At 40.0% G+C, this 60,948-nt stretch overlaps 1 protein-coding gene across 1 annotated transcript; it reads left to right on the forward strand.

Moving 5' to 3' along the window:
• The first annotated feature begins 21,287 nt into the window (after window positions 1–21,287).
• On the forward strand, window positions 21,288–59,188 carry KCNG4 (potassium voltage-gated channel modifier subfamily G member 4). The gene is made up of 3 exons (XM_074201968.1): window positions 21,288–21,610; window positions 24,579–25,377; window positions 57,908–59,188. The coding sequence occupies exons 2-3, from the start codon at window positions 24,631–24,633 to the stop codon at window positions 58,640–58,642; spliced, it is 1,482 nt and encodes a 493-aa protein (XP_074058069.1). The 5' UTR covers window positions 21,288–21,610; window positions 24,579–24,630; the 3' UTR covers window positions 58,643–59,188.
• Window positions 59,189–60,948: the final 1,760 nt, after the last annotated feature.

A 60,948-nucleotide genomic window follows, 5' to 3' on the forward strand; every position in this document is an offset into this window, starting at 1 on the left:
GGTGAGACTTCTGCCAGAGCAAGCATGGAGCCCAGGCCAGCTTGGCCCTCAATGCAACCATGGCCCTTGGCATAGCCGGGGCCTTCAGCATAGTCCAGATACTAGGAAACAGAAGCAGGTCTCTGGGGCCACCCAGCAGGGAGCTGCCTGTCAGCTGCTCCCAGAGCGCTCAGTACACAGAAGGTAAGGGGATGCGGGGAGACTGTCAAGGTTTCTCCTCTGTCTCTGGGACAAGACTCTTGTGCTTTGTCCATATTCAGACCCTGCTCACATCTGGACCCCCATACTGCCATAGCAGAGCAGGGATCCTCCTCACAGTTCCAGGGTGGAGAGGAGGGTTTGTGGTCATCCACAGTCCAAAGCACAGGCCAGGAGAGCAATCAGAGCCTCTCATAAGACCTTGAAGGAGCTGAGGTCCTTGTGGGGATGTCCCAATAATACTCAAAAGCTCAGGAAGTACCCCCAAACCAGGGCACAGGCTGAGAAAATGAGTTAACAAAAAAAAAAGGAATCTGATCATAGACAATTACTTTGGTCCCAAGGAGGATCAAAACACACACTCTGAAAATGACACAGTCCAAGGTCTGCATCCAAAACCTCCACCAAAAATAGGAGTTAGGCTTAGGCAATGGAAGAGCTCAAAAAAGATTTTGAAAATCAAGTAAGAAGAGAAATGAGAGAGATGCAGGAAAATCGTGAAAAACAAGTTAGCATCTTAGTCAAGGAGATCCAAAAATATACTGAAGAAAACAACATGTTAAAAACCAGTTTAGATCAAATGGAAAAAGCAGTCCAAAAAGTTAATGAGGAGAAGAATGCCTTAAAAAGCAGAATTGAGGGGCGGCTAGGTGGCATAGTAGATAAAGCACTGGCCTTGGAATCAGGAGTACCTGGGTTCAAATCCAGTCTCAGACATTTAATAATTACCTAGCTGTGTGGCCTTGGGCAAGCCACTTAACCCAATTTGCCTTGCAAAAAAAAAATCCTAAAAAAAAAGCAGAATTGACCAGATGGAAAAGGAGATAAGAAAGCTCTCTGAAGAAAACAACTCCTTCAAATGTAGAATAGAGCTAAAGGAAGCTGATGACTTTGCAAGGAATCAAGAAAAAAATAAAACAATACCAAAAGAATGAAAAACTAGAAGAAAACATGCAATATCTCATTGGGGGAAAAACTAACCTGGAGAACAGATCCAGCAGAGAAAATTTTAAAATTATTGGGTTACCTGAAAGTCATGATCAGGAAAAGAGCCTTGACTTGATTTTTAAAGAATTTCTACAGGAAAATTGCCCTGGTACGCTAGAAGCAGAGGGAAAAACAGAAACTGAGATAATCTACCGTTTTCCTCTGGAAAGAGATCCAACAAAATAACTCCCAGGAATATTATAGCCAAATTTCAGAACTCCCAAGTCAAAGAGAAAAATACTACAAGCAGCCAGAATGAAACAATTCAAATATCATTGGAGCTACAGTCAGGATTACACAGGACTTAGTAGTATCCATATTAAGGGCTCATAGGGTTTGAAATATAATATTCTGGAAGACAAAAGAGCTTGGAATGCAACCAAGAATCAACTACCTTGCAAAACTGAACATCCTCTTCCAGGGGAAGAGACAGACTTTCAATAAAACAGGGGAATTTCAAATGTTCCTGTTGAAATGGCCAGAGCTGAACAGAAAGTTTGATCTTCAAGCACAAGACTTGGGTGAAACATAGAAAGGGTAGACAAGAAGGGTAAATTATTGAGGGATTTAATGATGATGAACTACATGTATTGGGAAAATGGTACTGATAATACTCATATTAACCTTCTAATTTATTAGAGCAGTTAGAAGGAGCATATATACTAGGCACAGGAGAGAGCTAAATATGAAGGTTTAATATATTATAAAAATGGAGTCATTGGATGAAAAGGCAATGTATTGAGAGAAAGGGAAAGGAGAGGTAGAATGGGCTAAGATATTTCATGTAAAAAAATAAAAAGCTTTTGCAGTGGAGGGGAAGAAGGTGAGGGGCAATGAGGTAGCCTTCATTTTCATTGGAAATGACTCAGAGAGGAAACAACATACATACTAAATAAGGTATAGAAATGTAGAGGAAAAAAGAGTGGAAGGGATGGGAGAAAGGGGAGGGGAAAGGGGGATGTAGGTGATAGAAGAGAGGGAAAGATTGTGGAAGAGGATAATCAGATATAACACATTTCCTTTTTTACTTTTTGCAAGGATTGGGTGGCCTGTGCAGGACCATAGGGCTGGGTTGCTGGTTCTCTGGGGTGGGATGTAGGCTTGGAGCCTTTTTGCTCCAGGGTCAGTGCTCTGTCTGCTGAGCCACTTGGCTGACCCACAGCACATTTTTGAAGAGGGTCAGAGTGAAAGGAAAGAGAAAATATAATAGATGGTAGTGGGGAGGAATGGACCGAGGGAATTACAATCAGCAACAGTAACTGTGGAAAAATATGGAAATAACTTTTCTAAAGGTCTTATGATAAAGAGTGCAATCCACCCCAGAGACAGAGCTGATGGTATCTGAACACAGACTGAAGCACATTTTTTTTCTCTTTCTTCCACTTTATTTCTCATGAGATTTTTTATTGGGGGGGATTATATTTACTCTTACAACAAGACTATTTTAGTAATGTGTAAATACATAAAAAATGTAAATTAAAATTTAAAAAATCAATAGTTAAAAAAAAGCAAGAGAGAAGTTATCCAGGATATCTAAGGCCAAATAAAAAGGTTTCAATATTTTAAAAAAATGTAAACTCCTTGAGGGCAGAGACTGTCTTTCCTTCTTGTATTTGTATCCCTAGTGCTTAGCTAGTGACTAGGACATAATAAATAGAGGCTTAATAAATACTAATTGACTTTGTGTATTGGTCAAATTTTTCATTATTTATTTTGCTATGCTGTTTAATTAAGCACATTTTGCTTTGTCCCCTGGCCAATCTACTAGAAAGAAAACAATGGTAGGGACCTAAGAGCTGTGACTTTAATAAATGTCTACTGAAAACAAGTCATTTACCTGGGGTAACTTTCATGGCACCTCCATTTAAGGAGGTCAGTGTTTCACACATTTAACATGTGGTCTAGCCAGATTTTGACTTTGTTTTGTCATTTAAATACAAGAATAGTTTGTCCTTCCATCTCTGATGTCACTGTTCTCATTTAGCTCATATATTTTGTTCTTCATTAAGATACTGGAATTACTATGAGAATTTGTGATTTTTAAATTTTCTTTTATTAATTTTTATTTGGGTGAGTGGTCAAGGCTGTTTCTTCTAATTAGGAAGTTATTAAGTTGACCATAAGGTGTGAACATTTGTTTATGAGTTCAAACATATACAAAAACAAAAAGGAGTCAAAGCTTCCCAAAGTAATTTGACTTATCTTATTTGAGGAAGGGATTCTACTCACATTGATTGTGTAGACAGGTAAATATCCCCATTCAATCAGTCCATTATTAATCCTCTAAGTATCATTTAATCTGGAACCTAATGAACTCACTTATCAAGTCCACTTAACTGGATTTGTTAAACTTTTATAACATTAAAGGAAGCATGGGATTATGAATCTGGTTTCTTTTAACTTTTATGAAATAAGAGGATGTACAAGATTGCAATATATATGTGTGTGTGTGTGTGTGTGTGTGTGTGTGTGTGGATCTCTCTGTCTGTCTGACACAATTTTGCCTAGGAAAAGGCCCTATTAGAATCTTTATTTTTACAAGTTTTTTTTTTAAAAAATCCTGAACCAGGGGCAGCTAGGTGGTGCAGTGAATAGAGCACCGGCCTTGGAGTCAGGAGTACCTGGGTTCAAATCCAGCCTCAGACATTTAATAATGACCTAGCTGTGTGTCCTTGGGCAAGCCACTTAACCCCATTACCTTGAAAAATCTAAAAAAAAAAAATCCTGAACCTGTGCTTAAGCATATCAAAACCTAGATTTTTAACCTCTGTATTGCTTTAGGTTTATTTAAGTAGCATCAAACTAAACTCATAGAGGAGAGATCTTTCCCATAACAGAATCAATTGAATGGCTCTTGTGCCAATAGTGATGAATCTCAGCTGGTCCCAACCTATGGAAGTACCTCTTCTTGAGATAGAGAATCTTAGTGAGAAATAACCAGACTCCAGGATATGCCTTTCAGATTCAACCTAACCAGATTCACATTAGCAAAATGAAATGAATGAAAATGAAGTTGTGAAATTATCCAAATAATTTAAGTCAAAGTTATTCTAGTCACTCAGGTTCAAAAATTTGGAGTCATCCTAGACTCTCCTCTCTTCTTCATTTTCATATCTAATTAGACAAGTTTCATTGATCTTATCTTCACATTTCTTTTTCCTCAATCCCCTTTATCTCCACTTAGACAGTTTCTCCTTTAAGTCAGATCCTCATTACTTCCCATCTACCCTGTTACACTGGTCTTCTAAATTGTTTTCTTTCTGCTAGTGGCTTTCTTTTCCAAACCTTTTTCTTTTCCATCCTCCTCTGTATTGCCAATTTTATATCACTAAAACACAAATCTGACCCTAATACTAACCCCCTATTATATACATGCTTAAAAACCTTCATTGGCTCCATTTTGTTTCTAAGACAAAATACTAAACTTTTAGTCTGGTATTCAAAGCTTAAAAGTTTGGTTGTGATCCATCTTTCCACTCTTATTTGAGATTATATCTTCCCATATATTATATTTTCTAGTCAAAATTTGCCCATACAAAATATACCTCTTTGTACCTTTGAACAAGAGATTGCCCCATATTACCCCCATAAAATTCACTCCATTCTTATCTCTATCTTCCTTCCCATGTTCTCTCCTACAAAAGGTCTTTCCTGATTTTTTTCCATTCCTCGATTAGTGCTTTCACCCTCTTGAAATTATTTTGGATTTTGGATTTATTTACTTGTGTATGATGTCTCCCTCACCCAACCCAGTAAACTGTAGGGTCCTTGAGTTCAGGGACTGTTTTGTTCTTGTCTTTGTATGCCCAACATCTAGCAGAGAGCTTTGGGTGAAGTCAGTATTCTAATAGATCAATGAGGCATTCCCTTAAGAGATGGGGATCACAATCTATCCATGCCAGCCCATGGGGACTCCCTATCTCTGTCTTCCCATCAGTCTACCATAAAGGGTCCTCAAGTGTACTGTCTTATCTTAGAACTGCCCTTTGGATTGTGGCCTCTTCACCCTAGAATGTCCAACTATCCTTGTGAGACCTTTTCAACTTGAAATATCCCTCAGTATGCCCCAATACTTTCTCTAATTGTAGAGTTTCTCCTTGAGCCTCCATTTCATAGAAGGACCCTAGCTAAACTTAATATCCTTTCCCAGTCTCTTCCTAGAGTCAGAATTTCACATTTGGGCTGGGTATCTCATATCCTCCCTCTCCCTCCAGTCATATATTTCTTTGTTTCTTCTACATAATCCCTTGTTTGGAATGTGTTGCAATCAACTAGATACCAGTACCAAGGAACCCTTATGGGGATCTTTCTAGTTAATTCTTCAGAGACTAAAAGAATATTGGGGTTTAAAAGGTCAGTCTTTGTTTCAGGAAGACACTATGATCATCAAAAGAACTCTGAATTTTCTCAAAGGTAATCTGCACCCTTTCCCCAGTTCAATTCTGAGCTCAGCTCATTGCTCATCTGTCCTTTAAAAATAATGCTTACGGGGCGGCTAGGTGGCTCAGTGAATAGAGCAACGGCCTTGTTGTCAGGAGTACCTGGGTTCAAATCCGACCTCAGACACTTAATAATTACCTACCTGTGTGGCCTTGAGCAAGCCACTTAACCCCATTGCCTTGAAAAACCTAAAAAAAAAAATACTTATCTGGAGAGGGAATTAATAAATGTTTATTGAAGTGAATTTTTCTCTAGCTCTCTGGATAATTGCCTTACCTTTTCATGTTTGACCCTGATCTCAATTTATAATGGATTGCTTCATCTACCCTTCCCTCATATATTAAGCTGGAAAGAATGGTGAGTGGTGAAGTAAAGTTTAATGACTGTCAGCAAAGCAAAGACAAACAAAATTATTTCCTTTTGGGGTAGGAAATGCTTTAATGTTCCAAAGATGTCCAGAGCCTAGAGCCTCCATAGCCTGTTTTTTATCGGTTGAATTTTCTTTCTCCATTTTGCCTGAATAATTACTGTCTTTGAAAGAAAGAAGATGCAGAGGAGGATAGCACTCTACTTCTTTACCCTTCTCTCCTTCATTAGAAGCTCACTGACCCAGAGTTTCAAAGTCTTCCTAAATATTTGTCCAAGAGAGAGACTGTCCAATGAACAAAGTGAGCAACAAGGAGTGAAAGGGTTAAGATGAGATACTTTTTTTCACCAGTAAAATTGGACTTGACTTTTGAGATATACACACATACCACACACATACACATACATCCACATGTACATAATACTTGAAGGACTTGTTTGGTCATTTCGTTGTGTCTGACTCTTGGTGACCCTATTGGGGGTTTCTTCGCAAAGATACTGAGAAAAGTTGGCCATTTCCTTCTCCAGCTCATTTGATAGATGAGAATATGGAGGCAAACAGGATAAAGGACCTGGGGTCTCACAACTCATAAATGTCTGAAGTCAGATTTGACCTCATGAAGATGAGTTTTCCTGACTCTTCACTGTGACATGTGACATCTAACTTCCCTACATTGTCTTTCAAGCTTCATATATATTTCCAAGACTGACACATGACTAGGTCTTTAGATAATTTGGTTCCAAAATTCTTCCAAAAGTTTTCTCAGCTGCCAATCTTAGTATGAGTTCTCTGAATGCCATGGCCCTCCTTGCTCTACTAGGGCTTTAAGAAAGCAATAGTTAGAATATTTATATAGTACATTAAGGTTTGCAGAGTTCTATAAAAATATCTCTTTGGATCCTCACAACTCTGGGGTAAGTGTTACTATCCATCTTACAGATGAGAAAACTGAGGTAAACAGAGGTTTACTTGCTGGGATCACAAAGCTAGTAGATGTCTAGGGATGGATGTGAATTCAGGATTTCCTGACTCCAAGTCCAAGTTCTGAGCATCCACCTATCCTTGCTGGGTTAGTATGATGGAAAAAATCACCAGACTTTGCTCTTTTCCACATACATGAGTCCAATATTGTATTATTATTATTATTAATATTATTGTAAATTTTATAAAACCTCACATATAAATTAAAATTAAACTGAGAGGATAAGATGAAGCACCCAAATCTGCTGGAGTTTGAGTAGCTAGCTGCCTGTGTTAGTCCAACTTTTCCAATTCAGAGGCAAGGCAACACAGCTAGGTAATTATTAAGTGTCTGAGACTGCATTTGAACCCAGGTACTCCTGACTCCAGGGCCGGTGCTTTATCCACTGCGCCACCTAGCCGCCCCAGCTTTAGGAATGTTAAAAAATTTGTCCATGGTCATAGTAGCTATGGTCTCTTTGCCTCATCTCCACAACAAAAGACCTGATGGGGAGGTGGTATTTGAGCCAATCTTTGAAGAAAACTAAGGATTCTAAAATGAAGATGTGAAGAGGAATGCTTTCCAGGTACACTTGCATATACTTAAGCAAAGGCACAGGAAAAAGAATGTCATGAACAATAAGAGGACCAATTTGGCTGGCACTTAAAGGAAGGTAAAATAAGGTTGAAGAGGTCAGCTAAAGGAACTGTGAAGAACTTTATATGTCAAAGAGAAGAGCCTGTTTATGATCCTAGTGGTAAGAGGCAGGCACTGGGGATTATTAAGTTTATTGGTGAGTGACATTTGTATTTCAGAAGCTCATTTTGGCAGCTGGAAAGAGAGGGAGATAAGACAGGGAGGTCAGTTGGGAGGCTATTGGAATAACTCAGGAGATAGGAAATGAGGCCTAGAATTTGAATGGTGGCTATATGAGTAGAAAGAAGTCCGTGGAGATTGAAATATGTTATGGACTTAGCAACTAACTGGATATCTCCAGAGAGAGCAATTGAAGATACTGAGGGGAGTAGTTTTCCTCAATAATTTCTTGAAATATATCTGGATTTTTTTTATTGACCATGGCTTTCAGTTAGTCAAATAATTCTTAAATTCTCTCCTCAATTTATTTTAAAGGTAGTGGGTTTTCTAATAAGATTTTTCATTTTTCCCTACCTTTTTTATTCTTTTGACTTTGTTTTATTGTGTTGGGGGTGGGGGTTAGTTTCTGCTTTTTTTTTTTTTTTGATGTCTCATGGAGTCATTAACTTCCACTTGCCAATTCTAATTTTTTAAGAATCATTTTCTTCAGTGAGTATTTATACTTCTCATTTAGTTGATTTTGATTTTTAGGCAAATTTTTTCTTTAGTGAATTTTTTTGTATCTCTCTTACCATTCAGCCAATTCTGTTTTTTTTTTTTTGGAAACACATAAAACTTTTTAAGAAGGGATATGAAAAATTAATTTTACTTTTTGGCATAGTCTTAATAACATGTTAATAATTTATAATAGATATTTTGCAGTATGAAACAGAAAAATCCTGATCTTCCTGGTCTCCAAGCTTATGATAGTCTTTTTTTATTTTTATTTTATTTTTTTAATTCTCATTTTGTACAAATTTTTTTTACATTAATAAAATATTCTTGTTTAAGAGTAAACAAAATACCCCTCCCCCCATGAATATAGACTTGCTTGGGCAATAAAGGGGAGAGAGAAAAAATTAACATTAAAAAAAATAATAGTAATAATTGTAGGTATGGCCAGGTGGCACAATGGACGAAGCACCAGCCCTGGAGCCACGAGCACCTGAGCCCACATCCAGCCCCGTAGACCCAACAATCACCCAGCGGTGTGACATGCAAGCCACTCGATCCCCACTGCCCTGCAAAAACCAAAAAGAAGAAAAAAAGGATCCAAAATAAAATAAAATAGTAATAATAGTAGGGGTGGCTGGGTGGCAGACAAGCACCCAGGTCCAAATCCGGCCTCAGACACCCAAAGATCACCCTGCTATGTGGCCCCAGGCAGGCCACCCAGCCCCATTTGCCCTGCACCCTCCCCCAAATAATAATAGTAAAAAAATGTGCTTCAGTCTTTGTTCCAACACCAACAACTCTGTCACGGGTGGATCTCATTCTTTATGGTAAGTCCGTCGCAAAAGTTGCTTCCATATTTTTCCAACGTTGCCATTGCTGATTGCAACTCCCTCCTTTCTTATTTATCCACTACCATGTACTATATTTTCTCTCTCCTTTCACTCTGACTCTGCTGTAGGGTTGCTGAGTGGCACAGCAGACAGATCCCTGGTCCTGGGGCCAAGAAGCCCTGAGACCCCATACTACCCCTTAGGCCCAGAATCCACCTGGCCCTATGGTCCCGGACAGGCCTTCCAATCCCAGCCCCTTGCAAGAAGTAAAAAGGAAAATGTGTTATATCTGACCACTCTCCCCCCATGGTCCATCCTCTCCTCCTTTATTCACATCCCACCCCTTCCCCCTGCTCCCCCCCCTCCTTCTTACTCCAGATGTCTATACCCCATTGAGTATATATGCTGTTTCCTCTCCTAGCTATCTCTGATGAGAGCAAAGGTTCCCTCATTCCCCCTTGCCTCCCCCCCTTCCATATCATTGCAACAGCTCATTGTAATAAAAAAAATCTTATTATATGAAACCTCTTGGCCTCTTCCCCCCCTCCTTTTTCTTTCTCCCATTACATTTCCCTTTTTTTCTATTGACTCCATTTTTACACCATATTTTATCTTCGAATTCAGCTTTCTCCTGTGCTTCAACTATAAAAGCTCCCTCTGCCTGCTCTATTAACTGAGAAGGTTCATATGAGTATTATCAGTGTCATTTTTCTATGCAGGAATACATGCAGTTCATCATCATTAAGTCCCTCATATTTTCCCCCTCTCCTCCAATCTCCATGCTTCACCTGAGTCCTGTATCTGAAGATCAAACCTTCTGTTCAGCTCTGGACATTCCAAAAGGAACATTTGAAATTCCCCTGGTTCATTGAAAGTCCATCTTTTTCCCTGGAAGAGGACATTCAACCTTGCTGGGTAGTTCATTCTTGGCTGCATTCTAAGCTCTTTTGCCTTCCGGTATATTGTATTCCAAGCCCTACAAGCTTCCAATGTAGCTGCTGCTAAGTCCTGTGAGATCCTGACTGCAGCTCCATGATATTTGAACTGTGTCCTTCTGGCTGCTTGTAATATTTTCTCTTTGACTTGGGAGCTCTGGAACTTGGCTATAATATTCCTAGGGGTTGGTTTTTTGGGATCTCTTTCTCAGGGGGATCAGTGGATTCTCTTCATTTCTATTTTGCCCTCTGCTTCTAGAATATCAGGGCAATTTTCCTGAAGTAATTCTTTGAAAATGATGTCAAGGCTCTTTTCCTGATCATGACTTTCAGGTATTCCAATAATTTTTAAATTATCTTTCCTAAGTCTGTTTTCCATATCAGTTGTTTTTTCAATGAGATGTTTCACATTTTCTTCTAATTTTTCATTTTTGGGGTTTTGTAGTATTGATTCCTGATTTCTGGTAAATTCATCAATCTCCCTGAATTCTATTCTTTGTCTGAAGGATTTGTTCTCCTCAGAGAGTTTTCTTATCTCTTTTTCCATCTGGCCAATTTTGCTTTTTAAGGCATTCTTCTCCTCAATAACTTTTTGAACTGTTCTATCCATTTGACCTAAGCTGGTTTTTAGCATGCTATTTTCTTCAGCATTTTTTTGGATTTCCTTGACTAAGCTGCTGACTTCATTTTCATGTTTTTCCTGCATCTCTCTCCTTTCTTTTCCCAGTTTTACTTCCAACTCCCTCATTTGATTTTCAAAGTCTTTTTTGAGCTCTGTCATAGCCTGAACCGAATTTCTGTTTTGCTTGGAGTCTTTAGATGCAGGAGCTTGTGCTTCCTCATCTTCAGACTGAGTGTCTTGATCCTTCTTGGGTTCACAGGCAAAATATTTCTCAATGGTCTTCCTCTTGTTTCTCTGCTTGCTCATTTTCCCAGCCTGGGCCTGGTTTTGGGGTGCTTCCTGAGCTTTTGGGACACTCCCACAAGGGTCTCAGTGTGTGAGGCTCTGTCCTCCCTCCTGGTTTGTGAATGACCATAAGCGCCCCCCCTCTGCCATGGGGCTGAGGTGGGGGGGGGGGGCCTTGCTGTTCTATGGGGGTGCCTAGACTGCGATCAGGATCTGAATGTGGTCAGAGCCCCAGAGTCCTGTTCCAGGGACAGAGGACAGAGCTCTGCAGTCTCTCTTCACTCCCCTCCCTCAGCTCAATGGGCTCATGCCCTGGGGGCTCCTGCTTACTGGCTCCATGGGCTTCTGTTTCCGGATCTGGGGGGCTGAAAGACCAAGCTGCTGGATGCGTGCCCTGAGGGCTCGGCTCCACGTGCTCACTCTGGCAGAGGTCCCCCGCTGTTCCCCCACTTTGTGTCCGGTGCTCCCCAGGGTGCAGCTCAGGAGACTCCCCTGCTGCTGTGAGCTGAGACCCCCAGCGCCCTGGGGCTGCCTCTGGGAGGCTGAGGTTCTTTGGCTCTGGTGGGCCACCCCTCTGGTGAGCCCCCCCTCCGACCCCAGGGAGCAGAGCCTTTCTGCTCTTTTCCAGGTTACCTTGAGTAGGAGAACTGCCTCACTGGGTCCCTTTGTGGGTTCTGTCTCTTTCAAGTTTTATCAGAGAGCACCTAAGACTCCATCCCTTCTTGTCGCCATCTTGGCTCCGCCCCCATGATCCAATTCTGTTTTTAAAGGTGTTATTTGTCTTTGATTTTTTTGTGATTCTTTTACCAAACTGTTACTTCTTCCATAATTTTTTTTTCATCATTCTATTTCTTTTCCCAATTTTTCTTCTATCACTCTCATCTCTTTCTTTAACTTTTCCAGTGTTTCCCTCTGCCTTGGAACTGTGATCAGCCCCCCCCCCCCACTTCCTCTTGACCAACATAAGTGCTCCTTTCCAACCTCAAACTACAACCCAAAATTCATTTGGACAATAGAGTTGCCAGTCAGCATCAGCTGCACCCAGTGCCATCAAAGGGTCCCCTGTAATCCCTTTCTGACCAATTTTCAGAATCCCTTACTTTCTCTGGATTAGAGCTCCCAGAGCTACTGCTGCCCCTGTCATAGTCACCTCTTAAGGTCCAGCACTGGTGCTGCTGTTATGAGAGATTGGAACTGGAGTCCCCTCACCTCCAACCCCCATGTTACTGACTTCTCCTTCCATTCTCCTAAATTCTCTTAGGCTAGAAAAATGCGGCCCTGATCTTTTGTTGATTCTGCCAAACTCTTATTTGAGATGTTATCTTAAAATTGTTTGGAGGGAAATGCTGGGAGAGTTGGACTGGGTTGCTCCTTATCAGTTATCTTGACTCCACCTCTATTAGCTCAGCATCATACTTTTAAATAATTCAAGGAAATGATAACTTGCAGTGAGAGTTTAATAAAAATATATAATTTTCCACCCAAGTTCATGGATCCTCTGAAAACTATCCATGGGTCCCTCAATCCCATGTTTAAAACCATTGAGTTCAAAGATTTAGGTTCAAGCTCTGGCTATATTGCTTAATATAATTCAGCCTAGCTGAATAACACTGGACAAGCTACTTATCCAGTCTTTATAAAAGAAGCTTCTCCAACCCCTCTTAATTCTAGTGCCTTCCTTCTGTTAATTACTTCCATTGTTCTCATACATAGTTGACTTTGTAGATATGTGTTTATATGTTGTCTCCCTCATTAAATTGTAAGCTCCTTGAGTATAGGAAATAGCCTTTACCTCTTTGTATCCCAAGTACTTAGCACAGTCTGGCTCATAGTAGGCACTAATAGATGTGCATTGATTAATTGCTATAGAACTCTATAGAATTCAGTTTCCTCATCTATAAGAGGAGAGAGCTGGACTATGATGCCAATGATGCCAGATGCCAATCTATAGTTATGTGACTAAATAATCTCTTAAGTCCCTTCTAGCTCAAAATTCCATTATCTTATATCTCAGCAGAAAATTATTGCCAAGGAAAGAAATGTTTCTTTCCTCCAGAAGTGAGGTCCGTCAATTGTTTGGGTTTTGAATAAACTTAAGTCATGTCTTTGGCCAGGATCTTATTTTGTGGACATTTGGCTCCAATCCCTAATATTTATCAAGGCTGTTCAGAATGTTTAATGGTGAGTTGCAGAGTGGATAGCTGAGAGGAGAAAATACTCAAAACTAGGGGTTCTTGAGATTTTTAAGTGGGCAAAATAAAATACATAAAATTACAAGGGAAATCAATCATGTTGAATTATAGTTATCAAATATTAAAAACAAAAACAAAGGTTAAGAATTGTTTTTAGCCTAACACATATTAAATCAAAGAATCATAGATTTAAAATTGGGATAGATTCCAAAACAATCCCACACCCTATTCAAAGATAAGAAAATGGAGGCCCAAGAAAGGGAAGAGTTATCTAAGATCACTGGCAAAAACCAAGATTTGTACCCAGGTTTTCTGACTCTAAAGCTAGTATTCTTTTCACTACATTATACTGAATCATGGAATCATATTTTTAGAACATTTTAGTTTGAAAGAGACTTAGAAACCCTGTCACCTAATTCATTCATTTGTTCATTCAGTTAACCAACATTCATCAAGCATCTACTATTTGTGGAGCATAATGCTAGTTACTAAGAGAGGTAAAAACTTTGGTATAGTCTTAGTGACACATAACTATCACTCACAGTCATGCATGTCCTGTGCCCTACATTGCTCTGAGTCTCTCTGGACACTCTCCACCCAAAATAACCTAGGAAGAGCTCATGCTCCACATAAATCACACAAGTCCAAATCATATCAACAGTTACTCCTCCCTGCTCTTGCTATATAGGGAAGGGACAAAAATGAGAATAATCAATGTTGAATGTATTATGGGGTGATGGAAACATTAATGCATTATGGGTGTTACTATGAATTGGTACAACCATTCTGGAAAACTATTTGGAATTTTGTGTAAGAAATGGCTCTACTTTTGACTCTACGAGGGGTTGACAATAAAAAGAAAGGTCTTGTATATACCACAGAATTTATGGCAACACTTTTATTGTGGCAAAGAACCAGAAATTAAGATGCCCAGCTATCATTTGGGAAATGGATAAACAAATGATTATATATGAATGAAATGTAATATTATTGTGCTATAAAAATGAGCAAATCAATAAAGAAACATGGAAAAATTTATATAGAACTAATACAAACAAAGTTTTGTTAGCTCTGGAGGGCAGGAGCTGCCTTTTGCCTCATCTCCCCAGATCCTAGTTCTGTGTCTGATATAGTAGTAGACACTTATGCTTATTGACTGACTCACAAGGGTTGAAAAAAGGCTATTGAATTTGATGACTAGGCCATGGGGCTGAAAAGACCAGTTTCAGTGCAGTGAAGAGGAGGAGGTGAGCTAGAAACCTAACTGGTGAGTTAGTAGAGAAGTGGTAGCAATGAGAATAGGCTCCTTTCTCAAGACATAAGAATTAAAGGGAATTTTGCCAAATCCATTTTTCTCAATGGAGTAGGAAGCAAGGTCATCTGTTATAAATGGAGGGTGGAGGAGGGCTAGTGGAGGCAGGTTTGGAACAGTCACTAAGGGATGTGATAGAGAATTGCTCAATGTAGTATTATGAATAGTGCAGGTGTATAATGAATGTTCATTTTATTTGGAACACTTCCTGGGGTAGACTTCTGCTCTCCAGATGTTTCCCTGTGTGTCCACATCTTGAAATCATTCAGGAGCTGGGCAGTGTTAGGTTAAGTAGCCTCAGGTGGGTAACAGGAACCAGGTTCCTAACCCTCAACCACAGCCCTTATTGGTTTATGGTACTATATGAAAGGAATCTTTGAAAAGAGTGTTCTCATGCGATGAGTAGAACCAGAAGAACATTGTACACCCTAACAGCAACATGGGGCTGATGATCAACCTTGATGGACTTGCTCATTCCATCAGTGCAATAATCAGGGACAATTTTGGGTTATCTGCGATGGAGAATACCATACGTATCCAGAGAAAGAATTGTGGAGTTTGAACAAAGACCAAAAACTATTACCTTAAATTTTTTTTTTTAAAAAAAGTTATCTTATGCACTAATTTTGCTATCTCTAATATTTTATTTTTTTCTTCAAGGATGTGATTTCTCTCTCAACACATTCAACTGTGATCAATGTATAGCATGGAAACAATGTAAACATTATCAGACTGCCTTCTGTGGAGGGGGAGGGGAGGGAAGGGAGAGTGGGGGGGATTGTAAAATTTAAAACCTTACAAAAATGATAGGGAGAAACTACTATTATATATAATTGGAAAACAAAATATTTATTTAAAAAGGAGTGTTCTCGTGCTTTAGAGCAAGAGCAGGAAACATCAGACCTATAGGTCATATAAGACCAATGGAATCATTTGGTCTGGCACTGCCACAATAACTGCAGGCAGTTCAAAATTCAATAAATCTAGGATTGGGGCAGCTAGGTGGCGTAGTGGATAAAGCACCGGCCCTGGAGTCAGGAGGACATGAGTTCAAATCTGGTCTCAGACACTTAATAATTACCTACCTGTGTGGTCTTGGGCAAGCAACTTAACCCCATTTGCCTTGCAAAAAAAAAAAAAAACCTAAAAAAAATAAATCTAGGATCTTTTTAGGGGTAAATTAATTAAATATTTGACCAAATCTAACAGGCTACTGTTTAAGTTGATAATTTTGTATAGTTGGTGAATGATGCCCTTGGCAGAAAAAAGGTTCCCCACCCCTGCTTTAGAGCAAAGCTGCCCAAGAAGAGCTAGAGAAGGGAACCTGGAGCAAGAGGACCCTCTGACTCTGTACTTTGTGACTAGGATTCCAGGGTAGGATGTCAAGCCATGGTGGCCCTTAGAAGAAGATTCTGACCTTGGAATCTCTGATGCCTTCCTTCTAGGAGTGAGACTAGGCTATCATCCACCGCTGACAAGACTACTTCCTCCCTACCCAATGACAGTGGCACCAAGTCCTATTTGGTATAAAGATCTGCTTATCTCAATAATAGGATAAAAGGGAAGAAAGATAATAATCATTGTAGTATCTGTAGCAGAAGGTTCTTGTAAGGTTTCATTGGTATACAGGAAGAGCTTTGCATACTTGAGGCTAGAAATATCAGTTTATTATTCGGAGATCTAGGGCCAAATTTTGGCTTAAGTTAATGTCATGCTAGGGATTCTGCTTAAAGAGAGAATACAGTTTTCTCTGCCCTCTGGGGAGAAATGCTTACTCTAAAGACTGTCCCCCTTACCTGCTGCTCTGGAAAAAATTTATCATGGAGTTATCATGAAAGGACAGAGAGACTTTAGAATGCTGCCTATCAGAGCTGGAAAAGACCTTAGAACATTGACTCTCAAATGTGGAAGGAGTCTTCAGAATCAGCTCATCCAACCTTCTCATTGTCTCCCCCTGCCTTCCACTTTCCTTTCTTCCGAGTCAGAATTTGGCTCATAACCCTCAACTGTCTAATACCAATTGTCTCGATGTCACAGGACTCCACTTTAAAATACAATTTCAAAAATACATCGAGTTTAAAAGAGGAAACTGTCTGTGCTTACCATCTCTCAAATTAATCATTGCTATCAACTATTATCCATCTATCTTTCCTTTGTCTCCTGGAAAAATCCACGAAGTGTGGTGCTTGGAAGAAGAGAACTGCAGAATAAGATTAATAATAGCATTATTGTTGTTATTATTATTATTATTATTATTAATCAGAATTTATAGAGCATTAAGATTTACAAAGTGCTTTATAAAACATCATGTTTTAAACTCACAACAACACCCTTGGGAGGTAGGTGCTATTATTCCCACTTTGCTGATGAGGAAACTGAATCAAATACAGGTTATGGGAATTGCCTAGAATCACATAGCTAGTAAGTCTGTGAGACTGGATTTAAATTCAGGCCTTCCTGATGTCAGATCTCACCTGGTTGTCCAGGTCTGGAGATGCTGAAGTGGGGACTTCATAAGATCATCAGCAGAGAGCTAGAGGAAGGGTGGCTACCTTTTGATTGAGGTCTGGATGAGAAGTCAAGAGATTTGGATGTGAATATTAGAATGAGTCCAGATGCTCTTGGGGTGGTCCCTTTCCTTCTCTCCACCAGTGAATGCTATACTAAAGTATCTTCTTATAGGAGATTTGCCTGGGTCACTTCTCTTCCCTTCTACCTCTTAAAGCAGACAGAACCATCAAAAGCCAACATCTTCCAAAGTAGTATAGCCTGACTTTATTATGTGAAAGTTTGCAGGACTCTTTGAAGGTAATCTGACATTTCCTCTCCCAACTGTCCTATGAGGCAGGTATTATTATCATCATCAATACAATCTTCTGGGTCTCTCCCTTCCTGAAGTCTTTTCTCCCTGCCAGTCTATTTTCCATTAAGCTGCCAAAAGGTTTCTTTTAAAGTGTATCTCCCTCCTCAGTTCAGTAAACTCCAATGGCTCCCTATTACCTGGATAAAACATTAAATCCTCTGTTTGACTTTTCAAATTCTTCACAATGTGACCTCTTCTTAATTTTCCAGTTCCACGTACTCCGTGAAACCTGGACATTGGTTTCCTGGATGATGCTCCATCTCCCAACATCGGGCCTTTCCCCTGGTTATCTCCAGTCCCTAGAATGCTCCTTCCTCACCTCTGCCTCTTAGCAACCTTGGCTTCTTCAAGACTCAGCTCAAATCCCATCTTCTGCAAAAGGTCTCCTCCCTTCCCAGTCTTTTCCCTCATCTTTTCCTCTCCCCAATCCCTTCCCTCCCCAATTACTTTTTATCTACTCTGTTCATCTCTTGGATATACAACATTTTTACATGTTGTTCTCTCATTATATTGTTAACTTAGACATAGTATGATGACTGGCACAGAATAGGTTCTTAATAAATGCTTGGGATTTTTACAGATGAAGAAACCAAGGATGAGAGAGGTTAAATGACTTACCCAAGGTCCTACAACTAATAACTATCAGAGGCAAGATGCAATGCTGTAATCATGGGCAATGAGACAATAAGATGGGAGCAGGTAAATTAGAAGTGCTTATAAAGCATTGGTAAATAAGGGCAGCAGCAAAAGAGACTGTACCTCAGAGGAGAGTCTACTTACAGTAGGCTGGCAATCAATTCCATGTTTCCCTTGGTCTAGACCTGTGATTGTTGTTGAGTGATTTCAGTCACATCTGACTCTATATGACTTTTTGAAATTTTCTTGGCAAAGATACTGGAGTGGTTTGTCATTTCCTTCTCCAGCTCATTTTACAGATGAGGAAACTGAGGTAAAGAGGAAGAAGTGACTTGCCCAGGGTCAAATAGCTCATATGTGAGTGAGGTCTGATTTGAACCCATGACGATGAATCTTCCTGATTCCAAGTCCAGTGCTCCATTCACTGTGCCACCTAATTGCTCTAGAGAGTCAGGAAGATCTGAGTTCAGATCTGATCTCATGCACTAATGGTGTGTTCCTGGGCAAGTCACTTCATCCTGTTTGTCTCACCTGTAAAATGAGCAGGAAAAAAGAAATGGCAAAGCACTCCAGCATCTTTGCCAAGAAAAACTCAAATGGTATCATGAAGAGTCAGACATGACTGAAGCAACTGAACAACGACAGATCTGTGATTTCATTGAAATTATGAGATTGGGGCGGCTAGGTGGTGCAGTGGATAAAGCACCAGCCCTGTAGTCAGGTTGGGTTCAAATCCGGTCTCAGACACTTAATAATGACCTAGCTGTGTGGCCTTGGGCAAGCCACTTAACCCCATTTGCCTTGCAAAAACCTAAAAAAAAAAAATTATGAGATCCCTGATGAAAGAGCTCCCTCTACCAAGGCTGATGAGCAATTGTATTAAGAATTACTCTTCAAGACTAATTAATTTGCCCAGTGTCCCACAACCAGTACATGTCAAAGATGGGAATTAAACCTGGGTTTTTCTGAACCTGAGACTAGTTTTCTAGGCACCACTCCACATTGTCTCACTATAAATTCAATCCAATTATAATTATCAAGGATCCACTAAATGCAGAGCACCATGATGTTTATAAGATTAAGGGCCAGTCAATGCTCAGAGGCCAGGCAGCCAGGACAGTGGTCTGAGTAAATCCCTGGGAATCAGTTTACTGATCTGTAAGGTAAGGAAGACAAATGAGATGCTCTGTAAGGTCCCTTCCAGATCTAAGTCATTGGTCCCATGATCATAACTGAAGGCATTGTGAGACACAAAAGGAAACTCTACATTTTCATGACAATAAGAAGAGAAGTTAAAAAGATCAGCATCTCAGTATGGGAATAGGGTAGGGTGGGGAGCAGAAAGAAAAAAACCAAATGCTTCCAAATACCCCACTGCAAAATCCTGCCTCTCTCACGAGGACATAATGTTGGAAATTCAGAACAGGTTGAAGGAGAGTGGTGAGATATAATAGAAAGGTTTTTGGAATTGAAATCATAAAACCTGAATTTAGAACATTGCTCTCTTAGGACCTCTGTAACCAAGGCTGACTTAATGTCTCTTGGCCTCAGTTTCCTTATCTGTGAAGTTCAGGACAGGTCTCTAAGGTTGCTTTCAGCTCTAAAGTCTGTGGTTTGTCACATGGGATCAGAGTCCTGGGTTCTAGTCACAGTTAGTTACATCTGTCACCATCTTACTGATTCTGTGACCTTGAATAAACCTCATCTCTAAAATAAAGCCGATGATCATAAATCATGGGCCCGACAGCCGGGGACCGGACCAGATCATCTCTCCAAGGCCCTTCCAGTGCTAAGATCTGTGTGCTTCACCCAAGTCGGCCATAAGTCAGGCAAAACTGAAGGAGAAGAAAAGTTATTTCTGTAGCTTCGCAAAAGCACACAGTCATGCTACAATTAGTCAAAGTTACCAGAAAGAACTCTGGGTATGAAAAGTGACAGCTGGCTGTCTGCTAGCATTACTGCGTCACAGAATGGTGAAGCCAGAAGGGATCAGAGAGGTCAGCCAGTCCCTGCTTCCCCCTGGTCTCCTCTGCTCCCCCCTCTATCAAGGCAGCACCAACTTTGAGAGGTGGGAGAGATCTTGGACATGGCCTCGTCCATCCCTTACTTGAACAGTGGTTCTTCATACAGCATCTCTAATGGGAAGTGTGTGAAGAACTCCCTCCCATGATGGAGAGTCCCCTCGCTACCTCCACAGGCAGCCCATCCATCTCATCATTAGGGAAATTTCCTGACATCAAGTTTGAATCTTTCTCTGCAATTTCCATCTGGGACTCCTAGTTCTGGGATTAAGCAAAGCAAGTCAAACTTCTTTTTTCACATGAACACCTTTCAAAGATAGTCTCTCTCTCTCTCTCTCTCTCTCTCTCTCTCTCTCTCTTCCTCTCTCTCTTCCTCCTCCTCCTCCTCCTCCTCCTCCTCCTCCTCCTCCTCCTCCTCCTCCTCCTCCTTCTTCTTCTTCTTCTTCTTCTTCTCTCCTCTCTCTCCCTTCCCCTTTGACTGTTTCTTTTTTCTCTCTTTCTCTCTGTCTCTGTCTCTCTCACATACACACAGACACACACAGACACAAACACACACACACACACACACACACACACACACACACACACACACACGTCTTTTCTCTTCCTAAACTAAACAATCCTCCCCCCAAACTCAGCATATTCCACCTCCCGGTTTCCGTCAAGATTCCGTTTCCGTCAAGATTCCGTTCTAATTTCCCCTTCTGCAGGAGACATTTCCCAGTGCCACCAGCTGCTGGGGCCTTCCCTCTGAGATTATCTTCCATCTCCTCTGTCTAGATTTTCTATAGACATAGTTACTTGCTGTCTCCCCTATTAGAATGTGGGTTCCATAAGTGGACATTTTGGCTCTGCCTTTTTTTGTGTCTCCAGTGTTAACATAGTGTCTGGTATATGGAGTATATATTGAATAAATGCTTGTTGATTAAATAGTCCCAGCAATTTCACTGGGTCCTAGGATGGCACAGTTGCTTGCAAGAAGGAGGAAAGTGAGGCCAAGAGAGCAGAAGTGACTTCCCCAAGGTCACAGAATGAGTTAATGGCAAAACTTGGACTAGAACCCAGGGCTCCTGAATCCTGATCCAACCCTCTTCCCCCAGCACCTGCCACGTATAATGCTTGCAAATTATTATTGTAACTTTAAGTTCCTCTCTTTTTGGCCAAGGAGGGGAGGGCATTTCTCTGCTCTCCTGTCTGGCAGTTGGCATTGCTGCTGCTGCTGGGTGGTTGGATGGCTGATGGAGAGATTATTCCTAAGCTCTTCCCATTCTCTCCCCCCCTCGCCTGCCAGGACCACACTGACTGTCCCTCCGGGAGTCAGAGCTGAGTGAGGAAGCAGGGCAGGTTCTGCCAGCTCTCTGAGCTAGGAAGCCCAGGCAGCTGGTCCCCTCCCAGAAAGGGGGCATTTGCAAGTACCTTTGCAAGCCCAGGGCTTTCTGAGGCACAAAATGAATGGACTTCTCCTCCCTGGAAGAACCAAGACAAAGCAGAGAGACTGAAACTTAACTGCCCCCAAACCAGCTTTTCTTCCCCTCTCTTCCTTCCCTCTTCACTACATCCCTGAATGTCTATTTCCTGAGAAACAGGAATGTACTGTCTTCTCAGGGAGGCGGCTGAGCACCTGGAAACAATCCCCCCCACCTCAGGATGGTAAGTCAAACTTTGGGGGAAGTTGCTGTTTGCCCTTAAGGATGGCATGAAGGACTGAGGGGGTTGACTTAGCCAAACAAGTATTTAAAAATCAATGGTAAGGGAATATTATTCCTAATGCTCACTTTTTCCAGATGTTCAAAAGGTAACAACAGTTAGCTTTGCTTGCTCAATTTGGGGTGGGGGTGGAGGGCGGGGGGCACAAAGAAGGATGCCAATAAGTGGAGACTGAATTTCCAAGCAGGGCTTTTGTAGGGAATGAATGATGGCAGGAGCCCTAGCTGATGAGTCAGGGGCCAGGATTCTACTGGGGGGGGTTCTGCTGCTAATTTACTGCATAGCCTTGGGAGAGTCGCTTTGGACTTTAATTCCCTCCTTTGTATAGTGAAGGGGATAGATCAGCTCTAGGGCTCTGAGGTCCTTTCTAGCTCTTCTGTTCTGCAGGGGAACACACTCATATAAGTGTGGTTCACCTGCATTTAGTTCTTGGCCATAAAATATGGATGTGGTGATAAAAGCAGAGTATTGGGAGAAAATGTGTAATGTGTAAGCATGAAATACAAGGGCCAGAATCAAGCTGCTCCATGTCAACCAGAGAGCCAGCTGATGTGGGAAAAGAGGGGAACTTTTATCTCTCTTCCAAAGGCTACAGAGTTTCTTCTTCTATTGAGGCGCATTTTGGATCCTGAGTTGTGGGCAGTTTTACAAATGATGCCAGCTTGGAAGGACTATCCCATAACGTGGTCACAGGGCTCCTGAGATTGTGTATAAAACAGAAAACAAAGCTGCATGCTGAATAATAATGTAATGCACTCATACTGAGTCAACAAGGTAAAAGCATAGCTGGAAGGGACGGGAGAGATCATCTAACTCAGTCCATCAAACAGTCCCAAAAAAAACATTCATTAAACTTCCAATTTTGTGCTAAGCAAGGGTGATCCCTTTTCATTTTATAAAGGAAGAAACTGAGGCCCAGAGACAGGGTGACCTATCCAAGGTCACGTGGCTAGGGGTTAGCAGAGATGGGTAGCATTTAAAGGAAGACGAGATGAAAGTAGTCACAAAGGAAGGTGCTGACCCCACTAACAAAGTTAACAAGGTATTCAAATTTGAGTTCCCTAAATGCCCTTTTCAGCTGATAGTGATGTTACAATGGTAAGAGCCATAGGACCTGGGGATCAGCTAGAAGGAACCTTAATAATCACATCTAGTCCCTTCATTGACAGTTGAGGAAACTGAGGCCCAGAAGGGTTCAGTGATTTGCCTAAGCTCAAAGGGAGAGAAACTGGCAGAGTCTGGATTTCAAGCCTAGATCTAATTATTCCAAACTCAAGTGTTTTCCTCCTACTCTGTATTCCACCCACCTAGAATGTCCTCCCCCATTCTCTTTGTTGCTCTGTATCTTTCCTATCCCTTTAGGGCCCCCAGATCAAGTCCAAATTCTTTTCTTAAAAAATCCTCCCTAAAATCACCAGCCCAAAGATGTACCACCCTTCTCTATAGCATCTTTTAGCATAGGAGCCTAGAGTATTCAGGATGGAAAGGGCCTTGAAATATAGAATGTTGGCACTGGGATAAGACTTTAGAATTTAAAATATCAGACCTAGAAAATCCCCAAGTTACAAAGGAGGGGACTGAGGTCCACAGAGGTCAAGAGACTTGCTTGAGGTCACACAGGATTTGAGGTGATTACAAAAAACTCCAAATGCAGGGCTCTTTCCAAAGAGACCTTAGAGAACATGATGCCCAACGCTGCCCTTCTCCCCTCAATATCACTGAAGAGGAAATTTAGAACAAGAGGGTGTGGAGATGGATGGAAAGCAAGGACAGATCTAGGTATATTTTGTTCAGAGCCATTGAAGAGTGTTAATTGTGACTTTTGCATAAAATCACAAGGCTCACTTTTCCTGCTGTCTAGGAATCATAAGGTCATGGCAGCTAGAAGGGACCCTAGAAGTCATAAAGTCTAACTCATTCCTTTTACAGATGAGAAACTGATACTCAGAGAGATTGAATAATTTGTCCAAGGTCACACAACTAAATAGAAAAAGGACCAGGATTTGGGAGGGTACAAAGAGTACAAAGAGAACCTGAGTTTAAATTCTGACTCTATTCTTTCTACCTGTGTGGTCTTGGCTAAGTCACTTAGCCATGTCTAGGCCTCAGTTTCCTTATCTGTAAAATGAAAGGTTTTGGATTAGATGATCTCTGAGGTTCCTTTCAGTTCTGGATCTATGATCCTGGAAAGTCAGTCTTTCTGACATCTCAGTTTCCTCTTGTTAAAATAAGGAAGAGGTAGACTATATGCCTCTTAAGGTCTCTTCTAACTCCAAATATAAAACTATAGTCTTAGGCAATGTTGTCCAAACATAATTCATCCTCTTTCTTTCTCTCTCTCCCTTTCTTCTCTCCTTATATCCCTCCCTTTCTCTTTCCTCTTACTCTCTCCCCCTTCTCCCCTTCTTTCTCTTTCCCCCCTCCTCTTTCTCTTTCTACCCCCTTCTCTTTCCTCTCTTTTTCTACCCTCTCTCTCTTTCACTCTCTCCTTTCTCTTTCACTCTTTCCCTCCTCTCCTCTTTCTCTTTCTACCCCCATATCTGTCTCTGCCCCTCTCTTTCCTCTCTCTCTTTCACTTCCCCCTCTCCCCATATATCTGTCTCTTCCCCTTCTTTCCTCTTTTTTCTTTTTCTACCTCTCTTCCACACTTTCCTCTCTCCTCTTTCTTCCCCCATATATCTGTCTCTACCTCTCTCTTTCTCTTTCACTCTCTATTCTTCTCTCTCCCTTTCTTTTTCAATCTGTAACTCTCTCCTCCCCCCCTGCCTTTCTCTTTCACTCCCTTTTCTCCTTCATTGTCTCTCCTTCCCCACCCCCTGCTCCCTTTCTCTTTCCCTCTCTTTTTATACCATCCCCTCCTACTCTCTTTCACTCTGTCTTCCACTTTGGTTTTCCCCACTTTGGTCCACAGACCAAGCTACTGTAAATCCAGCTGTCGTGGCTCCCTACATTGACCCTCCGAGATGCCGATGCTTTCCAGAGGTGGAGGCAGCAAAGGTGACCACCGCTATGCTTCCTGTAGCACCCTGGGACAGGTCTCATCCAGTCCAGTCCGAGCTTCTTCCATCAAAGGACTTTACTACCAAAGGGCCCGGAAAGTCATCCATCCAGACCAGTTCCTCACAGTAGATCTTAAGAGGGAGATCATCGTCAACGTTGGTGGCAACAAGTACCTTCTCCCCTGGAGTACCTTGGACGAGTTCCCCCTGACTCGACTGAGCAGGTTGAAATTCTGCAGGAACCACGAGGAGATCGCTGAGATCTGTGATGACTATGACGAAGACAGCCAGGAGTTTTTCTTCGATAGGAGCCCCAGTGCTTTTGGGATGATTGTCAGCTTTCTGGCTGCCGGGAAGCTGGTACTTTTAAGGGAGATGTGTGCCCTGTCTTTTAAGGAGGAGCTGAGGTACTGGGGGGTCGAGGAATCCAACCTCGAAAAATGCTGTTTGAGAAAGCTTAGGCAGAAACTGGACGAGCTGGCCGAGGTACAGAAGGAAGAGGAGCTGCACAGGCAGAAGGAGGCCACGGGTGTCTCCACCGAGGATACTCGCTGGGGCCTCTTCATGAGTCACCTTCGGGATATGGTGGAAAACCCCCAATCGGGGCTTCCAGGGAAGGTCTTTGCCTGCCTCTCTGTCCTCTTTGTGGCCACCACAGCCATAAGCCTCTGTGTCAGCACAATGCCAGACCTCAGGGCTGAAGAAGACAGGGTAAGTCCCCATCACCTCTCAATCCACAAATGTTTTATGTCTCGTTGATATGATAGGTTTGTTTGTCACACGAGGGTGGGTGATCAGAGAAGATTTGCTTCATTTAGTTGAAACAACAATTTCAAACAATCCAAATGAGAATCTCAGATAATCATTTCCCTGGACGTATTATATATTAGTTACTGTGAGGTATATTGTTGTTTGACCTTAGTTCTTGAAGAGAACCATGATATCAGGGAGGTGATGCCGAGACATGAAAGGGAGCTGGATTTTAGGGAGGGAGCCCTATGCAAAGTTGTCAGTCTTATTTTTTTCTCCAGATCCATCTGGGTCCAGTGACCAGAAATGGATCAGGATGCCTGGAGATGGCCCCAGATGTAGTAGGAGACCATGGCCTTTTTAAGTTAAAGACTTTATCAGGTCTCAGTTTGACTGAGGCAATGTCCATTATTACTGAGAGGTAAATAGAGAATCATAAAATAATAGGGTCAGAGCTGGGAGAGACATTAGAAGACAGGATGTCAGAGGTAAAAGGGAAATTAGAACATTGGTTGGAAGGGTTGGAAGGGAGAGTTTAGAACATAGGACATCAGAGTTGGAAGGGACCTTATACTATGAAATGCTAAAAACAGACTGTTAGAGCGAGAAGGGGCTTTAGAACATAACCTGTTAGAACTGGAAGGACGCAGACCACAAAATTGCAGAGCAGAAAGAGGCCTTAGAACAAAGAATATTAGAACCTGAGAGGACCTTATCAATCAGTCAATAAGCATTTATTCAGTACATATTATGTGCCAGGCTCCTTAGACTTTAAAATGTCAGAATTAAAAGGGAAATTAAACCTCAGAATGTTATGTTGGGAGGGTCTTTGGAACACAATGTCAGAACTGGGAAGTGGTTTTGAACATAGAATATCAGGGCTGGGAGGGGGCTTAGAACATAGAATGTCAGATCTGGAAGGGAAATTAGAACACAGAATATCAGAGCTGGGAGGGGGCTTAGAACACAGAATGTCAGATCTGAAGGGAAATTAGATCATGGGATATCAGCATTGGGAGGGGTTTGGAACACAGAATGTCAGAGCTGGGAGAGAACCTGAAGATCATCTATCCCTCCCAAGACCTTGCCCCAAGGTCTTGAATCTAACGAACGGCTACATTGAAACGAGAGCCCATATCTTCTCAGCCTAAGACCATTTCATTAGAATGGAAGTTCTTTTCTAGTAGATATCGTTTCATTCTTTATGTTTTTCTCCCTAGGAACACATAGTAGGCATTTGATCACTACTTGAAAATTAATTGACTTTTCTCTATAAACAAGTTTTCACTCCACCCAATATCATGTGATTCAAAATACCGAGACATTCTAATTTGGATTCATAAAAAGGATATTCACAAACAACAAAAGAAAACCCACACAATTTATCATAATATTCCTCAAACCAAAGAGCTTTCCTCAGGAGAAGTATCTATGCCACTGATAACAGTTTATTTGGTGCAGAATGACTTATTGCTCCTTAATTTTTGAGAGGCTCCCTTCATTAAAAACTGCTATGGAGGAGAAAGGCAGTAAAAGAAAAGATTTCAGAAAATCAAGATCTACTGTAGTCAAGGACTTGTGTAAGGTCACACAGCTCATTAGCAGCCACACCAGGATTAGGAATCAGGTCTCCTGGCACCCTGGCAGTGCCTCAGCCTCAGCCACCAAAATAGTGTTCCCTTTTAAAAACAAATCTTCATGACTATTATAAGGTATATGAATGAAATGGACTAAGTTCTGCAGTTCAGAAAGTCTCCAGTGCTAGAGACCAAACATTATATTTTAAAAAATCAATGGAATTGGGTAAATTAACATTAGAATCCTCAAGTGTTGTGACCCTAGGTAAGTCCTTGACTCTCTCTGAACATCTGTCCCTTCATCTGCAAAATCAGAAGGCTAGAAAAGAAAATTTCTAATGTCCCTCCCAGCTTTGACATTCTTTGTTCTCCCATTCTATGTCCTAAGGCCTCTTTTTCTTTGGTAACTTTGTTAATTTTTTTTTAACACTTGTGTCTACAGAATCCATAAGATCTTGGGATCCTGGGGCAGCTAGGTGGTACAGTGGATAGAGCACTGGCCTTGGAGTCAGGAGTACCTGGGTTCAAATCCGACCTCAGACACTTAATAATTACCTAGCTGTGTGGCCTTGGGCAAGCCACTTAACCCCATTGCCTTGAAAAATCTAAAAAAAAAAAAAAAGATCTTAGAAATGGAAAGGACCTCATAGACCAGTTAATTCCAGTCCTTTATTTTACAGATGAGGAAGTTGAGGTTTTGAAGGAAGCTAAATGACTTGTCCAAGGTGCCACAGATAAATTTGGGGGTGGGGTGTTGTAGGAATCCAGCCCCTCTGACTCCAAAAGCAGTTTCTGAATGGCAATGTCACTATACATTCCATATAATGAAACCATTTTCATATGTACTGCACAGACGAGATGAGGAGACAGAGAGAGAGAGAGACAGGGAGAGGGGGAAGAGGGAGAGGTACAGAGACAGATAAAGAGAAAGGGAGACAGAGACAGAGTCAAAGAGAGTGAATGAACTGAAACAGAAAGGAGAAGAAAAGGAGAAAGAATGAGAGAGGAGAGGGAGGGAAGGAAGTGGGGAGAGAGAGAGAATGAGAGAGAGGCATACTGCCCAGAACCATGTCTATGTTATTGTTGAGGTAGGAATTCAGAGCCAGGGCATGTAATTTATAGCCTGAAATAAGACTAAATATGGTGCAACAGTCTGAGAGTTGGAGACAACTTCAGATCCTTCATGAACATCTACTTAAATGTACATAGAAAAATCAAATATTCTCCTTGCACTTCATGCTCTCCTTCCAATGATGTCAGTTTTAAAGAAAATCTCCCGAGACTACCTGCTAAATCCACTGAAAGAAAGTCAACTCTAAATGCTGGTTACACTTAAATTCATTCTATATTGGTTCTTATAATTATTTACAACTTCTATAATATTTGGTATTTCTATAGTATAATAGTAAATGAGGGAGAGAGATAAAGACTAAGGAAAATTCATCTCTGACAGTTCCTGGACAGGTCCCCTAGCATTCACAACGAAATCCCCCATGCTGTTGAAACAGCACTTCCTTCATATATTGTATATGGCACTTGGCCATTAAGATCATAGGTTATAGAGATCATGTAGTTTGAACCTCTCTCTTAACAGAGGAGAAAATAGAGAGTCATGCAGGAGAAGAAACTTGTCAAAGATTACACAAGTATTGGATAGTTGGTGGCACAGGGAACAGAGCCCAGATCTGGAGTCAGGAGGACCCAAGTTCAAATCCAGCCTCAGATACTTCCCAACTATGTGACCACAGACAAGTCACTTAACCCTATTTGCCTCAGTTTCTTCATCTGTAAAATGAATTGGAGAAAGAAATGGAAAACTATACCAAGTATTTCTGCCAAGAAAACCCCAAAAGAGGTCACAAAAAATCAGACCCAACTGATTAACAACACAAATAGTAAATGGCAGAACCAGAGTTCAAATCCATGGTTTTTCAGAGTAGAAATAATCTTGTCCAACCCCCTTCTCTTATAAAGAAGGGAACTGAGGCTCAGGGAGGGAAAGTAATGATTTCTATATGACCATAAATCCAATAGTTTTTATCACTACAGTCAAGTATTTTTCTACCTTTTAAATTTGCTAATTATTAGGTTATTTATTATTGTGGTTCAGGGCTAAGTGGCACAGTACACTGACTCTGGAGTCAGAAGGAACTGAGTTTGAATCTGCTCAGACACTTACTAGCTTTGTGACCTTGAGCAAGTCCTGATTGCCTCTCATCCAGGGTCATCTCCAATCATCCTAATTAAAATCTGACCACTGGATCTGGCCCAAAAGGAGAAAGTGAGGCTAGTGACTTAGTAGAAGCACACACACACACACACACACACACACACACACACACACACACATACACACAGACTCAAATCGAATTCATGTGATTGTCATGGCATCGCATCCCTGTTGTCCCGGTCTTCTTTGAGAATGAAGGACAAACATCATCATCATTGTTGTGATCTACTTGAGAAGATTAGAAGTCAGAATACCAGAGTTTGTGACTACTCTGCCACTTATTCATCTATGTGACCTTGGGTAAGTCACATATCCTTCTTGGGCCCCCAATTCTTCATCTACAAAATAAAGGGGTTCAATGATTTCAATGATGATAACTAAAATTGATTCAAGACTTGAAGTTTTGCAGAGTATTTTACATGTTATCTCCTTGGATCCTCACAACAACTTTGAGAGACACGTTCTGTTATAATCCCCATTTTACAAGGGAGGAAACTGAGTGGTTGAGACAGAATTATCCAGGGTCAGTAGCCAGTAAGGGAAGATTTGAACCTGAGGTCTTCCTTACTCCAAGCCCAGCTCTACCTATTGCTCCACTTGGGTCTCTGGCTGCTCCAAATCCATGAACTGATTAGGAAGTTAAATTATAAAACCTCTAATGAAGGTCCCTTACAGATCTAAAATGCTTGATGCCCCAGCTCCACTTTTTACAAATAAAGAACCTGCAGCCTGAAGCAATCAGATGATTTTCACAAGGTCGCAGAACAAAGTCATGAGCTGATATGAGGATTCCAACTCAGCCTCCCTGGGCCACAGCTGACTCCCCCATCTCCTGCAAAATTCAAAGGCACATCTCTTGGGAGGATGCCTGCCCTGACCGTTTTCAAGGCAGCATAATGTCTCATCTCAAAAATGAATTAATTCTTTTTTGGATCTTGCCTTTGGAACCTGAAACCAACAAATTTGCATTCATGTCCATATAGCATAAGAAACTCCTTTCTTATGGAAGGTCAGTGATTTTTTCCTGAGGACCAGAGACCCCAGAATTCCCTGATGTGAGGGCAGATAAAAACAAAACAGTCTCCTGATTGGTATCCTACCTCTGACTCTAGTGTTTGGATGACCCTGGGCAAGTCCCATCACTTCCCTGAACCTCAATTTCTTCATCTGACAAATAAGGGGGGATTGGACTAATATACACATGTGTATTTTATACACATGTGTATCTTTTTTCAATTCATTATTTTCCTATGTATGTCTTCTTTCCTAACTAGTGATTCACTCAACAAAGACTCCTAGTTCTGTAAGTTAATAAAGTACCCTCCCCTCTGTAATTTAAGTCATCTTCCATTCAAATTTAAATCATCTTCCTCTTCCAAGGGAAACACCAGTTAGGGGTTAACCCTGGGTCAGCAATCCAGAAGACCTATCTTAGATACTTATAAGCTGTGCGACCCTGAGGAAGTCATTTCATCTTTTTTTTGTCTCAGTTTACTCCTTTGGAGCGCTACTAGCATCTTCTCAGGATGGTTCAGTGGATCAAATGAGACAATATTTGCAAAGCATGTAATGCAGTGCCTGCTAAGGGCTAATAAATGTTTTCTCCCTTACTACTTCCTTCTTTTCCTCCTTCTATCCTTCCTATTTCTAGCCTTCCTTCACTTCCTTTCTTCCTCTTTTCCTCTTAATTTCTTTCCCCCCTTCCTTACTTCCCCTCTTCCCTCCTTCATTCACTTTCTTTTCCTTACCTCTATTATATGTGAAGCCTTCCCAGACTATCTCAGTTCATAATGATGTCTCTGTCTTCTGAACTTCAAAAACCAAATATCTATACCATTCAAGCTCCTAGACTCATAGAGGACTTGAAACCATTCAATTCAATCTCCTTATTTTACTGATGGGAAAACTGAGTCCCAGAGAGGTATCATTATTTATTTTTTTTCCCTAAAGAGTTGTGTGATCTCCATCATCAGACTTTGAACTCTTTGAAAATAAGGATCCTAGCCAAGCATGTCGGTGAGCATCTGTAACTCCATCTGCTGGACTAGTTGAGGAAAGAGGATCTCTAGAACTCAGGAGTTTTGAGTCTCATTGGGCTATCCCAATTAGAAATCCAAACTAAGTTCATCATTAAGATGGTAAGAATCCAAGAGTGGGGTTCTAGGCTAAGAAGGGAAATGAACAGGTCAAAGACTCCAGGTTGACCTTGCACATCTAGACTTGGTAAGATAGAAAAACTCCATCTTGAACATAAATGAATGGATGAATTAAAATTTTAAAACAGGAACCACTTTAAATTTCTTTTCCTATGTCCCCCAACACTGAACATAGGGTTCTTTGCTCATGGCAGAAACTCAATAAATATTCATTGAACCGAAGATGATATTACTGGGATCATTTAAAAATGAAAACATTTATTCTTAGAGTAGCCTTGGGGGAGATAGGAATTATTAGGGCATAATGGGAGACAGGGTGACAATCTAGTGTAGGACTCGAATCTCAATTTTGTCATTAACTGCACAATGTGCCTTCACCCCAGGGACCTCCACCTTTGTTTTATCTCTACCTTTCTCTTCAAAAAAACCCTTTATATTCTTTTTATTTTCTGCTATCTCTTCATTTCACAGGTGGGTTGCCTTCATAGTAGATCAGATGGAATTTAGCCAAGGCAGATGGAATTTTAAGCTTATTCCACAGTTCTTGATCCCTCTTTCTATTACTATTGAATCATGAAAAGAATGACAAAATAACCTTGTGTGTGGAAAACTATTACTAGTGCAGGGCAAATGGAACCCTGCCCAGGGCACCCACATCAACAAGGAATGGGTGGTAGATTTCTCCCCATGGTGGTAGATTTCTTCCCCAAGATGCCTGCCATCCACTCACCCTACTCAAAGTCCTCCAGCTCAAGTGTCCATGGGTGACCATTCCCAGGGCTCCAGTATTGAGGTCATCCTCTTCTGGGGCCCATCTTCCCCCACAATCTCCATGTAAGACTCTCTGGGGCATAGACTAACCTCAATACCTAATGCATGGGTACATTTGTGATTTTTTTTATAACTCTGGATGTATCTCCTTTCTAGAGATAAAATAATTCATAATTTAACAAATCAAAGGATTTGTGGTTTCCCCACCCACCCCCAACTTTGTGGACCGCTACTTGGCCCAGTGGATAGAGGAATGAACTTGGAATTGGGAAGACCTAAGTTCAAAGCCCACTTCAGATCCTTATCAGGTCTGTAACCCTGGAGAAGTCACTTAACCCTGATCTGCCTCAGTTTCCTCTTATTTTAAAATAGAGATCATAATAAAATTTTCCTACCAGGAAAATCAAATGAAACAACACATATAAAATTCATTACAAATCTTAAAATGTTCATTATTATTAATGGATAACATTTATATGTTCCAAGAACCATATTAAGTCCTCTACAATTATTAAGTCATTTAATCCTCACAACAATGCTGGAAGGTAAATGCTGTTTTTATTCCCATTTTATGGATGAAGAAACAAATAGAAGATCTTCAAAAATTGCTAGGGTTAAAAAAAAGTCTCTTGACTTGGTGGCAAAGTTCTTGAGGAGATTGGAGGGAATAGGTTGAAGGAAAATAATGAGATTTAGTTTCTGACCCAGAGTAGGTATGTATTGTTGACTGACTGAAGAGTAAGTAAGGTTGCCTCCTTTTTTGTGACTAGAGGGAAGAAGAAAGTGGAGCAGTTAGGATGCCCTGGACTTGGGGCACTGTCTTGAGTCCTCATTTTCTTTCTTTTTGGCAAAGGGAGGCAATTAGGGTTAAGTGACTTGTTCAGGGTCATACAGCTAGCAAGTATCTGAGGTGACATTCAAACTCAGATCTTCCCACCTTCAGAGTATGATCTCTCCACTGTGTCACTTAGCTGCCCCAGGTCTTCCTTTTCCCTTTTCTTTATAGCCTCACTTTTCTCAACTGTAGAAGATGGGGTTTGCCTCAGTTACCTCTAAGCTTCCTCCCAGACCTGAAGCCAACATCCTAGGATAGTTTTAAAGGAATGGAGAAAACATCCTCCTCGTCTTTCCAACATCTATCATTTCCCCTTCCCATATAAGTTCTTTTGCTCCAAAAAATTGCCCATTTTTCAACACCCCAGTCCTATGTACTCTCTTGAAAAGCTAGCAAGTGGTCATCTTTGTGCTTTCTCCTTTATCCTGAGAATGGAGGTCTGGTGCTGGGTATTTAGGGACAGTTAGGTGATGGCAGAGAGTACAAAGAACCAGGGCTGGAGTCAGAAAGACTCATCTTCATGAATTCAAATTCAGCCTCAGACACTTATGTGAACATTCCTTCACCCTGTTTGCCTCAGTTTCCTCATCTGTAAAATGAACAGGAGAAGGATATGGCAAATCACTCCAGTGTCTCTGCCAAAAAAATCCCAAATAATGTCCCAGAGAATCAGACATGACTGAACAACAGAAATGCAGGGCATTTGACTTCTCCTTCCATACTTTCACTTGACCTCTGAAATAGGTCCTCAAAGAGCAACCCAATTATTTGCAACTTTGCCTTTGGTTCCATGGGTTTTGATGATTTTTCCAGAAGTCTCCCTTAGTTTCTCTGGTTGTATCCCCAATTAAACTTTTCCATGCTTTCTTTGCACCCTCTAAGTTGTTATTTGTGGGTCTCTCCATGCAAGCCTTCTCCTCTAATCTGTCTCCCATATTTCCCTCATCCATCTTTGGAGAATCACTGGGAACCCAGAGTATAAAATCTGGAAAGGATCTTAGAGAGCATTTACTCAAATAAATGGAATTTCAGAGAGAAAAAGCAACTTATACAAGCTCAGAAGCAGCAGAGCTGAGACATAAATCCAATTCTCCTCACCCACAAATCTAGATCTTTTTTCACTAATTTTGCTTCCATTCTTCTTTCCACTGATGCTTACTATTAGCCAAGAACAATATTCTGCTCTTAGAAGCCTCTTTTCCTTTGGAATTTCTTTATAATAAAGTCACATCTTAGAAACCATCGAATCTAAATCCCTTATCTTACATATGAGGAAGCTAAGGCACAAGGAGGTTATGGATTTGTTTAAGATCACATGACCAGTAAGTGTCTGTGGTGGAATTTGAAGCCAAGTCTTTCTGACTCCAAGTCATGAATTTCTCATTATACTACCTGCCTTCTTTAAATGATAAAGATGATAGATGGATAGATAGATAGATAGATAGATAGATAGATAGATAGATAATGGATAGATAGATGGGTGGATGGATGATAGAAAGAAAGAAAGAAAGAAAGGAAGGAAGGAAGGAAGGAAGGAAGGAAGGAAGGAAGGAAGGAAGGAAGGAAGGAAGAAAGAAAGAAAGAAAGAAAGAAAGAAAGAAAGAAAGAAAGAAAGAAAGAAAGAAAGAAAGAAAGAAAGAAAGAAAGAAAGAAAGAAAGATAATGGATGGATAGAAAGGTGATTAGATGGATGGATAAGTAAAAGGATAAATGGATTGATGATGGTAAATAGATGGTTGGGAGGATGGATAGGTGGATGACAGATAGAAAGGTAAATAGAAAGAGAGAAAAACATATAGAAATAGAAATAAACAATAGATAGACAGATAGATGATAGAAAGAAAATAGGTGGAATGATAGATAGAAAGATAGATGATAGAGATCGATAAAAAGAGAGATAGAAAGATAAATAGAAATAGAGATATCAAGATAGATGATAGAAAAAGATTGAAAGATAAATAGAAATAGATGTCAGAAAAATAGACAGAAAGATAGATAGGACAAGCATTTATTAAGCACTATGCCTGGGCTTGTACAAAATAGAAAAAGGGTAGGAAGAAAAATAGATGGGAAGATAGATAGGGCAAACATTTATTAAACACTCTGTTCTAGGAGCGGGTAGGTGGCACAGTGGATAGAGCACTGGCCCTGGAGTCAGGAGTACCTCAGTTCAAATCTGGCCTCAGACACTTAATAATTACCTAGCTGTGTGGCCTTGGGCAAGCCACTTAACCCCATTTGCCTTGCAAAAACCTAAAAAAATAAAAAATAAAATAAAATAAGCACTATGTTCTGGGTTTGTACAAAAAATATATATATATATACATACATATATATATATATATATATATATATATATAGAGAGAGAGAGAGAGAGAGAGAGAGAGAGATGATAGGGATAGAGAGAGAGAGAGATACAAAGAGAGTGTCTATACTCAAGAAGCTTATGTTCTAATAGAGGAAAAACAATACAGAAAAGGGATCAGGAAAGTAGGAGGGGAGAGAAGGGAAAAGTCCTTTTATAGGAACAAAATGGAAAGGTAGTCAGGGAAGTCAGGGACTGAGTTTAAAAACAAGCCTGGCAAGCTGCACAAATCCTTAAGTGGAGGTTCTAAGGAGAAACTTATATTAACTATAAAAATAATTTTAAATCAACTTCACAATGAAAAGTAATGTAAAGACCTGAATCAAAGAGAACTTAACCTGTTACAGTACATCAGGAGATCCCTGGTTCCTGATTCCGTAGTCAGTGTGAGTAGCTAGACTCTACCTCAGTCGATGGATGACCTCCATTAATTTTCTAACAGCAGCAATTCATTAATTTACACTATGAACCTGTCATATCCTTATGTGTGATATTCATGTTATGTGCATAAATATAGTGGAAAGAACACTTGAATAAGGGGGAAAGGGCCTGGATTCTAGTTCTGGATTTGTTTCTAACTAGCTATGTGCCCTTGGATATATAATTTTTTTTCTCTAGACCTCAGTTTCTCCATCTATATAATGAGGAAATTGAACTAAAAAGTTAGCTCTGAAATTCTAAGACTGTTTTCTTTTTCTTTCTTTCTTTCTTTCTTTCTTTCTTCTTAAGAAGGAGATAGTTGTCAGTATAAAAGAAGTCCTCTAAATTCTGCTTTTCTCAGTTGGCTTCATAGAGTTTTCTTCTTTCATTCCATCTACTCAATCATCCTTCATTATTATTATTATTTATGCTGTTTCTAGTTTTGCCAGTATTAAATATAAGCATTATTAAAATGTTCAATAAAAACATCTATTAACATTTTAAATTATTTCCTTGAGATAAATTCTCAATAGTGTGATCAAGTTGGAGGTTTTGGCCTGGTTTTTGACTCTTGTAGATATTGACGGATTATTTTAGAGAAAAGGTTGTATAATTTGCAATACTGCAATACTGCAATTATTATTATTATTATTATATTGCAATACTACCCATAGTTATCCCATGGCCACACCAACATGCTTTTTTTTGCTTTTTTTGCAAAGAAATGGGCAATGACTTTCCCAAGGTCACACAGCTAGGTATCTAAGGCTGGATTTGAACTCAGATCCTACTGGCTCCAGGGTCAGTGCTCTAGTCACTGAGCCACCTAGCTGCCCCCACACCAACATACTTTTGAAAGAAGTAATGTGATGATGCCTCAGACACATAATACTTGCCCAGCTGTGTGACCTTAGGCAAGTCACTTAACCCCACTGCCTTGGCAAAAAAAAAAATGAAGTAGTATGATATAGTAGAATAGGGGGCTAGCCTTGAAATAAAAAGGATCTGAATTCAAGATTACTTATTATTTAGACTTTAAGTCAGTGAGGACCAAATGAAATTATATTTGTAAAGTGTGCTAAGCACACCATAGGTATTCTATAAATGCCAACTATTATTAGCATGAGACTCCATAGAATGCCTGGGCACATAGTAGGAGCTATAGAAGTGTTAGTTATTATTATTATTATTATCAAAGTGCTTAGCACAGTGTCTAGCACCTGGTATGTGCTATATAAATTATCATTATCATCATCATCATCATGCTTAGCACTTTGGTATATTGCAGGCACTCTATAAATATTAGTTATAATAATCATGATCATTATTGTATCATTATTGAAATCCTTTATTTACTTTTTGTTTGCTTTTTTCTGAATCGTTTGCTCTTGTCCTCCGTCTGTTAGAGACAACACAGAGATGAACGAAGGCATCTGGCAAAGAGCCCTGGGTCCACTTACAAGGTTTGGTTTCTGCTCTTTGTTTATGTAAGTGTTGATGTAGGATGAGTTCAGAATTAAAGAAACACAAGGCATTGATGCTCCATGGACAAGTGCTCCCTACTAGATAGAGTCTTCACTGTAATACATATAACTTTATTCATGAGATAAATACCATTTGTTTGGATGCCATTCAGAGCAAAATTTTCTGGTTTAAATATGGGTATTTATTAAAATATATAATATGATATGATACACCATATATCATAATATATATAATAATAATAATACCTAGTATTTATAAAGCACTTCCAGATTCTGCAAAACACTTTACAAATATGATCTCAATTTATTCTCACAACTACCCTAGGAGGTAGGTGCTATCATTGCACCCATTTTACAGTATAGGTAACTGAGTCAGACAGAGATTAATTGCCTCACTCAGAGTCATCTGAATAACCTAGGAAGATATGGGCTGTTTTTATGCCCATTTTATAGTTGAGGAACCTGAAGTAGAAAGAAGTTCAATGACTTGGCCAGGATCATACAGTTAGTAAGTTTCAGAGGCAAGATTTCCTTCCACTCCACCATCAGCTGTCTTTATTTATGCTGTGGAAGGGGTTAGATCCAGTAACTGAAGTCAACATTCTTTCTCAATGTGTGTCTCTAGGATAGAAAATTAGTGTATATATATATATATATATAATATACACACACACACACACACACACACACACACACACACACAGCACTAAAATTCTATTCCATTCATCTAAACACTTATTGGACATCTAGGTGGGTAAAGCACTCAGCCTAGAGTCAGGAAGACAAAAGTTCCAATCCAGTTTTAGCTATGTGACTAGCTATGTGAACCCTACTTGCCTCAGTTTCCTCATCTGTAAAATGAGGGGGTAGAACCAGGGTGGCCTCTAATTCTAGAATGGCCATAGTTCTAGAGTGGCCACAGTTCTGGATTGGGCATGGTTTTGTTGGTAGTCTTTTACACCTTGCTCCTAGGGTTACTGTAAGACTCAAAGGAGATATTTGTAAAAGCTCTTAGCGGTGTCTGTAGTTGGTGCTCATTAAATGTTCTTTCCCCATCCCAACTTCCACCTCCACCTACCTCACAAAATCCTGAGCAGTCAGGAGAGCAGCAAAGAAAGTTTTACACAGAGAACAAAGTCTGGGTGACAACATTAGATGGAAGCTTCTTACCTCTACATAATCCTGATAATCTTCTTTTAAAGGATTTGGAGGAAAAATCCAATCAGGAAAAAGAGACATCATAAGCTACATTCTTAAGAGTCCAGTGTCAACATCATAGGAATCAGCATGTTCTTACTGCCCTAGACTGGTTTTCAGTTCTGAGCTTCACTTTAACAGTTTGAAACAAGAAAAGGATGGTAAGGAAAGATGACATAAGAAAGACCAATGAAGGCTTGGGAATGATTGGTCTCCAGTAAAGGAGGGTAGGCAGGTTGTTTACCTGCTCATTGTCTCCATTTCAACTGAATCTAGGCCTGGAAGGGATTTCAGAGACCATCTAGTTCAGTCTTCTCATTATACAGATGAGAAAACTGTGACCAAAGCAAGTATAAGGTTAATAATAATTATTTTCCCTACTTCATAGGATTGTTGTGATGGGAGTACTATGTACAACTTAAAGTGAGATAGAAATGTAAGTTATTACTAGTCATCTGAAGAATAAAGACCTTAACCTCAGAAAACAAGTCTAGGACCAATGGGTAGAGATCATGAGAGGCTCAGAAATAAAACTATCCAAATATGGAAAAGAATATCTCTTGAGGCAGATAGGAAGCCCCTTGTCACTAAAGGTCTTCAAACAAGGTCAGATGATCAACATGAGGTAATGAATTGGATTAGAAGACCCTTAAAGTCTCTTCTAAGATTCCAAGAAATATTTCTTTCATTTGGTCCCTCTTTGAGGTCATATTTGCTGAAGTTAGCTAGTTTGAAAGCCAAGTTCCATTATGCTCCATGGGGAATTAGTTGTTTATAGCTGAAGGAAAACTAAATGTCAGCAATAATTCTGGCAATCACTCTGAAGACTCAATAGAAAGCCTCTAGTGGTGATCATGTAAAGCCCCCCCATTCTGGCCCATCTTACAGACCAGTAAGAATTTTACTGAGACAAAACTAGGAATTTGAGGACCTGTGAAAAGTAACACAACCATCCCCCAAGATAAGTAGTAGGAAGGACACCTTCAACTGAAGACATGGCTAAGAATACAGAAGACAGAGAATCTCAGGTCATTTCCTCAAATATAGGGAACTAGGCTGGATGGAAGAACAGTCCACTCCAACCCACCATCAAGTGGCTTCCCATTTTAGTAAACAGTATGCTTGCTAACCAAGCTGGATCTCAAAATTCAACTCCATGAGCCAAAACTCCAGTCATCCTCCCTAGGACTAAATATAGCCTTTGGGTTTTCTGTCCCTTAACTGTACCTAGTCCTGCCTGCTTCTTTTACAATCCTATAAATTGTTTCTGTCTTAGGGCCTTATGTCATTTACTTAACCAATATGAGATTTGCCAGGGGTTTTGACTTGGCATTCTTCAATTCATTTGAATTCAACCAATATTTAGGAATGTCTACTATCTCCAAGACACTGGGGAAACAGAGAAATGACAAAGTCCCACTTCTTGAGGGACATCTAAGCTAGCATTCTCAATCCTTCCTAATTTAACTTACCTATTTCTCTTTCTTTGCCTTTCAGTATCTCCATTTTTACTTTACCTTTCAACTCAGGTTTTTCCTAGAACCATATTATCATCACAAAGAAACTTAGAACTGAGGCTTTAGAACACAAAATTTAGATCTGTTTGGGATCATGGAACACAGTATTCAAAATTTTAGGGTAATAAAGGACATTGAGTGTTAGAATATGGAATGTTAGATCTGAAAGTATCTTTGGAACATAGAATGATGGAGCTGGAAGAGACCTTGGAATCAAGAACAAAGCAGAATGTTAGTTTTGGATGAGACTTTAGAGTATAAAATATTGAAAAGGCATGAATGGGGCAGTTGGGAGGCACAGTGAATAGAATGGCCCTGGAGTCAGGAGAACCTGAGCTTAAATGCAGCCTTGGACACTTAATAATTACCTAACTGTGTGACCTTGGGCAAGTCACTTACCCCCATTGCCTTGCAAAAACCTAAAAAAAAAAGGCCTAGGAACACCCTTAGAATATACAATGGGGGTGGCTAGGTGGTGCAGTGGATAGAGCACCGGCCCTGGAGTCAGGAATACCTGAGTTCAAATCCGACCTCAGACACTTAATAATTACCTAGCTGTGTTGACTTCAAGTAAAAATTGATTCTTCTAAATATCTACAAGAGCTGGGAATTCCTGATAGAGGAACTTGGTAGAGACTGAGCTGGCATGGCATGCCCTTATGTCATGAAGGAGTGAGAAGAGATAAGGAAATGATCCAGTAAATGACAACCGGATAAGCCATGGGATATTACCCTCTTCTTCCAGAGACAATATGGAAATGAAGGCAGCCAATGGCTTTGGCAGCCTGTCTTTCAAGGTTGGCCACAGGGGCTTCCAGTCTTATCATCCCTTCTCAGATGTCAAAAGGCAAAAAGAAGATAGCCATTAACCTGTAATATTAGAAAGACCTGAAGTAGAGTACCACCTCAACATTTTAGAGAGTTGTAGCCCATTAAATCTGAAGGGAGCCTTCAAGACCATCAATTCCAAATCCCAATTTCACAGAAAAGGAAACTGAGGAGAAGAGAAGGGAAGAGATTTCATCAAGATCAGACAAGATTAGAGACCAGGGCACTAGATGAATACTCTTCCACTAAATTGTCTTGCCTTTGTTGCTTCCTGACTACCATTAACCTTTTTATGGGATACCACTATTCATTCATTCAGTAAACATTTAGTATCATCAGATTTAGAGCTTTAAGGGGTTTTAGAGATTTTAATCCAATCCTCTCATTTTACAGATGAGCAAACCAAGGCCCAGAGAAACAAGGGAACTTCTCAATGTCACATAGATAGTAAGTTCTCAGAAAGTAAGAACCCCGGTATTTTAATTCCAAATGCAATTCTCTTGCCACTATATCATGTTGTTTTTCCACTGTTCAATTATTAAACACTACTAATACAAGTATTACATTGCAGGGCAGCTAGGTGGCACAGTGGATAGAGCACTGGCCCTGGAGTCAGGAGTGCCTGAGTTCAAATTTGACCTCAAACACTTAATAATTACCTAGCTATGTGGCCTTCGGCAAGCCACTTAACCCCACTGCCTTGCCAAAAAAAACCCCTAAAAACTAAAAAAAAAAAAAAAAAAGTATTACATTACAAAGATGAATAAGAACCAAGGCCCACCCTCGAGGAGCTTACAATCTTATGGGGAAACAAAGGCACATGAACAAGTAACTACAATATAAAAAATAAAATAAGAAGTACTTAAAAGAGGTATGAATAGAGTGGTAAAGTGATCTGAGTATGGTAAGAAGTAGTGAATTAGAACAGAAATGGTCCTGGATTTGAAGACAGAATTTGGCTTTGAATCTTACCTCTACTACTTCCTAAGTTTTGTGACTTTGAGCAAATCAATTGACCTTTCTGGCCCTAAGTTGTCTTGCCTATGTGACCTTGAAGATCCTTTCCAGCTCTCTGATCCTACAACTGTGGTAACAGGAAAGATGGCTGGAGTCAGTTGACTTTCAAATGCAGGAGATTAGGGGAAGCTTCTTAAAGGACATCTCACATGAGCTAGGTCTGCAAAATGGGACACAAGGAAAAGAAACGGAGGAGAGAGAGGCAATTTCATCTTTACTGCTTTGGGACTAAGTGACTTTGAGCAAGTAACTTCCTTCCCCCTTACTAGTCCTCAATGACATCTGTAAAATGATGGGACTGGACTACAGCAGACAAGGATTCTTAACCTTTTTTGTGTTGTATCTTGGACTTATTTAGCAAACTGGGAATGCTTTTGAATGATGTTTCTAGATATATAAAATAAAATCAATAAGATTTTAAAGGAAATCAATTATGATTAAATATAGTTAGCAAAATATATTTAAAAAAACAAAATATAGGGGCAGCTAGTTGGCCAGTGGATAGAGCACCGGCCCTGGAGTCAGGAGTATCTGAGTTCAAATTTCAGCCTCAGACACTTACTTGTGTGACCTTGGGAAAGTCACTTAACCCCATTGCCTTAAATTAAAAAAAATACACACACACACACACACACACACACACACACACACACACACACATGCTTAATTGTAGTCTTCTGATTGGAAAGGGGGGGAATAAAGTAGAAAGAAAACCTACAAGAAAACAAAGAAAAGATGGACGATTTTGAACACAATGTGCAGTATTTATTAAATAGACTTTCTTGAAATAGAAATGTATTGTTTTACATTTTGAATCCTCTCTTTTGTTCTACTGGCACACAGCCTATGGTTTTGTGGGGTTTTTTCTTTTATTATTTTTTATTTTAAGTTTAAAATAAAAATAATAAATTAAAAAAATAAGCTCATAGACACCAGGTTAAGAACCCCTGGCTTAGTCAATCCAATTTCAATTGAAAGTCCCTTTCAGTTCTAAATCTATGGACCTGTGAACAGAGTTCCTACTTTGCATTCTTTTTTCTTTATAAACAGACCATTTCAGAGGACAGCTGCTCTGATTCACAAAAAGTCAAGTACTATGGCATCCTGAAATTGCCCTTAGATGCAGTGACTGTCATCTGAAAATGTCAGTGATCAATCAATCAGAGGGCTGTCTGTGCTTGGCTTTTCTAAGAAGACTTTTCTCTTTGAAGTTGAGTACTTGAAAAAGGAAAACCCTATTTCAGATCCCACACTCCCCTAGAAGCTAGAAGAGACAAATCCACTTGGAAGTCAGTAAAACTGGTGAACCCAGCAGATTTGCTGATAGGAGAACAAAAGAGAGAGAGCAGGAGATTCTAGGAAAGTCCAAAATGTTAGTGGTTTGTAGGATCAAAGGATTTAAAAGCTAGGAAAGAGCTTAGACACCAGGTTCTTAATTTGAAGTGTGTGAACCCTTTTTTTTTTAATATTTTGTGTTTTTTTTATATAATTGGTTTCCCTTGTAATCTTAAGTAATTTATTTTATGCATTTAAAAACATAATTCTGAGAAGGCTTCACCAGAGTTGATACCAGAGGGATTCAGAACCGTAGCTCTAGTTTATCTGCCTCATTTTAGAAAGGCCCAGGGCCAAGGTCATGCACAATGCCCAAGGCAGACTCAAAAATACACAATCAAGTTTCCTAGCAGCTGTTCTTTCCCCACAAAGTGCAGACCGTAAGCAAAGACATAGTATATCATTAGGTGAATGCCTCATTAATCCAGCCCCATCTACCATCTGCTGGTGAGTTTGGATGGAAAGGCCCACAACCTTTCTATGACATCAGCAGGATTCCAGTATATGAGTTAGAGAAATGACCACAGGTAAGAGCAGGCAGTTGTTACTCAGGGTCAGCCAGAAGTTCCCAGAAGCATAGATTCTCCCTTTTACCAACATTAACATTTTCTGCCTTATTTTAGAATGGGGTAGAGAAAGGAAAGGGGGAAGAGGAAGAAAGGAGGAAGAAGGAAGAAGGAAGAAGGAAGACTCAAGCCTCAACAGGACTTCTAAGGAACCCAGGACCTGATTCCCCATTGTCTGCATTAAATCATAACAGAGTTGATAGAAACTCTTATCAGGGCTCCTCTGGATTAATATGTACCTGCAGAGTAGTGAGTCCCCTGTATGGCATTCCCCATCCAGTCATTAACTGGAGACTTCCAAAGACAGAAGCTTTTTACTTCCCTAGGAGGCAGTACATTCTAATTGTTAAAAGATTGTTTTTCCTTTTGTTTAGTTGCAATCTGCTCTCTGACATTTCCATCTATTGATCCCAGTTCAGCTCTCTGGGGCCAAGCTGGATAAATCCTCCTCTTCCATAGAGTCCTTGAAGACAACTCTTGTACATGTTTGTTGTTGTTCAGGCATTTCAAGTCATGTCTGACTCTTGGTGAGCCCATTTAGGGTTTGCTTGGCAAAGATATTGGAGTGGTTTGCCATTTCCTTCTCCAGCTCATTTTATAGATGAGGAAACTCTCTTATGGCCTGGTCTTCTTTAACATTTCTTACCACCAGGGCTAGGTGGTGCAGTGGATAAAGCACTGGCCCTAGAGTCAGGAGTACCTGGGATCAAATCCAGTCTCAGACACTTAATAATTACCTAGCTGTGTGGCCTTGGGCAAGCCACTTAACCCCGTTTGCCTTGCAAAAAACCTAAAAAAAACCATTTCTTACCACCTTGGGTCCCCTCTTATGAATATGCTCCAATTTGTCAATGTCTTCCCTAAAGTGGAGTGACCCAAACTGAACACCAACCTCCATCTCTGGTCTGACCAGGGTAGTGAATAGAAGATTTCTCATCTCTCTCATTAGTCAGAGGTTCTTAATCTAATTTGATACCTAAAGACCCTTTCTCAGACTAACTAAACAAAATAAAACATATAGAAATGTAAAGGAAACCAATTATATTGAATTACAGCTATCCAAATTTTTTTTTAAATCAAATTCATGGAGCTTGGTTAAGAACCTCTATATGTAGACACTGCCTTTTTTAAGGTTTGTTAGGATAGTATTACCTTTTGAGACTGTCAAGTTGCACAGTTATCTTAAGTTGAATTTGTGGTCCAATAAAATCCTAAGATGTTTTTCAAATGAACTGCAATCTAACCTCACCATACCCATCTAAGTACTGAACAATTCATTTAAAAAAATCCTAGTGTAAGTCTTTACATTTATTCCTGTTAAATATTATGTAATTCTTTTTTTAATATTATTTAATTCTCTTTGGTTCATTATTCTAGTCTGTTGAAATCTCTTGGGATCTTAATTCATCCATTCTAAGTGTTAACCATCCTTTCCAGTTTCACCTCATTTGCTAATGTGACAAAGATGGCATCTAAGCTTTCAACCAATTAATTAATGGAGATGTTGAACAACACAGGGCAAAGCAAAGATCCCTGGGTTCCTGTCATTGTCATATTCATTTTGTGTCCTCTATATAATTTATCATTCTTTTAAAGGAGACACAAAAATACCATTTCTGTAACATTTGTTAACCTATCTGACAACTCTTATTTTCTTGTGTGGTTTGTGATCTGGCATGGAAACCTATGCCCAAAAGAATTCCAGATGTTTGGTGACCAAGAAGTGGTGAGAGAATATTGATTGTCACCCTCAAAGGTCTATTGTGAAAGGGGCAGTATTCACTGTCATTGGAAATCATGCAGTATGGCAAGAGACTGAGAAATCCAGTCTAAGCCCCCTTATTTTGCAGAGGAGAAACCAAGACTCAGAAAGGTCATGTAATTTACACAAAGGAGAGCTAAGATAAGAAAGGGAGATGGAGAAACGGAGAAAAAGAGAGAATTTATTAAAGATTTACTATGTGGTAGTCACTGTGCAAACCAAGTACTTGGGATACAAATATAAGTACTTAACCTCAAGGGGATTGCATTCTAACAGAAGAAGACAACTTCATAAAGGGGTCCCTGGAAAGTAAAAAGAGAGTTGGAGGAAAGGGTACCTATGTGGGGTGAAAGTTCCTATTAAGGACATGGAAAAGTCCCAAGATAGAGTGAAGTAAATGAGTTGTGGCTGGATCTACTCATGAGATAATGGGAAGGCTACTCAAAAGAAGAGGAAGTCTATCAAATGAGTCAAACCAAGAAAAAGATGTCCTTGACTAGGGTCCTTCTCCAAAAGGACTCCAAGTCCAGCGCTTTTTTTTCACCAAATTATTTCCTATGGCTGGTGATAAATAAAGCACAGGAGCACAGATTTAAAGCCTGGGGGCTCTTGGGAAGCATCTAGCCTGATTTATTCATTTTGCAGATGAAGAGACTAAGGTCCAGAGAAAAAGGGATTTGCCTAAATTCACACATGTAATAAACAGCAAAACTGGAATTCAAACCCAGCTATTCATAATACAATGGCCAAAACAAAAATAAAAGTTGATTTTATTTCTAGTTCAAAATGTTAACAGGTTTCCAAAATTCAATTTGTTCAACATTTCTCTACACAAAGCAATCTGAAATATACCATCCTCATCAACTAAAAGGAAAAGAAACTTTGTTAATGGTAGAAAAAGATCCAGCATTGGACTCTGAGGTTCTGGGTTCAAATAGCAGTCCTGCAACTTATTAAACCTGTGAATTTGGGCTAGATATTTCAATTTCTTCATCTGTAAATTGAGGATGTTAGATTAGATGACCTCAAATATCCTTTCTACTTTAAAATTCTATAAGCCTATGAGACTTGATAATCACATTTGCAACTTCCTCTGGCAAATAAAACCTTTTTGAAAAATTGGCAAGTCTTGGCTCTCCCAGTCTCTCTATCTCTGTCTATCTCTTTCTTCTCTCCCTCCCTCCACTCTTTCTCCTCTTTCTCTTGCTCTCTGTTTCTGTCTGTCTCTCTTCTTCCTCTGTTTTTTCTCTGCGTTCCCCCTCTCTCTGTCTCTGTCTCCCCTCTTTCTCACCCCCTTTATTTCTCTCCATCTTTCTCTCCCCCACCCTCTCCCCTCTTTCTCTTTTTATTCCCCTTTTCCTCCCCCTCTCTTTCTCCTTCCCTCCCTCCTTCTTTTTCCCCTCGATTCCCCTCTTTATCTTTTCCTCTCCCTCTCTCATCTCAGGATCCATAAATCGAGGTGGCAGTCTCAATGATGTGTCATCATTCAGCTCTCCATTCTTGGAGGGTCAGTCTGGACTGGAGAGGGTGACTTAATGATTCCAATAAGAGCAGCAATGCAGTCAGAATGAGTCAGCATGCTCCTGCTGCAGTGCAGTGTGATCTGGAGGCCTTGGGCAAGGAGGGGCCAGGAGAGGAGAGGGCTGCAGCATGCCTGGAATATTCAAACGAAAAGGCTCTGGACCTAGTGTTCAGGAACCTCGCAGGAGGCACTTCTTATTCCACCAGAACTTCAGGAAAGTTTTCCATGGATTGAAAACCTGGGAGAAAGACAGAGAATGTTCAACTGAGTGAGACTAAAGAGATTGAAATCCACTGGAAGGGAAATGACTGGACCAAGGTCATAGAGAGTTAGTGATAAAGCCAAAACCAGAACAGCAATCTCCTGACTCCTGGTCAAGTGTACTTTCTAATATAAGTTCATCAAGCCTTTAGTAATACCTCCTTTAGTAATATGAAAAACTGTGCTGAGTACTGGAGGATAAACAAAGGTGATTGCAGGATTTCAAGTCAGAGGACTTCCTTTCGAATTCTCAGCTACCTAAGTAAGCCCTGTTTGACCTAGGGAAAGTCACCCACTTTACAAATCTGTAAAATGAGGTATATTAATGACTTCTAGGATCCTTTCTAACTCTAAGATTTGATTCTATGAACTCCCAGCCTAGCAGAGTGCATGATCTCCACCCTACCGCTCTAGAATCCAGGTCATTTGACTCAGTTTAGTATATTTGTAGCACCTAAGGAATTCCCTTTAACACACAAACCTCCTGAAGAGCTACTCCAGATTGAAAATGATGCCAAGGAAAATGTAACCAGCTAAAGGTTCGGCAGGAACATGAAAGAATTCAAGCAAGAGACCAATTCTGACCCAGAAGAAATTTTAGGGACAAAGAGCTTTGTTTAAGTATTTCTGTGGTTACCTGAAGCTAAAAGAAAGAGTAAAAACAGTTGGAAATCACTGATCCACTAAGAGGGATTAGTAGCAGCAGCAGCCATATCAACAACATAAATTGCCATGACAGGATGAGCAGTAATGAAAGCTATAGGAGCATGAGAGGTTACCTGGTGGATCAGGTTCCCCAAGAGTGGGTTAGTTTCACTTGAAGATAAGCAATTCAAGTGAGTAAAGGGTGAGCTTTTAATGAGTACATATGGAAATATAGGTGGGAAGGGAGATAGATCAGAGAGCAGAGTTGAGATAATGAGAGATATGTTAATGAGAGGCAATAGCTCAAAGGCTTAATCCTTTCAGTTTAGAGCAGGGATCCATTGTTTTATTGATAGGGGCTTGTCCTTGCCAGGGAAGGGCAAGATTCTTTACTAAAAGCTCCCTGACCTCATCTTTAACTTGAACTATGGAATAGGGAGTAGGGGCTTATATTGCCTTGAATAAAGTTAAATGCATGATCAGTGCAGAGGGAACAGATTAATTATAAAATATATTTTTCTGTTTTATTTTTTCTCTACTTCAAAAGTACATTGTGGATTAGTACCCACTTAAAGCCTCAGCTCATGAGCCCCCACCAATGTGTTTATTTTTATCAGCTAGTCTGAAGATATATTCAGACCAAAAGATAATTACTCCAAAAGAGTAACCAATAAAGTGACAATAAAAATCCTTCCATCTACACATGAGGTACACCATCCCATAGATTGTCACATTACCAATGTAAGATATACAGAATAGTGGCCTCCAGGAGATTACAATCAAATGCAAATGTGGTATGGGGAACAAATGTGGCCAGAAAAACTCAACACATCAGTGCTGCAAGGTTCTATTCTTTGATAATTTTTAATGGGTGTATTACTTCTGATAGGTATTTTGGTTCAGCTAAGCCCTCTCACTGCTGGTTGCATGTCTTAGCTGAGTGTTCCCATTGGTGTCATTGTCATTGAATTTCTCTTTGTCATCTTCTCTAGTTCAGCTCTTTAGGGTCACCTGCTAGGGTTTTGGCTCCCATTTTTAAAGTGAGGTAATAAGAAAACTTTCCACTGACAAAAATAACAACTTTTTAGTCTGAAACTGAGAATATGAAGAGTTACTTGAAGAAAAGCAACTACAATGCCTCAGACTTTTTTTTTGTATTCTTTTTTGTCTATTATATTTGGCTTTTATGAAAATTCTGAGATTCCAAATAACTATCTGATTTAGAGAGACAAATTCTTTGCAGCTTCCATTTAATCCTTGTGAGTATAATGTGCCCACAAAACCTAAAATGAGAACTATGATCAAAAACATTCACAGAAGCTATGTGGAAGCAAAGCTCTAAAGTCCACTTCATGCCTAAGATCCTCTCCAAATTTGCCAGATTAATTTTCATAATGTTCTACTTTTTATCATGTTATACCTCCTATTCAATAAGTTTTAATTATTCTTAATTGACTATAGAATAGTCAGAACTCCTTAGTCTAGCATTTAAAACTCTCAACAATTGTGTTTCAACCTAATTTTCTATCCTTATCTCCCATTATTTCTCTGTCCATGCCATGTGATAGAGCTAAACTAGACTGCAGCTTTGCTAACATCATATCCCTCTCCCCCCATCTCCTTTTCTTTGGTTGTCTGGATTCCACTCATCCCTAAAAAAAAAAAAAAAAAAAATAGAAAAAGCTTCCCCCAGGAAACCTTTTATCAAATGATTGGATACAAAAACAAAACAATCATAAAAGCTATCTTGGGCTGCATTAAGAGGGCCATTGCTTCCAGGATTAGGGAGGTGATAGTTCTATTATATTCTCCCCTCATTACATTTCATCTGGAGTGTGATGGCTAGTGTTAAAGTCTAGATCAAAATTAATATTCATTGGGCTCACTGAACCCAGATCAAGAAGATCATTGAGAAATTGGAAAGTGTGCAGAGAAGGGGCAACCAGGATAGTGAAGGTCATGAGTCAAAGTCATGAGGAACAGTTAAGGAATCTTTAGCCTGGAGAAGAGAAAGCTCAGGGGTAAAATGTGTCTTCAAGATGGCCATTCTGTGAAGGAGGAATGAGATTGCCTCTGTTTGGCCTTAGAAGAACCAGGAGCAAAGGCTAGAACCTGAAAAAGTCACTGTAAGGAAGGGGCCCTCCCAGTTGGAGCTGTCCAAAAGCAGATGTCTCAAGAGGTGCTGAATTCCCTTTTCTTAATCATCAATAAAGCAGAGGCTAGTGACCACTTACTGAAATATCATGAGAATTACTTTCATATATAGGATGGGCTAGATAGCCATGGAACCCCTTACAATGATTCTACAAGTATGCAAAGAAAGTTGAGTAAGCACATAAGAATTTAATTAAAGTGTTATATGCTTTTCTCTTAAAATACACTGAAAAAAAGTCAATTTTCCTATCCACTTATCTCCACAACATTAGTTAAAATATAATTCCTCCACTTAGATCCCAACTACCCTACTGCCCTGGGAAGATTTGTCATTCTTCACTAAACTTTATATTTCCTCCAACACTAAGTACAATGGCCTGCACATGTCAATTTATCTCCCTGGGTCTCAGTTTCTTCATCTGTAAAAAGAATGAACTGGCCTAGGTAGCCTCTGAGGTTCCTTCAGACTTATGTCCAAAGTTCTTCCTAGTTCTGATATTTTATGTTCTATGCTAGAAGTATCTGAATGCACAGGGTGTTTGTTCTTGAAATCAGAAAGACCTAAGTTCAATTATGACCCTGGGCAATCAACTTCTGCCTACTCAGCTGTCTTATCTGTAAAATGGAAATTATTTCCTCTGAGGATTATTGTGAAGATCAAATAAAGTAATATTTGCACAGTATTTTGCAAAACTTAAAATGCTCTAGAAAAAGCTAATTATTATTACTTTGTCCTAAGAACCTACCCAGGCACTGGATCTGAACTCTCTTCTTCATGAATTCAAATCCTACCACAGACACCATCTGTGTGAGTCTAGGCAAGTCAAATCATAGTGTTTGCTTCAGCTTATTCATCTTAAAATGAGCTGGAGAAGGAAGTGACAAACTAGTATCTTTGCCAAGAAAAATCAAAGTCAAGATACAGCTGAAGCAACTGAGCAACAAGAAGTTGCTCATATGCTCTAAGAGTTCTTTCAGCTCTCATGACCATGAGCCCCCTTTTCCTTTCCTTGGAGAATAATTTTTTCCCTCACCACCATATTGTGAGACCTCCTACACCTTCCTTCACCCTCCCTACATTACAATACTTCCCAATACAGAGCAGCCTAAGATGAGAAGGCAAACCAGAGGAGTGAATTCCCTTGGTGCCAGAAACAGGAGGTCTATTAGAATGTTCCTGCTCATCTGTCATATGTCAGAGACTGCTTGAATCTAGGACTTTCTGGCTTTCAGTCCAGCCTTATCCACCAGGACAAAAAATGAAGTCTAAATACTTATCTTTTAGCTACCATAAATAAGACCCAGGCAGAGAGGAAGTAAAAAAGATAAATAGAATAAAAGCAAGCTTCTGTGGATCTTTCTAAAGAACTTTGTATCAGATCTGAATGAGAGCCAGTTAATTCCAGAGCCTTGTCTTTGCCCTTAAACTTCTGCCTTTGGAAAATCTTTGAAAGATGTCAAGAACTAGTAAGTAGGTCCCCTTGACCTACAAAATCCTACCTTCTATTCACCCTCCTCAAGGTCATATCTTTACCTTCTACCTTATATGAGGTAGGTCTCCTAGATCTCCTAGGACCTCATCACCTGCTCTAACTTAGACCTTGAGGGAGGATTTTGAATAATCTTGCAATCTGCCACTCACTCAACAAATTTCTCACCATCCATCAAGATCCAACTTTTTTTTTTTTTGCAAGGCAAATGGAGTTAAGTGGCTTGCCCAAGACCACACAGCTAGGTAATTATTAAGTGTCTGAGACCGGATTTGAACCCAGGTACTACTGGCTCCAAGGCCGGTGTTTTATCCACTACGCCACCTAGCTGCCCCCAAGATCCAACTTCTTCAGCAACTCTACCTGAATTCATTCCTCAGTAATTAGAACACTCTTTTCATCTCATACTCTCCCCATCCCAATGATTCTAAGCTTCTGGCCATCATTGTACAAATCTCATTCTCATCTCCCAGGCTTTCTCCTAACCCCTGTTCCCCTCAAATCTCCCCTCACATTGTGCCATTCCAAATTATTCTTTTCATGGTGTCTCTTAATGCCTACTCTATAATTAATATGATTGAAGTTTTTCCTTTCTCACTCCCATCTTTTGGATTTCTTTGATACCTGTTTCCCTCCTGAGGATACAGCATCTCTGGTCACCCTTTAGAACACTGATTGTACTCTCCATCATCATTTCCAGAGTCTCCCTCTTTCAAATCAACATTCAGTATATTCTCCTCCTTTGAGATATATTCAATCCAAATTTATCACCCAGTCAAGATTCTAGTAGCCATTATCTACTGACCCTCGGGATATTTTCTTGCCTTTCCTAGTTCAAAAGTTATTTTTCTCCATTCTAATTCCTGCCCTCACAGTAGGGAATTTCAATGTCCATTTTAATACTCCTCCAAATACTCTTAGCTTCTCAGTTCTTCAATCTATTTAATTCCCACCATCCATAGTCCATTCTACTTCAGCTACAAACAGAGATGGTTAAACTCTTGATCTTACTGTTATCTATAAATCATTGCACTTCCATATTCATTAATTCTAAAATTCCTTTATGTTTTATAATCTTTTATCATTCCATATTTTCTCCACCTTATAACCCTTAATATTGTTCTTAATTCTTACCATGATCCTCAGTCCCTCCATACCTCAGATTTTTTCTCAAGCCCTTACCCCTACACTTGCTACATTCTCTTTCCTTTCTGAACTCTGTGAATCAGTTCAAATCTAGTCTTTTTTTTTTTAGGTTTTTTCAAGGCAAACAGGGTTAAGTGGCTTGCCCAAGGCCACACAGCTAGGTAATTATTAAGTGTCTGAGGCCAGATTTGAACCCAGGAATTCCTGACTCCAGGGCCGGTGCTTTATTCACTGCGCTACCTAGCTGCCCCTAAATCTAGTCTTTCTGTCAAAGCTCTTACTTCCTAGCCAAATCCCAATCTTGTATTATTCCCACCATTCATCTCCTTTGTCCCTATTTATCTACTACTCAATAAAACTGGAAAAGGTAATGAAACCAGTCAGACTGGATTCACAAAACTTTATGTTACATATTCTCAACTGGGTTCTTACTGCTATATGGTAATCTTTTTACACACATCCCCTGTTAACTCACTATACCCCACTCACCACAGCAACTTTTCCAAACTTTTAAGTCATTCCTCAAGCCCCCAATGACCAGTTTCCCCATCTTCTATCCTCTCAGCTGAGAACCTTGCCTAGGCAAATAAAATTATTTGTCAAGATCTGCTACTTCTTCTAATCTCATTATTTCACATCACTCAAATATCTTCCCCACAGTGTCCCATAATGAACTGGCCCATTTCCTTGCCAAGGCCAACTCCTCTACTGCACAAGTGATCCCTTCCCAATCTGCTTTCTCCAACAAATTATCTCCTCTATTCTGTCTCCTGGCTTCTTCCTTATTACTTTTAAATAAACAAATTATGTCACCTCATCCTCAAAAAAATCCTCACTTCATCTGTCTACCCCTACCAATTATGCTCCTTTATCTCTTTTTCCTTCATGACTAAGCTCCTTGAGAAGGTGGTCTACCACTGATGTTTCCATTTCCTCTTATCTCACTCTCCTCATCATCTCTACAATCTAACCTTCCCACTCTACTGAACCTGCTCTCTCAAAAGTTACCAGTAATCTCTTATGGCTCTTGCTCAGACTTTATCCTTCTTGATCTCTCTGCAACCTGCAATCAGATCAGTCATCCATGATGACATTCCTTCTTTTCTGCTGAAGGTATATATTACAAGATCATAGGATCACAAGAATAAAGGGTCCTCAGAAGGCATCTAGCCTAGCCTCCTCACATTACAGATGAGGAAACTCATGTAGTAAGTAAGAGTCAGAGGTAGGATCTGACCCAGATCTTCTGACTACTGAGTTAGTGGTCTTTCAATGTACTTCTCTTTTACTTTGTTTCTATTCAGTCATGTACAATTCTTCATGACACCATTTGGGGTTTTGTTGGCAAAGCTATTGGAATGATTTTCCATTTCCTTCTCCATCTCATTTGAGAGCCATCCCAGTAATGGTGATAGGGGTTTACATTCCAACGAATGAAGTCAAGATATGAAAACGGTGTTTTAAACCCAACTGATATGGACTAGTAGGAAGTATTTGACCTGGGAACTAGAAAATTTGGGTACTAGATTTAGGTCTAGACCTATATATTTATCCACTCTAGGGCTTTCATTCAGCAAATCACTTAAACCCTCTCTGGTCTCAGTCCCCAGTTGGAAAATTCAGTAATTGAACTGGATGACATCATAGGGAAATAACAGGAAAAAGACCACCAATCTAGGGGTGGGGAGAGGAGAAGTGGGATAGGATTTTTTGCTTTTTTTAATCAAAATATACTCATGATTTCAAATCACATCTGTAAGTGGCAAATACAATTTGGAAAAGATTAAGAGAAGAAAGTCTGAGGCATGGCAATTATGATCGAACAGGATTATGTCTATTTGCACCCTCAGAATGATGGACCAACCTCATATCCTGGTACCTGCCATACCAGTAACAAGAAACAGTCTCAACAATTCTGAATCTGAAATTTTTTTTAGCGATAGCTAGAAATGTTCACATCATTTTCAGTAGTTAAAAATTGATCAGTTTATGTCACTTTGATATAGGGTCACTGAGATTGTCACAGTAGTCTGAGATGAAGTCATTGTTCTTTTTTTCTCTCAAGTATGATTCCCCCCATGCCTCATTGTCAGTCTGAAATCATCCCAAACTTCCAGCATAGTATATTCATTTATTTGTCCTTGACTGATTTCAAGAGGATGTTTCAAAAAATAGGATGGTTTCAAAGTTTACTGTCCCTTGGAGTATCCATTGTTTGTTCAATACTAGAAACCTTATCAATCTAATGATGAATCTCTGATTCAAGTATTTAAAGAAAGTCCAAGGACAAACTGATCATTAGATGATAATGAAAAGGACTCTAGACATAGAACAAGAGGTCCCAGGTTTAGATTCTATCTCTCTCACTGTACCCTTCATTATGGCACTTAATTTTTCTAGACCTTAGCTCTCTGAACCCTCTTTCAAATCTGTCTCTGGTTCTTATCTGTGTGACCCTGAGCAAGTTGTCTAACCTCCCTCTGACTTAGTTTCCTCATCTGCAAAATGAGAGAACTGGACCAGAGGACTTCTTAGGTCTCTTCCAGATCTAATAATAACAGATAATACACAATACTTACCATGTCACAGGAACTCATTTGATCCTCACAACAACCTGTAATTATTCTCATTTGAAGAAACTGAGGAAGAAAAAGTGAAAGATTTACACATCTAATAAGAGTCTAAGGCAACATTTGAAATCAGATCTTCCTGACACTAGATCTGGTATTTACCACACCACTATAGAATGTAGTATATCTTCCAACTCTAAAAATAGGGGTATTTTCAATACCTATAATCAGCAAGCTGGTAGGAGGAAAATTGTCTTATAAACTTTAGCCATGTGAACCACACGTTCAATCACTTCAGTAGCATAATGGAAAGAATGACCATTGATCAGAGACTTTAGGTTCAAATATCTACTCCACATCTGAATGACTTTGATTTAGTGATATAAACTCCAGGGGACTGACTCACAGGGTCTAATTTGTGAAATGGAGGGGCTTGGATGAGGTGACTTCAAAGGTTGATGCTCAATTCTTTAGTCTCTTCCTAAGAATCAGTTTCCTTATCTGTGAAATGGAGATAACAATCCTCAAGCCTCAAGACTTCTCAAAGACTTTGATAGGGAAGCCCTTAGGGACCTGGGATAAGTTTGAGTTCTTTGTGCTGCTGTGATAATGAAAATAATGTGTGTCTTTTGTAGGCATCTCAGGATCTACCCTGTCTAACCTTCTTAGGGCCTCAAAAAGTCCCATCTGAGTTCATTTTTTGTTCTCTATGCTTGTCCAACCAGGCTAAAGGGGTCTGCTGTGTTCCCTAGTATTAGTGATATGGGCTTCTTGTGATGATTAAAAGAGATGATGATGATGATGATGATGATGATGATGATGATGGATTGGAGGGGGGGAGAAAGGGAGGAGGTTGGTGGTGAGAAGAGTAGAGAATATGCATTTTATTAAATGTAATGCTATATTTCTTCAGTCCCAAGAGAATTGCATAAACTACTTTAATCTCATCCTTACCTGGGCGAGCTTACTCATACTGCCATTTGCTGAGGTATAGTTAAGCAATTCCCATTGATCTCTATTCTTCACCCCCTTTAGCTTGGGTCAAGTAATGTCTTCAGGATTCCCAGATGACCAAGAATATTTTCCCAGCATGTCACACAGCAGCAACCAATGTTTAAAAAACAATTCTAGATAAGGGGAAAGATCTCAATCTCTTAGCAAAACATCCTAGTCACAAGCTGCTTGCCCTCCACTTGGCATTGTTATTTTTGACATATCACAGATTTTTAGGCCTGGGATAAGACCACAAATGCCACTAGTCCTGTCCTCTCATTTCACACCAAAGTTAACTGAACTCAGAAAAGGGAAAGTAACTTAACCAAAGTCACATATCAGGACAACAGATTTTGAATCTCTGCCTCCTGGCTCCAAATTTAGCTTTCTCTGTATACCTGTGTCTTACCAATGTGAACTTCTTGCATGGGAAGGTTGATTCTAATTGATCTTATTCATGGAGTTTTGCCCATAGTAAGGGTTTAATAATTGTTGGATCAATGAATATTGGGGTGAGGGAAGAGGGGGAAAGTTGATCTTTGGTCTCTCATCTAATCCTGGAGTATCTTACTCCTTCATGCCAACACTTGAAAGTAGAAATAGTGACAATTCACATTTTCCTAATAACTTTAATAAATAGAGTGTATAGTGAAGGAAGCTGAGATTCAGAGAGTTAAGCTGGGCATGGTTAGAACTGCTACTCTACCATTGTGAATTTGGAGAAGTCTTTGGTTATTCCTTTGACCACAATGTCAAGTCTTTCTGACATTTAAAAGTAACAGCTCAGGGAGGCAACTGTCAGTCAGTAAACAAACATTTATGATAACCAGAATACTTTCCAGCCACAAAGCATTTTGTTTTCAGATACTAGGATATCAGATTATTTATCTGACTGAAATTATAAAGACTCCTCTGTCTGTAAGCCACATGAGGAGGGCAGTTGTCTTTTCTTTAACTTTCTTTTCTCTAAAGATTCATAGAAAGTTGTCAGTTAAAAAGATCCTTAGCACATAGGATGTCAGAGCTGGGAGGGACTTTAGAAGAATATCAGAGCTGGAAGGGACATTAAGTCATGGTATGTCAGAACTGGGAAGAACCTTAGAACAGAAAATATTCAGAGCTGAGAGGGAATTTAGGACCTAGAATGTCAGAGCCAAAAAGACCATTAGAACACAGAATGTCAGAGTTTGAAAGGACATTAGAACAGAATGTCAGAGCTGGAGGACCTCTGAGCACAGAATGTCAGACCTAGAAAGGTTTACCTTAGAATATGGAATGTCAGAGTCAGGAGAAACTTTAGAATACAGAACGTCAAAGCTAGAAGGGACCTGAGAATACAGAACGTCAGAGCTGGAAGGTACCTTAGAATGCAGAATGTCAGAGCAGGAAGTGACTTTTGAGCACAAAATGTTGGAGTTGGAGAACCTTAGACACAGATTATCAGACCTGGAAATGCCCTTAGAGCACAGAATGTCAGAGTTGGGAAAGACCTTAGAGACCCCAAGAAGGGAAGTGACATGAGAAGGCTGAGTAGGTCATTCATCACACAACCAGCAGTAGAAGTGACTCCACACGGGGAGGGATCCCAGTCCCACTGATCTGCCTTTTTGCTGTGTCTATTCTTTTCTCCCCTTCCCCATCCTCCCACAGGGTGAATGCTCTCAGAAGTGCTATTCCATTTTCATCATAGAGAGTATCTGCGTTGCTTGGTTCTCCCTGGAGTTCTGCCTGCGGTTTATCCAGGCCAGGAACAAGTGCCAGTTCTTCCAGGGCCCCCTGAACATCATTGACATCATGGCTATTTCCCCTTACTATGTGTCACTCTTTGTATCGGATGAAACCCAAGGAAAGAGTGAGAAGTCCAGTGGCAACAACTACTTGGAGAAGGTGGGCCTGGTGTTACGGATCCTGCGAGCTTTGCGTATCCTGTACGTGATGCGACTTGCCAGGCACTCCCTGGGCCTACAGACCCTCGGTCTCACTGTACGCCGATGTACCCGGGAATTTGGCCTTCTCCTGCTTTTCCTATGTGTCGCTGTCACCCTTTTCTCTCCCTTGGTCTATGTTGCAGAAAATGAATCAGGGAGGGTGCTTGAGTTTACCAGCATACCGGCTTCCTACTGGTGGGCTATCATCTCCATGACCACTGTGGGCTATGGGGACATGGTACCCCGGAGTGTCCCAGGACAAGTGGTTGCACTGAGCAGCATCCTGAGTGGGATATTGATCATGGCATTTCCAGCAACATCCATCTTTCACACTTTTTCTCATTCTTATCTAGAACTGAAAAAGGAGCAAGAGAGGCTACAGGCCCGTCTCAGTCGCATACAGAATACCAATCCATCCAACGAGCCTGGCCTTCAGGAAACGGACAACTTGCTCTGAGAAGGAATATTCTTGCCTATCAAATACCTCTGACTCTGAAACTTTCGTGGAGGGATCGATAAAGGGAGGAAATGGATTCATAGAGTGTTCCATGTGGAAAAGGCTGAGAAGATGCATTAACTAGTTCAGCCATTTTCATTTTATAAGTGAAAATGAGCCTCAGAAAGAGAACAAGAGCCACCCAGGATCAACCAGCAAGCTAGAGAGAGATCCGAATTGAGTCAAGGCTCTTCCTTCCCAGCTCACTTCAGTTCCAGCCAATCATAACTAGCTGAAGCTTACTTGCTCTCCTTCCTGAAGGTCCTATGGAGCCCATCCAAATCTTAATACCAGAGGTTAGGCTCTGATCCATGACCTTCTCCAGAGCCCATGGCTACAAAGATGGACTTGTAGCAGATGGGACCCACTTTGATGAATTAAATTGTGCTCATTTACTTCCCTTTGATGGCCTAGGCCTTTCTTACCTTTCTGAGTCTATATTTGCTCACCTATAAAATAAGCATCACAAATTATGATCCCTGCTTTAGAGTTTTATTTTAGGGTAAATGTTTTATAGTCCTTAAAATGTTAAAGAAATATGAATTCTTATTATTCCCATACTCATCATGAATTTCCTATGGACCTGAGTGTCCTTGGTCCTTAAAAATGGAGAGCGAGAGAAAGCTATGTTTACCTTAACTCTTCTTCATAAGCCATACCCCCATAGGTATCTAAAAGTGAGGAAACTTCCCAATTTCTTTGGCTCACACTCTTACTCAGAATTCTAGAGGTTCTACCACATCAAATCATAGGATAAATAGCATCCTCCCAAAGACTCTTTCCCTTTGTTATTGTTCAGCTGTTTCAGTCATGTCTGACTCTTTATGCCCTAGTTGAGGTTTTCTTGGCAGAGATCCTAAAATGGTTTCCCATTTCCTTCTCCAGCTCTTTTTATAGATGAAGAAACTGAGGCAAGCAATGTGAAGTGACTTAACCAGGTTCACACAGCTAAGAAATGTCTGAGGACAGATTTGAACTCATTAGAAAGTCATGAGAAAAGGAAGTCATTAGAAAACTCGAGCTTGTGATTTTTGTGGGTTTAGTTGAGCATCAGTCTCAAGCAATTCCTTGAAAAAATCTATTAAATTTTAATTATGAGTTATTGTCCATAATACTCCTGTTTACTTGTTATAAACATTTTATGCTTTTCAAAGCATTTTCATGGATATTGTCTTATCTGATACTCACAACAAACTTACAAAATAGGCAAGGCATATATATTTCCCAGGTGACAAACAAGGAAACTGAGGTTCAGAGAGATTTACCCAATTCCACACAGCAAGTTAGGGTCAGAATGAGGGCTAAAAGCCAGATAGTTGGACTCCTACTTCAATTTTCTCATTGTTATTCATGTTTTCTGGGATCACAGAATTACAGAAGTATATTGAACCCAGAAGTCTTTTCTTCCAACCCTATCCTTTTACAGAGAAAAAAACTGAGCTACACCTCTCGTATTATACCCACCCAGGTCACTCAGGATTTAAACTCAGACCTTCAGGATCTGAAACCATATCTTTTTTCCCATATTACTGTACCTCTCTCATTTAATAAGTAAATCTTTATATCCTGATCCAGCCCCTTCATTTTATACACTGAGCTATGTAGCCGCCCTAGGTACCTTCCTAGAGAGGGAGACAAAAGAGCTGATGAAGTACTAGTGACAAAGCCAGCACTAGGATTCATATTCTCTAAATTCTAAACTCAATTCTTATTCCATCCCATTATATGGCCTCTCTAAATGTTCTTATGCAAAAAATTATTTTTAAAAAGTTATTTGCTATTAGAAATCCTGAAAAACAATAAAATCTCCAATTGTGTGAATATATTAGCAAAACTCTTAATTAAATCTCAATTTAATTCAGTTCAATTTCAATACACCTAATGTTTTAACATAAAAAAACAAATTGAGGCTCTCTGCTAATTTCAAGTAGAAAATTAGACTCAGTTGGTGAAACAAAGCTTAATTAAATTGTCTATTTTTTTCATTACACTAACTTCCCAAGAGAATTTTATAAGCTATTACATTGTCAACATTCCTGTCAAGTACTTTTTTCACTATAATTGGCCAATGCAAGGCCATGTGATTCCCCAGTCAGAGAGATGGGTGTGTATGCATATAAATATATGTGTGTTTATACATATGCATAAATGAATGTCCTATGGGTTAAGTAATATTGCTAGGGCCAATGTTAGAAAAGTTCTAGATAAGAATAAACTGCTTCCATATTGAAGAAGAAAACCCCAGAGAGGTAGGGAATAAGGGAGGA

Source organism: Macrotis lagotis, chromosome 1, assembly GCF_037893015.1.
Source record: "Macrotis lagotis isolate mMagLag1 chromosome 1, bilby.v1.9.chrom.fasta, whole genome shotgun sequence".
NCBI classification, from domain to species: Eukaryota; Metazoa; Chordata; class Mammalia; order Peramelemorphia; family Peramelidae; genus Macrotis; species Macrotis lagotis.

What these genes read in the sequence shown, in the direction of transcription:
- KCNG4 (XM_074201968.1), top strand. Translation starts at nt 24,631, where the DNA reads ATGCCGATGCTTTCCAGAGGTGGAGGCAGCAAAGGTGACCACCGCTAT. An exon ending in TCAGGGCTGAAGAAGACAGG is followed by an intron (nt 25,378 to 57,907) that starts GTAAGTCCCCAT and finishes ATCCTCCCACAG; the next exon opens with GGTGAATGCTCTCAGAAGTG.